At 37.9% G+C, this 71668-nt stretch overlaps 5 protein-coding genes across 6 annotated transcripts in view; 1 reads left to right on the top strand and 4 right to left on the bottom strand.

The window, feature by feature from the left end:
• Positions 1-389: 389 nt before the first annotated feature.
• Positions 390-26389, bottom strand: bgnb (biglycan b). The gene is made up of 8 exons (XM_077214449.1): positions 26151-26389; positions 15831-16108; positions 11995-12107; positions 6013-6226; positions 5775-5885; positions 5432-5525; positions 1552-1690; positions 390-1474 (listed from the first exon to the last, which is right to left on the bottom strand). The coding sequence occupies exons 2-8, from the start codon at positions 16075-16077 to the stop codon at positions 1277-1279; spliced, it is 1116 nt and encodes a 371-aa protein (XP_077070564.1). The 5' UTR covers positions 16078-16108; positions 26151-26389; the 3' UTR covers positions 390-1276.
• Positions 26390-34967: 8578 nt separating this feature from the next.
• LOC143722849 (extracellular matrix protein 2) lies at positions 34968-49248 on the bottom strand. 2 transcript variants are annotated; one of them, XM_077214468.1, is made up of 9 exons: positions 49035-49248; positions 47868-47932; positions 47014-47470; positions 46768-46883; positions 46033-46165; positions 45173-45330; positions 44940-45079; positions 37025-37351; positions 34968-35590 (listed from the first exon to the last, which is right to left on the bottom strand). In XM_077214468.1, exons 1-9 carry the CDS (start codon positions 49186-49188, stop codon positions 35422-35424), a joined length of 1719 nt encoding a protein of 572 aa, XP_077070583.1. In that variant the 5' UTR covers positions 49189-49248; the 3' UTR covers positions 34968-35421. The 2 variants fall into 2 exon arrangements, with proteins under 2 accessions (XP_077070583.1, XP_077070582.1); XM_077214467.1 differs by having other exon boundaries at positions 47014-47473.
• Positions 49249-52866: 3618 nt separating this feature from the next.
• Positions 52867-54771, top strand: tnnc1b (troponin C type 1b (slow)). The gene is made up of 6 exons (XM_077214450.1): positions 52867-53094; positions 53751-53781; positions 53880-54026; positions 54111-54225; positions 54328-54464; positions 54561-54771. Exons 1-6 carry the CDS (start codon positions 53071-53073, stop codon positions 54590-54592), a joined length of 486 nt encoding a protein of 161 aa, XP_077070565.1. The 5' UTR covers positions 52867-53070; the 3' UTR covers positions 54593-54771.
• A 150-nt stretch (positions 54772-54921) lies between these two features.
• Positions 54922-68149, bottom strand: tktb (transketolase b). Its single transcript, XM_077214466.1, has 14 exons — positions 67864-68149; positions 65789-65906; positions 65584-65697; positions 64109-64206; positions 63186-63377; positions 60572-60699; positions 60261-60457; positions 59971-60135; positions 57349-57505; positions 57079-57209; positions 56882-56965; positions 56560-56656; positions 55863-55982; positions 54922-55733 (listed from the first exon to the last, which is right to left on the bottom strand). The coding sequence occupies exons 1-14, from the start codon at positions 67965-67967 to the stop codon at positions 55561-55563; spliced, it is 1878 nt and encodes a 625-aa protein (XP_077070581.1). The 5' UTR covers positions 67968-68149; the 3' UTR covers positions 54922-55560.
• Positions 68150-70355: 2206 nt separating this feature from the next.
• Positions 70356-71668, bottom strand: part of lrrc23 (leucine rich repeat containing 23) — a 2221-nt gene continuing 908 nt past the window's right edge. The window contains exons 4-8 of the mRNA XM_077214471.1: positions 71523-71668; positions 71149-71279; positions 70924-71060; positions 70595-70793; positions 70356-70469 (exon numbers count right to left, since the gene is read on the bottom strand). The exon at positions 71523-71668 is cut by the window's right edge and continues 117 nt beyond it. Of these exons, the coding sequence (XP_077070586.1) occupies positions 70428-70469; positions 70595-70793; positions 70924-71060; positions 71149-71279; positions 71523-71668 (655 nt within the window). The 3' untranslated portion in view covers positions 70356-70427. The remainder of the gene's footprint in view (positions 70470-70594; positions 70794-70923; positions 71061-71148; positions 71280-71522) is intronic.

Raw genomic sequence — 71668 nt, forward strand, 5'->3', positions numbered from 1 at the left:
CTTCCCATATTCTGAAAAATACTCTGTCTTTGATGTCTTTCTGAGAGAGCAATGGCTTTTTAAGGAGTTCATTTGTTTACATTTAGCTAATTCCCTGACTTATAGTTTGTGGTCAAGACAAGACAAGAGAGATGCCTGTGTGTGTGTGTATATATGTAGGCTTATGTACAGTATATATATATATATATATATATATATATATATATATATATATATATATATATATATAGCCTAATACAGTAAAACTTTATCATACAAGAAGTAAATAAATACATCTCCCAAAAAGTTTTATTTTATTTGTATGTATAAAATCTGGAATTTCGCTGACATATAGTTTGCAACAAGTGATGACCCATTGACATTGTGCTTGAGAATTCACTCAATCAATATTTGGCGTTCATGTTAACTCAAGTTTTATTAGTCACAGCTTTCAAATCATGATGGTACACCACTTCTGCTCCTGAAGTCAAGCTGAAAGATATTTTATTGAAACATGCAGCAGTGTGCGGCACAGTAGCCTACATGCATGCAGTGCCACTGCAAGAGAAAAATCCCACTAACAACACACTACAAAGAAAATATTTGGAATTCATAGAGAAACTGTGCAAAATTACATTATTACAATCCTTTTCTGAATCAGCCTCGAACCCAAGAGGGCTGTGTAAGAACATGAGGCATCTGACTGACTGATTTATATTTTGTGTAAAGTTCCTCCATTGCCCTAAAGTACTCCCACAACAATAAGACCCCTGAAGCAAGGAAGCAAGGCAATGACAAAAAGGGGAAAAAGTAATCTAAAACTTGACAAACAACACAGACACACTTATAAGCACCATGAATTTAACATTAAGATTCAACCATTTCAATATCCCATCCAAACCTTACTATCCATAATACAGCATAAACTAATAACAATAACAATATTAACAGTATCAATAATATTATTATAAAAGTGTTGAGCAAACAAAGAGCCCTTACAAAGTGAACTGATAATGGTAAGACTTTATGGTAACAATTATACTGGTTTTGCAAATAAAGTCAGTTGTAAGAGATCAAATTCTGTAGGTTTCTTTTAAAAATTTCCAATACTTATTTTTATCGCTCCTTCCTTTTTTCTTTAGACTTCACAAACAAATACATCCAAAGATACACATTAAAAACTATTTGGAAACACTGTTTGTTGACACCATTTTGACCCCTACTTTCTCCAAGCTTTTCTTCTGTTTTGTTTTGATTCCAGCATTATTATTTGTCCCCAAATAATTTCATCCTTTCTCTATTTCTTATAGTTTCCGAACTGAATGGCCAATCGGTCACCAACGCAGCGAAAGGTGGCAGGCTGCACCTCCCAGTAGTTAACCGGGTTTCCAAAGAGGCTGATGCCGTTGTAGAAGCTCCTCTTCATACTAAAACCTTGAGGGCAGAAGTCATTAATGTCCACTCGACTAATGTTGTTTGAATGAAGGTAGACCACCTGAAAAAGAAGCAAAAATCAATGATCGTTCATGAGCGAATGGGACACCTTTCGTTCATCAGCTTGATATCTCGCACCTGCAGGTACTTCATGTCTGGCAGGCCCCTCGGGACGCGGGTCAGCCGGTTGTTCTCCAAATGCAGCTCCCTCAGATTAGCGACGTATGATAGGCTGCCATTCTCAATCATGCGGATATGGTTAAAACCCAGACCCAATCTGGCAAACAACGACAAGCACAACCATGAATAAGCAACAGACAATAGACGGGCCACACTCATTGTGACAGACCTCTAGTGAGGTGGAAACACAATAGACTGGAAATACTGTGAACAGGCACTGGGTCAACTGCAGCCCTGCAGGACAAGCTGCACTATAAAAATCTAGCACATGTAGGATTTTTGAGCAAAAAATCATTTTGTGTGCAGCCAATACCAGGGTTAGTATAGTTTATAAAATTTCACTTGTTCTTTTATTTTCTTAATTTGGTTTTCAATTTCAATTTTGTTTTAATTTGTTTTAATTGTGCATAATGAAAGTAATTTTTAAAATTTAAATTCATTACAGTTTTTTCCCATAAAGCTAGCAAATTGTGTACCAAAATACTCCAAATAACAGCAAAAGGTAAACATTTAATTTGTCACATTTAAATAAAAATAGGTGCAGCATGAAACGTGCCATTGCGGGTACATTTAGCAGTAAATTGTGATCATCACTCCGGCAGCGTGTAACGGTGTACCATGGAAGTATAAAGAGATGCCGGAAAACAACAGAGATAGCTTCTGGTCTTCGGCAAGCATTCTGTGTGTGAATTGTCCATCTTATTTGGTGTTGTTTGTTGAGTGAAAGGCAATTTAAGCAGTGTGCGCCTCCCTGCCCAAGATACATTACGGTTAGGGACAAGCTGTGAGTACATTGCCTGGTGGCTCAGGATTAGGGCGTTTTACCCAAGGGAAAACCTGTTCCATATGATCAAGGTTACGCACAGATGTAAGTTCGTACCCTTGTCATGTGGAAAAAACTGTGGTTCCTGTCCCAGAGTCCTGTGTTGGGGTATCTTGTCATAGAAAAATAGTGACAACAGATGCATCCCTCACAGGCTTGGGAGAAGTCATGGAGGGCTGCTTAGTAAAGGATCCGTGGAGAGGGCATCATCTCTCTTGAGACATAAATTGCCTGGAGATGATGTCTGTATTTCTAGCACTGACATACTTCCTCCCAGAACTCAGGGGCCATCATATTTTAGTATGAACAGACAATATGTCAGTGGTCTCCTACATAAATCACCAGGGGGACTGAGTGCCCTCTGTGCAGACTGGCACATCAGGTCCTCCTGTGGTCCCAGGCGAGTAGGTCTTGCTCAGGGCAATGTATATCCTGACAAAAGACAGGGGCTGAGGCATGGGGAACATCAGGACAGGGCCAGTCTACTTCTGGTAGCCCCATCCTGGCCGGTTCGAGTCTGGTTCTCAGACTGCATAGCGCTCCTGGAGGGTCCCATATCACCCCCGCCCGGAGCTGTAGAAACTATGGGTCTGGCCCCCGAGCTCTCAGTTCTTAGGTGTTGATCTCTCAGCTGAGATTGTTGAGACCATCCTAAACTCTAGAGCTCAATCCATCAGAAACTTAAAGGGGAACATGTTTACTACATAGTGTGAAGAACATCAGTTGGACCCAGTACACTCGCCTTCAGGAACATTTCTCTAGGAGGTTTTCCCTGTTTAAGGTTTTACGTGGCGGCCATAGCTGCCTTCCATGCACTGTTAAGTCATGGACCTCTGGGGAGACACCGTTTGGTTGTTTCTTTCCTTCATGGTGCTCTGAGGATGAGGCCTGTAGCTCAGGCTAGGGCCCCAGCTTGGGACCTGGCTGTGGTTCTGGAAGGGTTATCCCTGGCCCCCTTCAAACCAATGGACTTGGTGTCGGAGAAATTCCTTACCTTGAAGATGGCTTTCCTGCTCCTGTCCGGAGTTTGCTCCTGGGAGGGTGAAAGCCATTCTCCACTCTAGGTTATGTGCCCAAGGTGCCAACTAACATGGGATCTCTGTCCTCAAAGCAGACAATCAGTAAATAGATTATCGAGGCAAACTCTACGGATTACAAGGCACGCGGTTCGACTTGCCTATGCTGATTAGGGGTCACTCTACTAGAAGTATGGCATCTTCTAAAGCCCTATTATCAGGGGGTCTCCCTGCAGGAGGTATGTGATGCTGCGGGCTGGGCCTCACCTCACACATTTGGTTTGATGCAGCACGAATCCCCTCAGGATTGTCTCGGGTTACGACTTTAACCCTTGTTTGCGGAGAAGGGCACAAGACGCTGCGTCCCTTTGCCACACCTCCTGAATGCCTGAGAGTGGCTTGCTTTAATCAGCTGCTTTATCAGAAGCTAACGCTGTTGTGTTCTGGCGTCCCTTTATAGCTTCCGTCGTACACCATCACACGTTACGTCACAACGCAGCGTCAATCAGAATTGTTAAAAAAATGGTAACACTTTACAATAAATTTGTTAACATTTGTAACTACATTAGTTATCATAATAAAGTAACAGTGAAAAATACTTAGTGTTTATTGATCTTAGTTTATAGTAATTTCAACATTTTCTAATACATTATTAAAATCAAAATTTGAATTGGTTAATATGATTTAATGGACCTGAGCTAACATTAACTAACAATGAACAGATGCATTTTTATTAACAAACCTTAACAAACATTAATAAATACTAGGGGTGTAACAATACCCTCATGTATTCTTAACTCAAGATACAATATTATTGCCATACTCCAAGAAATATGGTAAAAGGTAAACAAAAAATGTACTGTTGATTAAAATACTAAATTTGGTATTACATGGGTGTAAATGAATAGGCTTGGACTTGGTGCTAGTAACCCAATGCACAGGAAAATGGTGACACCAGAATAAAAATATTCATGATTCTGAAGTTGAAAATACATAATTATTTTAGACAAATATTTGTTTGTGTCATATGTCTGATGTCCTGTCATGAATTGCCTTGCGACTGCTGCAAACACAATTGCCCCACGGGGACAATAAAGTTATCTACTACTTACAAAAGAGACGTGGATAAAATATGCTTGCACTCTGTCACTGGCCACTTTTGACTGGTAACATAAGACATTAGGCATTATCAGGACTCACAAATATTCCCCCATTGCATTATTATACATTATATTCAACATTATATATAGTAGTTTAATGTAATACTGACACTAAAACTCTGAAAACTGTTTGAAAACATTTTGGATGATCTATACACAATACAGATTGTCACTATCCACGATATATATTGATGCATTTTTGTATTGTGATATATTGTGACACGTTATTGTTACACCCCTAATAAATACTGTAACAAATATATTACTCAATGTTAGTTAATGCATTAACTAATGTCAACTAAATAGACCTTACTGTAAGGTGTTACTAAAAAAATATTGTTTAATTGCTAGTTTTTATCAGCACAATACTTTGTTAACAACAATAAACTTGCACGCTCCTGAGATAACTCAAATTAAATTGGCTTTCGTGATTTTGGTGAAATTTAAAGGATTATACTTAGTACACAGTTAAATGACTCAAGAGTGAAATACCTGCAGCTGTTTTCAGTAAAGATAAAGAATTTTCACATAATAATAAGTTTTCAGGGGGCTGAGAAGACAAACAAATGGTCTATAATCACCTATGACTGCCAACAAGTTTAAATATTTGTGTGTTTTGTGTAAAAAGGTATAATCAATGAACTTTGTTTCTACAAATTAAAATTGTGATAAGCATTGTCTGATTTATATATAAAAAATATAAAAAAGCATTGTCTTTTTTAATTTTCACATCCTTAAGATTTCCTTCACCAGGTGGCGCTGTTGCTTTACAGAAAGCCCACAGGCAGAGAAAAGGCAAATTGTATGTCGGAGTGCAGGAGAGTCATGAGACGGTTCACCTGTACAGGTGTTTATAGTGGCTCAGGTCCTCCAGTTCAATGGCTTGGATCTGGTTATTGTCCAAATGGAGCTCATGAAGACTATCAGGGAGGTCTGGGAGATGAGGGACATTCATCATTATATTATTGGAAGTCGCACCACGTCTCTGATCTTAACATTACATTAAAACTCGTGCAAATTGTGATTTATTACCAAGGATATTCCTAAAGCTCATTCAAGTGAGAAACTGCACAAAGAAGAGTATTATAAAAAGGTTCTTTTTTGAAAATTAATGAGACTATCGTTTGACAAGCGTTCACTCTTTAATTACTTGACTAATGACTAATTATAATAAAGAATTACCTTTTGGCATTCCAGTGAGTTTGGCCTCAGAGATGCGCAGGTAGTTGAGTTTCAGCCCTTTGAAAGCGCCAGGCTCAAAGCCGCTGTTCTGAATAGGGTTTCCACCCATCTCTATAAGAAGCATTCAACATCAGAAAGAATATCCCATCACAAAAACCAGCAGGCTCCATCTAAAAAAGGAAATGGTTTGGTCAGACTGTAACCTCTGTACCACATAATGGCGAGCGCGCATACAAACCAATGCAGTTCATGCTGCCCAGACCAGAGAACGTTCCTTCTGCAACCTTCTTAATACGATTCTCATGAATCCGCAGCTCCACCAGGGATGGGGGAAGGTTCTTGGGTACCACTGTCAGGAGGTTCCGGGAAAAATAAAGCTTTTTTAAGTGTCGGAGGGGTGTGAAGGCTTGTGGGTGGACTTTGGAGATCTTGTTGTTGACCAGTGACAGGGCCTGACAGGAGACAGGAAGAGGACAGCATTTGGTTCATGGAAACTCATGAAGACATGATTAATAATAGCTTGACAGAGGTGGAAAGAGTAATAAAATATTCTACTCAAGTAAAAGTACTACTACTTCAATGAAATTTTACTTAAGTACAAGTAAAAGTACCGGTCTAAAAATCTACTCAAGTAAAAGTAAAAAGTAGCTCATTTAAAATTGACTCAGAGTAAAAGTTACTGAGTTACTTTAACAGCGGGGGTGGGGTGGGGGACCCCCCCGTGTAGGGTTGTAATGGTATAAGATTTTCACAGTATGGTAACGTCTCAGAAAATATCACGGTTTACAGTATTAATCAATTGTTAAATAAATAAACTGTATTATTAAATTATGGGTATTATTATTATTATCATCAGTTAAAATGACAGTTAAATTAATGTTTCTTTTTATTAGGGGTGTAACGATATTCGAACCAAACCGAAGAACCGCAATACAGAACCCACGATTCGAATGGCGATACTCTCATGGCGTACCGAACACGCCCCGCCCTGCAAGCTACCCCGGCCCCGCCCAGCCCGGCCCATTGATTGGACCTGGAATCAGTGTTGCCAAGTCCGCTTATTATAAGCGACTTTGGGCTTGTTTTTCTGTAAAGTCGCTTACAAATATTGGTAGTCGCGGGTCGCGTTTTTTTTTTGGGCTTGTTTCTAAAGTGTAGTTGCTTATTTGGGCTTGTTCTCAGCTCGTTGTCAAGCAGATATTTTCTATATGTTATTTAAACGTAGGAGTTTGTCTTGCCTGTTCCCTCTGTCTCTCCCCTTTCCCTATACACAGAGTTTTTTCCCCACCCACATCCTGCTTCTAATTGGCTCTGACCCAGATGGCAATGAGTACTAGCCAATCAGAGGCAGAGCAGGGCAATCGGGTTTTTTTCTGGTTAGGAAAACGTCAGTGAGTGACGTTTAAATGAAAATACGTGCGAGTCGCGACCGATGGTGACTGGACTGTAGGAGAGTTTTTATATATAAATTATATTTTAGATATTATAGATATAGATATAATAGTTTAATATCGTTTAACCCTTTAACTGTCACTCCCCCTTTTTTCGCATAGACATGAAAATCACTATTCAAACTTAAATGGTTGTAATTCAAGAATGCTTTGGAATATAGACCTATGGTTGGTCTTGTTTTAAAGAAGACATTTGCCAGATTAATGTTGAAGTGAAGTATTATGAAGTTATGAAAGTGAAACAGAAAAAAAGTTATACAAGTTTGAGTTTATGAAAATGAACAATTTAAAAATATAATTATTTATATTTTATATAAAATATATATTACAAAATATATTTTACTCTAAAACTGCCAGAAAATGTAAGCCAAAAATCTGAAGAAGTTGTGTTCCAAATTTTAGGTTGATATCTCAAAAAATGAGCTTTCAGTAAGATTTTATTTGGCCGCAGTACCAACATTTTTCACTAGATGGACAGCCAAGCTTCATTACAGAAGAAAAATAAACTACCGTGTGCACAGTTTTACAAAACAGGGCACAGTTTACCAATCTGTCCACTTGGATGTAAATTGACAATCTGTACCCACAGTTTAAAACTATCTGTCACCACGGATTGTAACAGTAGCGGCAGCGCGGAGTAAACGCGAGTAAACGCGATCATCTCTTCCTCAGTTACAGAATAAACATGAATGGACACCTGAAGGTATGCTGAAAAATACAGTATACTTACTGAAAGGCATCATAACTCGTGTAATCGCTCAATCAGTGTTTCAGCAGCGCAAAGACGTCAATAAAACTGCATAGCTTGTCACTAGCATTATATTTACCTCAGCAGGCAAGTGATTCAGTGTCCACAACTTGTTGGTTCCTAGAGAAATTAACTCTTGCACTAAATAAATGCACAATATTATCCTATATATTATATTTTACTTAACCTGTTAATTATATCTTGATTATTTAAAGTACGTTTAAAATATCTTTAATGAAAATGACAGCAACTGTGTAAATTATTATATTTCAATAACAAATTAGAATAAAGTTAATGCAAAAACTGCCTTATGTTCAGTTTACATGTTTTCATACAATGTGTTGGGTGTTGATTATTATATCTAAAAAATAAATAGCATCTGAATTTAGGCTCTGTTGTTAACCTTTAATGTTATAGTAATGTGCGGCTCCCTATACAGCATTAGCAGATTTTTAATCCTTGCAAAACGTTTAATTGTAATTGAATTAATTTTAAGACAAAGACAGCATTTTTTCATTAAACCACTGTTTAATTTTTTTTTTTAGCTTTCTAAACCGAACCGAGACGTCAAAACCGTGGGAAAACCGAACCGTCAGTTTTGTGTATCGTTACACCCCTACTTTTTATGATTTAATCCAAATATATTATCAAAAACGGTGGTAATCAAATGTAAATTTAAACTTGTGTCCTTTTATTTTTTGGGGAAGCGCTGCAAAAACAGATTTACTAAATTAAACCATGAACAAAAAACAATATTCCTTTAAATAATGTTCAAATAAAATGTATTATTATTGTTGTTATTATTATTATTTTGAGAAGTAGGCTACGTTCTACTGTATGCCTACAATAGTAATATATTTCTGTCATAATTTCTCCTAGTAACACAAAACTTTTATTTTGACGGGTTGTGAAGACCTGTTAAAAGTGTATTTGACAATGGATTTTCTCAAATAAAAATTATGAAAATGCTCATTAGGCGTTCTCTCAGAGCAGCTCTGGTAATGTTCATGTATTCATATCCTCAAATTGTTTGTGAGACGCTGAAAACACCATGAACGTCACGAGTACTTCAGTATGTAGTAGACTAACGCAGCTCAGCAGAACAAATAGTGTTATATATTTACATGCAGTATTTTTGTGCTTAGCTTAAATATTCACAGACCATGTCGCGATTGGATTTATTGCACAGTTCTACTTTCCATGTATTCATCCATCCATTATTTTACATGTTTTACGTGACATCTGCATTAAGTGAATTCCATTTTCATGACTGGATTCCGGGATTCCCTTTGCATCACGTAAATCGGGACATACCTTTATCTGCAGGAGGAATGGTGTCCTATATCCTCTTTTTGCAGCCACTTTGCGTCCACATTTTTTGCAAATTGGATATCTATCCTCGAGGACAATCACGCTTTTTTTCTACTTTTCATACTGGCCATAATTCGCTTGGCGCTTAGCTTTCAGCTTCAGCTGGGCGTCACCTTTTTTGCGCGTTTGTTCTCCCGCCCTTCAATCAATTCAGTAGTTTCCGGAGTGTGTGATTTTTTTTTCCCCCCTTGTATTATTATTTTTTACTCAGTAACGGATATGATTTCAAATGTAGCGAAGTACAATACTTCAAAGAAAACGTACTTAAGTAAAAGTAAAAGTACAGATTTTAAAAACTACTTTAAAAAGTAGAAGTACACAAAAAAACTACTCAATTACGTAACGCGAGTAAATGTAATTCGTTACTTTCCACCTCTGTAGCTTGACCATGATCATTAAATATGTACACATAATCTAATGACTTATAAATGATGATATAACTGCCTTGATATTTTTTTCTTTTTACAGGCCATGTCAAACATTGTGTTTGGTGAGAGAGGCTGAATAAATATTAGGGATAAATATTGGGGATAATATGAGTTCTAAGAAGGGAACTAAAACATTCAGTTTGGCACCAGCGTGTTTTTCCAGAACTACAGGAACATTCTTCTTCAGCGAATTGAACTGTATGAACATCCTGTCAGGCTGTTTTGCACAGAGTGCCAAACGTAAAGTAATGCGCCCCTCAATGCGTTTTAAAGAAAGCTGTCTTGTTGTTTCTTATGTAAAATCTGTAAAATAAAAATCTTAAATTTTGATGTTAAAATGTAAATAATATATAATCTAAATGTATAGCTAATCTTCAGTATTACAGTAAATAGTGACATATGGACCTTGATGCGCAGCATTAGCCAATGGCAAATAAAAACAAAAACAAAGAATCAAGCTGTGAAAATGGTGTACATCAGTGTGCAGCACAAGAATCCACCCATAAAGTTGTCGAGTTTTTTTTTTTTTACAATCGCAAGGACCCATGTCTCAATACTTAGGTCACTTTTTCAAAACAAAACTCTTCACACTGTTCTCCTATGCAACTTTCACAGCAGTATTTTTCACATCCAAAATGGGCTAAATTTACCAAAAAATATATATAAAATGATTCGAGTCATTCTTCTAAAACACTAGCAAACAGATTTTCCCTTTTGTATAGATGGTAATGAAATGAAAGTCTAACACCAATGTAGGGTTTCAGCTACATCTAATTTTTTTAATAGTATTTCATTTTTTTGATTGAATATATTTAAATATGGTATTACTGAAGAAATATAGCACATTGCTGTCAATCACCCCTCCTGATAGGTGGTCGTGGGCCTTGTCATAGAGGAAGGCCTCACCAGAGAGGTGGTCATGGGCCTCGTCGTCTACAACAGATGGATGTTGTGCTAATTATGTTTTAAAGATATGACTACAGGTTGGACAAAAGCGTGTTAACAATTGTTAAAAACTGGAACAGGGGAAATTGGCCTGTAGGTATAGAGATTTTGCAGTGTTTGCCTAATGTTGAGAAGTTTTTGTGTCACTGCTGCAGGGTGCAAATCATGTGCCACACTCCTCTTAGCCTGTTAATTTCCCTATTAACCTCAAGCTACACCCACCTGATCTCGAGCCAATTAGGACTCTATCAGACTCTATTAGCTGCACCTTTGCCCCCAGCATCTTCCTTCTGTTGCATATGGGTGTATTTGGCAAAGGACTGAGTTTCTTTTTCTTCTTTCTTTTTCCTGCGTGTGCGTAATTGACCATGTATGTGCCTTTGTTTGATACTTAAAGATTTTGTATGATTTAAGTTTGGCCTAAATGTCTTTATTTTCAGGCTTGTTATATTTCCTGTTTAGGCATTTGCTTTAGAGATTTAAAAGTGTATTTGATTAGCTTATAATCTGAGTAGATGGCCTCATGTATTGTTTAAATTACTTTTTTTTTGTTAATTCAATGGCAATTACTTTGTATCCAATTTGGCTTTGTTTATTGGAAACTTAAACACTGTATTTCTGTTCTTTTGTAGAAACCACACGCGCACACATACATGCATACAGACACATACTATATACCTGCTTGGATGGTAAAATGGTAAATGGACTGCATTTATATAGCGCTTTCACAGACCCAATGGCCATCAAAGCGCTTTACATTTTGCCTCACATTCACTCACCCATTCATACACCAACGGCGGTGTCAGCCATGCAAGGCGCCATCCAGCTCGTCGGGAGCTGGGGTTAGGTGTCTTGCTCACGGACACCTCGACACTTGGTCAGCTGGAACCGGGGATCAAACCACCAACCTTTCGGTTTGTAGACAACCTACATGAACCACTGAGCCACTACAGCCCCTAATGTGTGTGAAATAAAGACTTCCATACCCAAGTTGACTAGACTGGACCTGTTTTTAACGACAGCATTGGCTTCAAGCTAGCTACTTAAGCATTCTCCCTTACTTTTTTTCACCGAAGCACAAAGTTTTGTTTTGTTTTTTAAAGTGGTAAAAAAAAGTGTTTTGTGAAGTCATTTTGAATAATCACTGCTTTGAGGAACACATACAAGCCAAAAAGTCTTCTATTTTACTTAACAACTGGCACTTTACTTTGTTTAGCCTCATCTCGCTTTATTTCAAGAGAGATTTCCAGTTCTCATTTCTTCTATCAGTGTCTTACGTAGAGGTTTGTTAGTCCTTTGAAGTCGTTCTCCTTCAGTTCTGTGATCCGGTTGTTCTGTAGGTCCAGGAGTTTGGTGTCTCTGGGAATATCCCTGGGCACTTCAGTCAAACCTAAACAAGATATTAACATGTTTATATGCTAGTTTAAAGCATGTAGGTTATAGAACATACAGATCTGTAAACAAATCTCTGTACAGACACCATTAGCTCACATCTGGTCTGAATTTCCCCATTACATGGCTTCTAATTTGACATAAAAATAACAGGATTAAATGGAACACAAATGAAAGTGTTAACCATTACAGCATGTCTTTGACAAGATATTGAGTTAGAAATTAACCAGTTATTATGGCCAATTGTGCTTTTTCGTCATTTTCCGTTTTGTCAGATTTTGGCGGTATACTGTATCTTTATATTAGAGTGACCTGAGGATTTTGCCACCACTTTAAATGTACATTTTAAAACCATTTGGGTTATTTTATGACACCTGGACCACATTAAAAAACTATATCTAAACTCCAACAGAACCACATCAAGAGCACACATTCAGCATTGTGTCAGTTTTAGCAGTGCAGTCTCCAAGATTCTAAATCAGGCCAATGATTCATGATGATTTCCAGCAGAGCCCAATAATTTATACTAGGCTGGGTTCAACCTCTGTTCCCCTCCAGCCATTTATAATGTTCTTGAGAACCACAATTGCCAGACCATCTTGCTTCCCTCAAGAGAGAAACACAAAATCATTGAGATATTAAGCACATTAAAGAAATACATTTTGGATTACTGTAAATGGTAATAACTAAAAGGTGGGGTAGGTAAGTCTGAGAAACTCGCTGAAATCTCTTGGTTTTTTAAAGTATCCAACAGATAAACTACCCCCCCCCCCTTTCCTTCTGAGCTCATTCTGAAGCCACGCCCCCAAAACACTTGAACGCACAATGCCAACCGCTCAGCTGGAGGACGCGTTTACCAGTGCGGAGCGCAGTGCGATGGAGTGACATGTCAGATTCACAGGTAATAAAATACCTTTTTGACTCTTCTTTCTCTGCCATAATTGTGAGACTTTGTGGCTTGCGGTCGGTACGCGCCTCTTCCGAAATGATCGAGTCAACCGAGTGCGCGCATGTGGGCAGCTCCAGTTGCAGATGGGCTGGTAGCCATAGCAACGAGGGAGAGTGACAGTCGCCCAGTCAATCAGAGCACTCGGTCCGAATGGAATAATGAGCTGTGTTTATTGCAGCCCTGAGAGGACTACAGACACTCTATTTTTATAAACTCCTTTTCAGAGTACTTACATTTTAGATATGTATTGGTATATAAAGACGGTTTAAACAAATTTGGCAAAAAGTGTTTTAGAAACACATTGCCTACCCTACCTTTAATCTCTAAACACTGTTTTCAATTACCACAAACTAATTTTGACTTCAATGTGTTACAAAAAAAGTCTGACTACCTTAATCAATTCAAGCATTTTCACAAAAAAATGAATGTTTCTCTGTGTTGTAGTGTTTAATATGCGGCTCATTCACATTCTAGGGAGGTGCTGTTATCACATTACCTTAGCATTTTTTGTTTGTTAAAAGGTTTGGAATTTACATTTTTGCAACTGTAATAGTAAAGTTAACGTAGGGTACAATGGCATTCACAATGTACAGTGAACACAAACATTCCTTCAAGTCTCCAGTTTCTTGACAAGCAACACATTATTTTGCAGGGAACACAACATGTGATATCAGTCTACAACCTGAAGATCTTTACCTTTTTCCTTTTATGATTGTTCTTTTAAGCCACCTGCCACTCAAACCAACAAGTGCTCTGTAACTTTAACCAACCGCTGACGGACATTATGCCAAACCCCCAGAGTAAAGCTGGGCTTCGACAGCTGCCCGGCACATCACAGCCCCCCAACCACAGCTTTACACACATCTACAATTCCTAATAGGAACATATTTTATGATGAAGGCATATAACCACCTAAATAAATACACAATTATGAACATCTGTTATAAATAAGCATCACCATCAATTAAATTACAGCCTACATGGCAGAATAACTTCCAGATATATGAAAGAAAATAAGAGAGCGTAGTGGATGGATCAATGTATTACAAGGAAATCTTCATCACAGGGGGCGGAAGCATATAAAGAAAGCAAGGGCTGTATTTTTCGATTTTATATAAAATCCACATGCATAAACAAAGATGCAATGACATTCGCAAAAACAAAAACACTTTTTAAAGACCAAAACACATTGCATAAAGCATTCATGCACATAGACAAACACATTCAGACACGCACAAACTTAAAAATAATACATATAATTATAATAATAAGCTCCAAATTCCTAAGTTTTTGTTGATTCTGTCGGTTCAATGCCTGTAAATGTTGTATGAGGATTGTAACTTGGGCAAACTTGGCTGGAGATGGAGAGAGCATGTGTATCTGTAAGTATGACTATAAGGCTACAGCGGAGCTTCAATGGGTGTTGTTTGGAAAAAATACACAAACAGGACAAATTTTGTCTGAAATTTAAGCCTTTAACCAATTTCTTGGTAATTTCTAACCCTGATCTTTTCACTTTTCCACATACTAAAAAGACAAGCTCTGCCGCTGCTGTATGGGTGTACACACGTGCATTGCATGGTGGTTGGTTGGTTTGTTTTGTGCTTATACAATTCTTGAACATTTTTGTCCATCCACATTTTGTGTATTTAGATTTGTAAACTGAGTGATCACTGAAAAACATAACATTCGCTCGATTGACAAAAATTCCTACAAGGTGATGGTGAATGGTTTTAAAATCAGTTCAGTTAACAATAATGTTTCCTCTTTGATTGTAGGTCTGCTATTCCCTATCCTTGGCAAAGAAAACAAGAGTATCTAGAAGCAATCACACTGAAATTAAGTTGCCCCAGTCAAAAACCTAAATTTTTAGGCCCAAATGACCATTTTTGTGGCTATATTGCTAACAAGACAAAGCCCAAGACTATTTCTGGCCATTCTGTAATAAACAAATGCTCATCAAAGACTTCCAAATCTTCCTATTTTTCTCATTCTCCCTCTCACTTTCCTTATTTTCTCTGCCTATCTCTCACACACTGTCTTCCTGTAAAACATCCTGTATGTGTCATAAAAACAACACAGAACCCCTCCTACATTTCAGTGGGAAATTGCACAGGCATTTTTCATTGTTTCCAATTCAGGCCCCAGTTTTCTTGGATACTAAACTGCAACAAACTGGACATGGACAGCTATTTTTGCCTGTTTGGATGTGGACTATCAAACAGTCTTTATAAGATCCCACTATTCTGTAATTGAAACTTATATTAGCAAAAGATCCCCAGACATTCAATCAAACTATCATTCTGATGCACTTTGATGATTCATTGTACAGTTAATGTAAATATCTGCAATGATTAAAGGCCCATTCACACCAAGAACTATAACCATAAAGAAAACTAAACAGTAACAATAACTATATTAGAGTCCACATCTATGGATAATAATGCTTTGTTTATTATGAACACGCGCTGCCGTATAGACTCTACAGCATTAAATGCTTGAGCTCTTTAAGGTCGGGCAGATCTGATTTGCTGTCAATGATTGTATCATTCATCAGCTGGGAAAAAAATCTTTCTGAAAGTGATTTGAATGATATTGTTCCTCTGTGTTGTTATTGTTATAGTTGTTGTGTGGAGATGGTTGGATGGATGGATGGATGGACAGATGGATGGATGGATGGATGGATGGATGGATGGATTGATGGATGGACGGATGGACAGACAGACAGACAGACAGACAGATAGTCAGACTTACAGAGAGTTTAATACTCACTCAGGTCTGAACATTGCACCACGTTGAGTTGACAATGGCAACCAAAGGGGCATATAGACACATCCGGTGGCAGCTCCTCAATAGCGGATCCCTCTTCATCTCTCATCATTACTGTTGACAGATCACCTCCTTCTCCGTCCATAGCAAAGTCCCAGAATCCTCTCTGCTCAAAGGGCAGAGTCAGTGAAGGAGCAGTCAGGCTGCAGATACTGAGCATGAGATGCAGGAGAGAGCGGCGGGAGAACATAACTGAGATACAGAGACTTACACACACTGACCTGCAGGATCAGGAGAGAGAGATTCATCATTATTTATTTCATTCAACATAAATGTTTTTATGCATAACTGTGTGTATTGTATTTAGTGCATTATTCTTTATAAACTCTTATTAAACAGAGCCTTTAAGGCCAGATTTACTAACAGCTTGCGTCAGCGCAAACCCTCTTTTGGCATTAAAAAACCACTGTCAGAATTTAGTAATGACTCACAGCAAAAAATTACCGCTGAAATGGCGTGGACTAAGTTATTTTTGCGTCTGACAATATCGCATATACATTTGTGGATTTTTCCTAGTATTTAAATGAATCATCCAAAGAGAATTACTAAAGTTTGCACTAGTCAATTTTCTGGTATTTGCACCATTATTTACCCCCCAAAAAAGCATGTTTTAAACCAGATGCTAGTTTGTGTTACTCTTAGTAGATTGCTTTGGTCATAATGGAAATGATCCGTCTGCGTCTATGTTCTTTAATTTGCACATCGTCACTAGATCACATGCAGAACTTTCCTCACTCATCGCACTTTTTTGGAATTGCACTCTCACGCTAATTTGACCCGTTTAGTAAATCTGGCCCTTAATGTGTTAATTACACAAGTCTTAATGTGTCCTGCAGTTATTTAATAAGAATCTACATCTCTTAAAGTTCAGCCTGCAACCCATTTCCTTAGCTTTTTTTATAATCATTGAAACAGTTTTCACAAAGTACATCAAAGGAACAGGACGGATCTAGTTTGTTATTTTGGGTTTTGGAAGTATATTGTAACATTGCCATCTGAATATAAACACATCATTCAGCACAAGACATGCCCTCCCTGAGAAACACTACAGTTTTTTTCAATTGCTTGCACACTAAAATTAAAACTTTTCCACTATTAGCAAAACCTTAAACTCAAGGAGCAAAACACCAGCCTAGATTTGCACAATTGTAAGCACGTTGTCAGCTTCACCCTTTTTGCAAAACATTACACACAGTGATTTGAAAACTCTTCACACATTTTCACACCTTAGACACAGATAAGGATTGTGAGGTTACTTCATTGTCATTACAAAGCCCCGGTTTGCCATTGACCACACTAATGAATGAATTGGATATGCACATCCATCAGGCGTGGAAGCACACATGTGCTAATTTGAAAACGCAGCACTCAGGTGTGCTATAAAAGGCAGCAGGTGAGTTCACCTGTCTTCAACAAAAATGGAAGGAGCTAGAAGAAGAAGAAGAAGAAGAGTGAGAATAAGAGGGGGAGCTCAAAGAGGAGATGAAGGAGGTAGAGGAAGAGGTGAAGGAGGTAGAGGAAGAGGAGAGGGAGGTAGAGGTAGAGGAAGAGGTGAAGGAGGTAGAGGAAGAGGTGAAGGAGATAGAGGAAGAGGTGAAGGTGGTAGAGGAGGAGGCCCAGGTAGAGGAAGAGGAGAAGAAGGGGATAGAGGAAGAGGTGAAGGAGGTAGAGGAAGAGGTGAAGGAGGTAGTGGAAGAGGAGAGGGAGGTAGAGGAAGAGGTGAAGGAGGTAGAGGAGGAGGCCCAGGTAGAGGAAGAGGAGAAGGGGATAGAGGAAGAGGAGAAGGAGGTAGAGGAAGAGGTGAAGGAGGTAGAGGAAGAGGTGAAGGAGGTAGAGGAGGAGGCCCAGGTAGAGGAAGAGGAGAAGAAGGGGATAGAGGAAGAGGCCTAGGTAGAGGAAGAGGTGAAGGAGGTAGAGGAAGAGGAGAAGGAGGTAGAGGAAGAGGTGAAGGAGGTAGAGGAAGAGGAGTAGAAGGTAGAGGAAGAGGTGAAGGAGGTAGAGGAAGAGGTGAAGGAGGTAGAGGAAGAGGAGAGGGAGGTAGAGGAAGAGGTCAAGGAGGTAGAGGAAGAGGAGAAGGAGGTAAAGGAAGAGGTGAAGGAGGTAGAGGAAGAGGTGAAGGAGGAAGAGGAAGAGGAGAAGAAGGGGATAGAGGAAGAGGTGAAGGAGGTAGAGGAAGAGGAGAAGGAGGTAGAGGAAGAGGTGAAGGAGGTAGAGGAAGAGGTGAAGGAGGTAGAGGAAGAGGAGAAGAAGGGGATAGAGGAAGAGGTGAAGGAGGTAGAGGAAGAGGTGAAGGAGGTAGTGGAAGAGGTGAAGGAGGTAGAGGAAGAGGTGAAGGAGGTAGAGGAAGAGGAGAAGAAGGGGATAGAGGAAGAGGTGAAGGAGGTAGAGGAAGAGGTGAAGGAGGTAGAGGAAGAGGAGAAGGAGGTAGAGGAAGAGGTGAAGGAGGTAGAGGAAGAGGTGAAGGAGGTAGAGGAAGAGGAGAACGAGGTAGAGGAAGAGGTGAAGGAGGTAGAGGAAGAGGTGAAGGAGGTAGAGGAAGATGTGAAGGAGGTAGAGGAAGAGGTGAAGGGGATAGAGGAAGAGGAGAAGGAGGTAGAGGAAGAGGTGAAGGAGGTAGTGGAAGAGGTGAAGGAGGTAGAGGAAGAGGTGAAGGAGGTAGAGGAGGAGGCCCAGGTAGAGGAAGAGGAGAAGAAGGGGATAGAGGAAGATGCCTAGGTAGAGGAAGAGGTAGAGAAGGACTTGTAGAGTTGATAGAACCTGAACAAAGAAGACAAGGACCAAATTTGACTCAAGAAATCCGTGCAACACTTATTGACCATGTTATCAACCATGGACTGACACCGATGGAAGCTTAACAAAGAGTTCAACCAAATCTCTGGTTGATACTGTAACTAAATAGTTACAGTATTCATGTTGCCTTTACAGTAGTTTTTCTTCAGAGTCATACTGTATGTACTTCATGCAGTAATTTTTATTTGTCTACAGATTTTATTTTTTTCATTGATTTCATTGTTGGTTGATTACTGTAACTGATTATGGTAAGAAATACTGTAAATAAATACTTGAAATATGAGTCTGCAGAAATCAGTGTTGTGCAGTGCTTGGTAAGTTTATAGTAGTAGGCCTATTTGTGTACATTCTCCCTATATCTCAAACTAATCATGAAGAATGTTGTTTGTTTGTCACAATTTTTTTTTCATCTAAATTATCCCTTACATAACAATGTCTGGCCAAAAATCTAGCACATGCTATTTCCTAAAAATAGTTTTTTTTACAAATGTGTTTTTTATTTATCACAGCAGTGTGAAACTGGTTGCAATAGTGTCTGATCATTGAGGACTGTGTTGGTTAAATGAAAACTAATAGCATTTTCACAAATATGTGTATATCTTTTGACTGAAGTGTGTATGTTTTGACAGAAGTGTGTCATTTTGCAAACAATCTAGGAATTATGCCAATTGAGTGTGGTGTTTGGATAATTGTGATTACATTTTGAAAAAAAGAACCCGGTTTTAAAAATTGCGTGTAAACAATTGAAAAAAACTGTAAAGCTTTGAAATTTTTCATGAGGGCACATTTAAACATTACTCATAAGCACAAAAAGTGCAACTATTGAATTAATTTTTCGGTATCCTCTGCAGATTTAAAAAAAATATATATAATGTAGGGGAAACTAAAGAGACAATCGGTGAGTCTGTGTATGTAGCACATGTCTGGTCAGACAGTGTGTGGTGGTGGAAAAGGTCAAACTGGCTTTCTTAAAACACATTTTAAAACAAGCCATTCATTAGACAGGAAGGAGGTAGGAGGGAATATTTCTGACAGTCCCTGTTTGTTTGTTTGTGTGTGTGTGTGTGTGTGTGTGTGTGTGTGTGTGTGTGTGTGTGTGTGTGTGTGTGTGTGTGTGTGTGTGTGTGTGTGTGTGTGTGTGTGTGTGTGTGTGTGTGTGTGTGTGTGTTCCAAGAAGGGTGGGGAGCCACCTATGATGTCATTTCTCAATGTGTTCCAGCTGAGTCCTGTGACATCATCAGATTTGGGGTCTGAGATGTGTTACATAACTGAGTACATAACTCCTGACACAAATTAATATATAACTGTCACTGTAAGTTTCTCAGAATAAAATAGTGGTTAAATACTGAAACTTGACTCTTATATCTTTTTAATGATGTATAGTTTGTCAAGGGAATAACATTAAATCTGATAGTAACTTTGAACTATTTAAAGAAAGAACGATTCAGTGTGTCGGCGTCCTCGTGGTTATACAGGTTATTAAAGTTCTGGGGTCCACAGAACCCACCAGAGGACATCGCAGATACCTTAAACATGGGCTGTAACCTGAACCGCAAACTTGATTCAGCCACATACACTCCACCTGTCAGTTCCTGACTTCATCTTGGCCCTTGTGGTGAACCTAAACTAACCAAGGCCTAAAATTATAGTCAACACCTGTTCTAACACAAATCGACCACCTAAACCCAACTTTCATCCTCAACTTTGACTCTGAATCATGCATACTCTAATACCTTACACTAAATGTGATATCTCATGGCAAAAGCACAAGCAACATAACATTACAATTATCCTTTAAATCCATCCAGCTGGGATGAAAATTCAGTAAATCTCACTGCCAGTGCCATCATGATTGTCCACACAAGTGAGTCTCAGAAGAGTTGGCGCAACACTTTAATGCATAGTATTCCCTATAAATGCTGGGAAGAAACACATGTGGACGAGCGAGAGGAGCCAGATGTCAGAGGATGTCGTGTCCCAAGAGAGAAACTCAATGTCTTCCCATCACAATTTACTGCCTCATTCAAATTTATTCCCTCAATAACAAAAGTTGGGGTGTGAAGATTAAAAAGGCATGAAAAGCATCCGGCCTCCAAGATACTCAATCAAATGCAAATAAACAGTTTCAACAACAAAAAACTTCTAAAAAATACCCAAAGTTCGGTTGTAAGACTGGAAAAACTGGAAGAACTGGAAGAGAGGGCAACTCTCTGAGAAAACAAAGGAAATTAACATTTGAACTCTCTCTTGTGACGTTAGCATCACCACTTGAGACGCAAGTCTCACGTCAGAATACATCTCTTTCTCTCTTCACCCACTCCTTCTCTCTCATGCTAAGATCAGCAAAATTCACCAAAAATCTATATGGTTTAATGTGAATTTTTATCATACAGTATTATACATGTTCGGGATCATTTCTACCAATCTAACCTAAATTCGAGGTTGTGATAAAATGGGATTCAGATAAAAGCTTAAATGGAATTAAATTACTTTGCCACACTGAAAGACAGTAACACGCAGAGACCTTCACCCGTTCTATTGGATGCCGCCATTGGGCCGATCCAGACGGGCTTACACAGTTATGTCTTTACACAGTAAAGACTTTGTATTTAGTGTTACTTTTGTGTTATCCCTAATCTTTAAGAATAATATAGTATATCTGAATTTTCAATACTAATTCAAGAATACCTCCCAAGAACTTCATTTAGATAATATCTGCCGTCAGTCAAAGAGGAAAATTGAGTTGAGGAACATCTTTAAGTCGTTATGGACTAGCCTCAGTTCCTATTTATGCATAGCAAACTCCCAGTAAAGACTCCCATTATCTCAGAGTTATCTCACACAAATGTTGTTCATGTAAATGTGTCTGCTGAGTCCTTTATGTCTCCGATTTCACACAGCGTCTGTGTCATTACTGAGTAATGAGCATAGATGCTTTAGCCGTCCCCCTTGGCTACCCCTCAATCGTCTTCGGTGAACATTCAAGCTTGTTGTCTAGGTCCGAGGCAACAGAGAGATCTTTGAAATGGACTTACAAATCGACATTTACATTAAAAAAATTGTCATGGTGGCTGACAGTTCCCAGAGCTGACCATATGCTAATCCAAACATTTGCTAAATATTAGTTCATCCAAGGTAGGCATTAAAGCTTAAAGCATCCAATGAAATCCCATTCTTCATCCTGACGTGCCAACATCTATGTGTGTTCCTCTCATATTGTCTACCCATTTTTCACTTTAAAGTCAAACACTTGGGAAAGCAACAGCCATTTTTACCGCTGACCTGGAATAAAAGCAAACAGGGAAGAAAATGTCTCCATTTGAAAAAATAGCAGCTAAATTATACCATGCTCCCCAAAAAAAGGTCCGGTTTGGACTGGCCAGAGGAATGCGAGTAGAGGGCCGAGGCACAATTATACACAAGTCCTTGCATCCTGCACTCAGTAGAAGAGTTTGAAAACTATATGCATTATTTATGACCACAAGCACCATAATATGCATGAGTATATGTGCCATATAAAATACTGTTGCGCTCAGCACTTCCACGCAGTAACTCTTTAATGAGCAGCAGCTCAACAAAACAAGGTGTCTTGAGATTTCAATAGTTATGTTCGCACATCAGCAGAATATGATGAATATGATATCACAAACTAACTTTTAGACTGAATCCCTTATCCATTTAGCCATTGATTTGACACAAATACAATCAGATCCCTAATAAATGTTAGGAAAAATGGTGTGATAGTATACTATGGCTGTAGCAGCAAAAGTAAAAATAATAATGAAAAAAGTAAGCTTTTCCTAAAGATTTTTACTGTAAAAACTGGTAAAGCAATGCATGCTGACCGGACCGATCAACTAGCAGCTTGTTGGATGAATGGGTGTCCATTGTGATACATCACACAGACAGATGATAATTGACTTTGATGATCTATTCATACAGACATTCAATCTGGTAGTGTCTGCTGTCAAAAGGACAATCTAAGAATCACACCTGTAAAAACGCTTGTCAATCCCAAACATTAGCTGACACAAAGATTATCCTATCCCACGGCCTTGGCCAAATACATAAGCGGACAATCCAAAGCTCATTGCACTTAAGACTCGGACACCAGTCTAAAGAGACAGCCCTTTCCAGCACAGTGACCTGGTACGGCCTAGACACAACAACTGCTTCTGTTGCTAATTACACAGCACAATGAGGAACGCAAACAGCTTTTTCTAGCACTCAAAATGTCAGTTGGTCTTACTCTTAAAGTTACATGTACATGTTAGTCTAAGAGATTAAGAGAGATAAATTAAGATAGAGAACAGCTACAGAAGAGAGCAGCAACTGATGAGCAAGGTGAAAATGAAAGTGCTGTAAGATCATGCATGTCTGTGAATAGGCAACACATAAGAAAAGTCCATAAAATACAATACAACCATGGTAATATGAACATTTCCTCATTGATTTTTTAATCTTTTTTTGTCATCTGAACTTAATTTACTGTGTTTATCCAATTGATTTGTCCAATGTATTTGAAATGTCATGTCATGTTTACTTTTGGTAAGTAAAAAATGATTTGAGTATGATTTTTCTTATACAGTATTTACCCATTTATTGAATTACATATTGAATTGTGTTGTGTTTTAGGGTTGAAGGAAATGACTGTAAATGTAATGGAAAATGTGCATATTTGCAATCAATTTTTTTTGCTAACCCATTACAAGACTGATAGTGTGATAGTACATATCTTTAAAAACTGGGAAAATAATGCCTAATAAGCTTATGAAACAATGCTGTTTAAAATTTAGACCAATACATATTTTCTCTGCATGAAAACAATTAGTTACTGTCTAAATCTCCACCTAGTCTGGTGTTTCTGAAAAAGACGGGCAGTAATTAACTAAATGTCAGATTTTAATAATAAAGTGCACAGCAGACGCCTCAACCAGAAATGACAAAGACTGAGCAGTGCCCACACAGAGATCTTTCTGAACACCACAGCATGTTTCCCATGATAACTGTAATAATAATAATAATAATAAAACACATTAGCCAAAAAAAAAGGGAGTTTCCATCCAAACTGTGTGAGGCATGTGTTTATGTCTGATTTGAATGTCTTTAAGACTCACTTGTAGAGTTCAGGCTAAAAAAAGCAAAAAGCCAAGGCTATGGCGTGTCTGCATGCTTATATATTAAGTTGCAATCTATAAATGGGACAAGAGATAAAACACGTCATTTATTTAAGTCAAATAAACTTCATTCCATAAAATAGGTATAGTGAACTTTTAAAAAGGCATTTCGATTCACATTACCCAAAAAGCAAACATAGTTCACCCCTCATGCACATTATTATGTCCATTAAAAACTTAGGAGTTAACATAATCTAATAAGAGTTGACTGACATGTAGTTGCAAAGTTCCTTATAGAATGTATAAACCATCGAAATAAAGTGTTACCAAATGGATTTTTCATCTTTTAGAATATGACGATGAGGAGCTGAATGTTTAGAGTTGAATTATGCCACTTATCTAAGTAACATACCAAAGTTGGGAGGAGGAAGTTGTTCAGTTTACTGCACTAACCGTGAGAGCCAGTGAACTCACATGACCCTGGTGAATCTGTGGGTTGTGATATTAGTTGGCAAGGTCATGAATAAAGCATTCTTTTTAAAAACAGCTTTGACACATTACATGTGGTTGGATTAGGAATCCAATGACACTCTTGCTTTCAATGTTCAACAGCCAATAAAACTCTGACATCACCAACTAAATATATGCAAATTCCCAATATAATCAGTTCTCACAAATAAGGTCAATCATCTAAATTCAGCCGTTTTGTCTGTTGCATGCACACATGTATAGGCTACTTGTGTCTGTCTCACTGACACACACTTTCTCTCCTGAAAAACCATTGGGTGGTTCTGGGCTCCGTGCTGGCAGGAATTAACTGCTGGCTTGACTGTAATTTGTTAACTTCAGTCCCTAAAAAAGCTTGTGTCTGGCAATGTCTGTTACTGCTCTGCTTGAATGTGGTGACTGGCACAACAAAGAGTGAAGGCAGACCTGAACAGAGCAGCTGCTTGTTAAAAGAGTTATATAGAGTGTGAAACAGTATTATTTTAAAAAGATATTGGCCATTTCCACAATTAGATAGACAATTCTGAGAGAGACTGTAAGCGAGAGAAAGTGACGCCAACTGGAAAAGGACAGAGGTGAACAGCCCTGAAATTTGTGCTTTGAAACATGAGAGAAAGAATTCAAAGTGTGAAGATAAATAAAATTTGCTGTGCAGAACAATAATAAAAAAATAGAATAAATCATAAAACATTGCAAATGTGATAAAAAATGTAATAAAGATTTTTTTAGGTGGTGGCGATCATGGCTCAAAAGGGGAAAAATGAAGTACTGACCAGGACGGACGGACGGACGGAGAGACAGACAGATAGATAGATAGATAGATAGATAGATAGATAGATAGATAGATAGATAGATAGATAGATAGATAGATAGATAGATAGATAGATCATAACCAACATCTCCTAAACATCCGTTTTTCCTCTTCATCCACCCTTTCCTCTTTCAGTGTTCACCTAGTACCACAGCATTCCCTCCATATATGTTGGACATTGAGAAAACATGAATTCTGTGAATAGAGCTAAGTTCACCCAAAATGTTTAATTCTGTCATCATTTACTCACCCCTCAAGTTGTTCCGAACTAGTATGAATTTCTCTGTTATGTGGAACATAAAAGAAGATATTTTTAAAGAATGTTTGTAACCATTGACTTCCATAGGTTTTTTTCTCATACTAAGAAGTCAATGGTGCCCCACAACATTCTTCAAAATATCTTCATTGTGTTCAACAAAAGAAAGAAATTCATAAGTTTGGAACAACTTGAGGCAAAATGATGACAGAATTAACATTTTTGGATGAAGTACCCCTTTATTCACATTAGCAGAATTTTACTTTTCTGCAATAACTGCTACTTTATATAAACGGATGATGAAGCAAAACAAGAAGACAGAGTGCTTAGAATGTCAGATTCTATTCATGACATTAAAGAACATCTAGGTTATTTTGATTAAATTTAAAGTATGAAGAGGAATTTAAAAGATAAAAAGTTTGAACTCTTTAACTATCCAAACATAATGGCATGCACCAGCATTAGATCATAATGTAGAGGATCAATATCTTCACATCACAATTCTGCATCTGAATCAAGAGAGAGCAACAAGTTTGCACATACATACGCTACATCTAGAAAGTTTCATAATGCATCGGCTCCATGTGCTTTAAGGTTCGCTAAAGCTTAAGTAGACTAGAACATTTATATAGGCTAAGTTCAGTAACTATTTAAACTATCAAAAAAAGTGGGAAGGGCAGACAAATCTAAATGACAACATAACATAACATAACATAACATAAAAAAGAGCAAAAAACAAACAAACATGCAAGTAACTAAACGCTCAATAGCCTACTACTTGCCTTAATTTGGGCTGCAGTATTTCCACACTGTGAGCTCCTACCGTATTTATCTTCAGTGTTTGTTATTTGGCCTTTAAATGATGTTCTCTTCGTCGTGAATTGTTCTCCTAATGTTAACTATCTTAACTAACTCCAGTGGGTCATCAAGCCTCTCTGTCAGTGAGGCGGAGAGCTGGACTGAGGCGAACACGGGCGCGCGGGTTTGGGTGGGTTGGACAGTGCCAGAACTTCTGCCAGCCGCTCTAGGCTACACTGATGCGCACTCATTAGTGAGTAGGCTATTTATTGCGCAGCATTTAGGCTATGAAACGATTTCTGACAGGTTCCGTGATTTAATGTTATTTAGCCTACACGTTTTCAAGTGCAAGCAATCGAAGGAAACGGTTTCTTACAGCGTGGATATTAACAAATAGGCTATACCCTGAAAAAAAAAAATCTCATAGGCTAACTGTGTAGTTTCCACCAAAATACAATTTATTTTAGCATATTATCTCAATAAATGAATGTGGGATATGTAGGCTAGCTAGGCTACCTTTCATTTTTCTAAATAGATTTTTTAAATCGCCACGAAATGGGGAAACTGAACAAAACGAAAAGATGACAAATGTTTATAGATGCAAATCAGTTAGCAAAATATAGCCTAGCAGAATACAATACGATTTTCTGTTTGGTGTTTTTTCATCAGTAGTAGGCTACAATTAAGCAATAGGTTATATTTAACAAACGTGTTTAAATTTTATAGATTTAATAATAATCACAATAACCACTGAATGTCTCTTAATATTCTACAGTATAGCTAAATGAGGATGTGTTGTGGGTACAGATGATGATCAGTTAGACAGGTTTACCTATGAGGAATGTAATACCCTAAGGTGACTGAAATTCATCCAAAATCAAATTAATCAATAGGTTTTAATATCAGTTTTGCTTGTCAAAACCTATTTAAAAAGAACATTCATTTCTTAGTTGAGAGCAAAAACCTGCCTCTTTCATCAAGCTGGGGGAGGTATAAAAAAGGGAATGCAAAAAAACCTATAGGCTAATCTCATAATAATATCAAAACGTCAAAGTGCTAGATTATTCTGTCCTCTCAGCTATTCCTCGTTGTCTTTTGCCATTTGAAACGGTTTAACATACCTTAGTTACACACTGCAACATGTATTTAACTTGTCTGATGTAGTTATAGTGGCTTCATAAGTGTAGCACTTTCTGAGGAGACGGTCTCCAATGAAGAGTTTCACTCAGATGCACTTTCTTTCTGCACAGAGAAAGCTGCAGGCAGGATGCTATAGTCTGCAAGGGGACATTAGTGATTACATTCAAATGTACCCTAACGTTGGACAGTAGACAGCTGCATAATCTATGAAGACTACTACTTTTCTTCATCATGATTAATGGACACGCACATTTAATTCATGTAATGCTGAGCCATAGAAAGCACAGTTTAGCTCATGATGATGGTGTTTCAGGTCTGTTTCCTATTTACCATTGGCAACCTGCACTGTTATTCATTTCAGCATTTAGTTAATTCTACTGCCAGCACCCACTCACTAAACTGGAGGAATGAGAACAGAAACTGGTAGAATTTCTGAAGCAGACCAAGAAAAAACATTTTCCTGATGTTATAATTTGCACTAATTATATTAAAAAGTGGTACAATGTCAGCACCTTTTATAATTGGTTAAACAGTCCATTATTGACAGCTGTCCTTTCATCTTTTTTGTGCAGTTAATCTTTTTTTACAAGGTCTGTGCACTGTAAACCCGAATATGTTGGCAAAACTCCAAAGTTGGAGGTAATCAGTTACATAAAAATTTCTAAGTTAAGAAATTAAAAGTTGAAGTAAGCAGAACTTGTAAATTTTTAGTTTGTACTCATATATTTTAATTGATCTTAACTTGAAATATTTGAGTAAGCTAAATTCATACATTTAATCCAGTTACTTTTTCAATGGACAAGTAATTGAATTACAGAAAATTGCATTGCACAACACTATAGCGAATCCTGTTGCTTTATCTATTCTCACTCATTCCATTCTCTTTTCACTCTCTGTAATGGAATGATGTGATTTGGGTTCACTGTCCAGTAGGGGGGTTTCACTGCCCCCTTCTTGCTCCACTAATAACAAACACAGGAAGCTGCTGTCGCTGGTAAAGGGTAAACAGAGAGAGTTTTTACATTTAAAAAAAAAAGTTAATTTTACTTGCATTTTATTTTTGCACCATGTGTTTATGACTATTGTAATATTCAGTTATGTTATCTGGGTGTGCATAACTCTGATATACTTTATGCTTCAGCGTAAGCAGATTCTTTTATTCAAAAGATTTACAAAAAGCACTGTTAACAGAAAATATGTTAGAAGCACTGCCTACAGCTATAGGATAATACTAATTGCTCTAATTAGGAAGATTCTGCTTTAGATTAAAAAAAAAAAAAGCTTATTATGTCTATAAATCTTGTAATTCTTGCAATAGCAAAATTGTTTCTCATTATTGTGACTTTATAGCTTGCAATGGAACATCTTTCACAACTGTGACTTTAAATTTCACGGGTTGAATTCGCAGCATATCTCACAACAGAGCTCCTAAATGGACACGTTGAAAAAACATGAGATGAGAGGAAAAACTATTTCAATACTTTTGCATTCCTCCATAAACTTTCAATTTGCTTGCAAAAGCTTTGCAATATAGTTATACCTCCCACCTTATATTATTTGCATAGACAGTTTTGCATTCACAAAAGCAAAGTTTCTCATCCCCCCTCATGTTTATGTCCTTTTAGAGGCTTTATTTCTTATTTTAAACTTTATCCAACAATTACCTTTTTTTTCTTTTTCTTTTTTACTTTGAGGTGAAAAGACGAAAGAGATTTGTTTTGCTGCTAAACTTTGACCTTTTAATTGTGGAATTCTTAACAATGAATTTCCCTTCTAAACAAAAGTAACTGATTAATCTGACAGAAAATGACAAAAACAAAAAACATGTTTTTGCATGTCTGTGAGGATGTCTGAAGGCCAGACTTGCCTTCCATGGCAGAACCCGCTTTACATGTGAAAGCAGCGTGAGTCTGAATAAAGAAAGAACAGTGCTTGTCTTTGGGCCAAAGAGGATATGAAGGATAATACGGATCTCCTCTGGGTTGAAAAAAACCCTATCCTCAGCGCTCTTATTCTAAAGCGGAGGAATCTGAGCCGGTCACAGCTTATGCTATCAAGTTAGTGAGTCCAGTCGACAATGGATCTCTGTACCACCATACAGATGACCATGACAAGGAACATTGATATCTTACTGCTGAGGAATATGTTGAGATGAACTTAAGAGTAATTTTTGAGTACATTTTTGCTTTATTTAAATATGCCAAGCTAAAATCACTCTGAAAATTCAGCAGGAACATGAGCAGCATGAATTTTTTTGGTTGTGGTGGACACTTTCTCAGACAGAAAAGCACTGTTTTCAAAATGACCGTACAATTATGTCAAATCTAGGTTATTTTGTGTGCAGATCGGATAACCAATTGCACTGGCCAACTCAGTGGTGCTTAGAAGTAATGTGCGATTATATGCTCAGCTCAGCTGGGAGTTTGTTGTACTTTTTTAAAATCAACATTGTGAGTTGTACTGCTTATTGTGTGGCTTCAACAACTCCAGATGTATGTATTTTTGTTCTAGAAGGCAGCTTTTTGGCTTTATGGAGTACCATTGTCAGTTCATCAATCCTTATGGTGCACTGGCAATTCGTTGTATCATAAGAAGAAGTAATTGGGGCTGCAGTGGGGCTGTTAATAACGCTCATTGAGAACTATTACAATCGTGATTGCCTTTCATGTTTTTTGAGATGACACATTTGAGACCAACATTGTATGTGATCTTTTGAATCATGTAGCGTTTCTTTTTTCCTTCGTTCCCTATTTGAAATGTCCAGCTGCTATTTTACTCTCAAGATGTCGATGGAGTCACAGATGTGTGTATATTGTTTTGGTAACACTTTATTTTACCGTGTCCTTGTTACACATTACAGGTGGTTACTAATTACTATGCCTACATTATGCATAATTACATGCAACACCCTAATCCTAAAGTACTTCATATTACTAACATTATTTTTTATAAATTATTTATTAATATTGTTTTATTTTTAGCCCTCTATCTGCCCGGTCTTATATCTTGTTGACTCTATATGGGTTTTACATTTTAAAGAAACAGCATGTTCATGCTCATGTACTTTTATTTTTTATTGACATGGCAGATTGTACATTAATAAAAAACAATTGACATTGAACATGATATAGATGTAATGTTCCAGTGAATTATCTTCACAATCCCCTATGTCTTGACATCATTTATTATGTGTGTATTCTGAGTGGCGGTTTCTCTCTGCAGATAATGAGGTTATGGTACAGGACAGCATCTGAAATAAACAATTGAGTTTAGAGTTACATTGTGTCTATTCCATTTGATTATGTAAAAACAATTATGTTCATGAAGGCCACAATTAGCAAATTTGACAGAATAAGCCCTTAACCATTTTAAAAGGAAAATGTGATATAAAGCCATGGTATAGGTTTTTTCTCTGTTTGTTACTTTGTGGAGAAGAGAAGATGAGTATCCTTAAATGAACAGATTTGCTCACACTATATGTTCTGTTAAACTAAAAGAGAAAAAGACTTGATTGTTAGGAAATGATTGTTACAATTTTTAAAGTTAAAATGTATAGACATTTTAAGAAATAAATAATTTACCTGTTGAGAGTATGTTGACAGTCTGTGTAGTAACTGTAGATGTATGAGCTCCATAAAATCAGTAATGAGGAGGCTTTAACAGTTACAGTTTTGAAAAACAAAAAGGCGGGAATAAAGAACCCTAAACTCTAACACAAAGAACCATTTAAGCATTTAAAGTGTTCTTCAGGACAATACGGTACTAAATAGAACTGTTACTACGTGTAAAGAACCTTTAAAGAACCATATTCTTTAACTTTTATTACTCAGTACTTAAATGTAATTACACTGTAACACAGACGCCTAAAAAATAAATTGACCCCCAAGCTTTATTGTTCTCTGGAAAAACCAAGTGATGAGTTGTGTCCACGTAAACTACCCTGAAATATATTTTTTTAATAATTGTATGATATTTTCATACCATTAATGGTCGTCTTTACGCTGAAGATGAATGTGTTGTCAGATATTATTGATGACCTAACATTAATGAAATTAAACCGTCAAACAGTTTAAGTGACTTACTGTAGGCCTCTTTTCGCGTAGATTACAATAATGCTTTCATGATTTGTAATGACTGTGAGTGGACTGATTTAAAAGGACTTTAAATGAGTTCAAATGCCTTCAGTGTAATGCAATTCAAACTAAATGTGTCAGGCCATAAGATTTTCTTTTGAATGATCAGGCAAGGTCATTGGGGGCAACCACAGCTTGATGTAAATCATTTACGATTGTGAGCTAGACATGAAGCTTAAAGAAACTCATCTTGAGGCGCTTTGATAGATTTCTTGGTTATGAGAATTCTGAGGTACTTATGTAAATGGCATTCAAGTAACCCGTTCTTACCCAGAGGCAGTGCTGCTGACTGAGCACAGAGGGGCCGGTTTCAGAGCTGTGGGCTTCATTCACACCTGAACTCAGAAGACATCACAGCTCATAAGTTCTATCTCATTACCTTGCCAATCTAAACATCATCTTTGATCTGAGGCCTCCAGCTGTTCACCTGAGGCTTCAATGAAGAATCCTGAAACCTAAAAGTCATGGATAATAAATATGCTGTCACAGACCTCAGACGGTGTATCTATATATACACTCACCTAAAGGATTATTAGGAACACCATACTAATTCTGTTTGACCCCCTTTCGCCTTCAGGACTGCCTTAATTCTACGTGGCATTGATTCAACAAGGTGCTGAAAGCATTCTTTAGAAATGTTGACCCATATTGATAGGATAGCATCTTGCAGTTGATGGAGATTTGTGGGAGGCACATCCAGGGCACGAAGATCCCGTTCCACCACATCCCAAAGATGCTCTATTGGCTTGAGATCTGGTGACTGTGGGGGCCATTTTAGTACAGTGAACTCATTGTCATGTTCAAGAAACCAATTTGAAATGATTTGAGCTTTGTGACATGGTGCATTATCCTGCTGGAAGTAGCCATCAGAGGATGGGTACATGGTGGCCATAAAGGGATGTACATGGTCAGAGACAATGCTCAGGTAGGCCGTGGCATTTAAACGATGCCCAATTGGCACTAAGGGGCCTAAAGTGTGCCAAGAAAACATCCCCCACACCATTACGCCACCACCACCAGCCTGCACAGTGGTAACAAGGCATGATGGATCCATGTTCTCATTCTGTTTATGCCAAATTTTGACTCTACCATCTGAATGTCTCAACAGAAATCGAGACTCATCAGACCAGGCAACATTTTTCCAGTCTTCAACTGTCCAATTTTGGTGAGCTCTTGCAAATTGTAGCCTCTTTTTCCTATTTGTAGTGGAGATGAGTGGTACCCGGTGGGGTCTTCTGCTGTTGTAGCCCATCCGCCTCAAGGTTGTGCATGTTGTGGCTTCACAAATGCTTTGCTGCATACCTCGGTTGTAACGAGTGGTTATTTCAGTCAAAGTTGCTCTTCTATCAGCTTGAATCAGTCGGCCCATTCTCATCTGACCTCCAGCATCAACAAGGCATTTTCGCCCACAGGACTGCCGCATACTGGATGTTTTTCCCTTTTCACACCATTTTTTGTAAACCCTAGAAATGGTTGTGCGTGAAAATCCCAGTAACTGAGCAGATTGTGAAATACTCAGACCGGACCGTCTGGCACCCACAACCATGCCACGCTCAAAATTTCTTAAATGACCTTTCTTTTCCATTCTGACATTCAGTTTGGAGTTCAGGAGATTGTCTTGACCAGGACCACACCCCTAAATGCATTGAAGCAACTGCCATGTGATTGGTTGATTAGATAATTGCATTAATGATAAATTGAACAGGTGTTCCTAATAATCCTTTTGGTGAGTGTATATATATATATTATATATATATATATATATATATATATATATATATATATATATATATATATATATATATATACACAGGTCCTTCTCAAAAAATTAGCATATTGTGATAAAGTTCATTATTTTCCATAATGTAATGATAAAAATTAAACTTTCATATATTTTAGATTCATTGCACACCAACTGAAATATTTCAGGTCTTTTATTGTTTTAATACTGATGATTTTGGCATACAGCTCATGAAAACCCAAAATTCCTGTCTCAAAAAATTAGCATATGATGAAAAGGGTCTCTAAACAAGCTATTAACCTAATCATCTGAATCAACTAATTAACTCTAAACACCTACAAAAGATTCTTGAGGCTTTTAAAAACTCCCAGCCTGTTTCATTACTCAAAACCGCAATCATGGGTAAGACTGGCGACCTGACTGCTGTCCAGAAGGCCATCATTGACACCCTCAAGCAAGAGGGTAAGACACAGAAAGAAATTTCTGAACAAATAGGCTGTTCCCAGAGTGCTGTATCAAGGCACCTCAGTGGGAAGTCTGTGGGAAGGAAAAAGTGTGGCAAAAAAACGCTGCCCAACGAGAAGAGGTGACCGGACCCTGAGGAAGATTGTGGAAAAGGACCGATTCCAGACCTTGGGGGACCTGCGGAAGCAGTGGACTGAGTCTGGAGTAGAAACATCCAGAGCCACCGTGTACAGGCGTGTGCAGGAAATGGGCTACAGGTGCCGCATTCCCCAGGTCAAGCCACTTTTGAACCAGAAACAGCGGCAGAAGCGCCTGACCTGGGCTACAGAGAAGCAGCACTGGACTGTTGCTCAGTTTTGCATGTCATTCGGAAATCAAGGTGCCAGAGTCTGGAGGAAGACTGGGGAGAAGGAAATGCCAAAATGCCTGAAGTCCAGTGTCAAGTACCCACAGTCAGTGATGGTCTGGGGTGCCATGTCAGCTGCTGGTGTTGGTCCACTGTGTTTTATCAAGGGCAGGGCCAATGCAGCTAGCTATCAGGAGATTTTGGAGCACTTCATGCTTCCATCTGCTGAAAAGCTTTATGGAGATGAAGATTTCATTTTTCAGCACGACCTGCCACCTGCTCACAGTGCCAAAACCACTTGTAAATGGTTTACTGACCATGGTATTACTGTGCTCAATTGGCCTGCCAACTCTCCTGACCTGAACCCCATAGAGAATCTGTGGGATATTGTGAAGAGAAAGTTGAGAGACGCAAGACGCAACACTCTGGATGAGCTTAAGGCCGCTATCGAAGCATCCTGGGCCTCCATAACACCTCAGCAGTGCCACAGGCTGATTGCCTCCATGCCACGCCGCATTGAAGCAGTCATTTCTGCAAAAGGATTCCCGACCAAGTATTGACTATTGTGTGCATAACTGAACATAATTATTTGAAGGTTTACTTTTTTTTTTGTATTAAAAACACTTCTTTTATTGGTCGGATGAAATATGCTAATTTTTCAAGACAGGAAAAGACAGGAATTTTGGGTTTTCATGAGCTGTATGCCAAAATCATCAGTATTAAAACAATAAAAGACCTGAAATATTTCAGTTGGTGTGCAATGAATCTAAAATATATGAAAGTTTAATTTTTATCATTACATTATGGAAAATAATGAACTTTATCACAATATGCTAATTTTTTTAGAAGGACCTGTATAGCTGTACCTAACTGAGCTGTTAACTGGTTCCATCATTTCTGTCAGACACTTCAAAATTGGGATAATTGATGACATTTAGCATTACATAGAGGGTTTCGAAAAGATTCACCCACTGTCTTGAGTTTTAATACAATTTTTTAATAAATGAATTAATATTAAAGTATTATACATGAAATTGTTTTAATGTCACATCAGAATATGAAGACATAAAATAATACAATCAAATTATAAATATAAAGTGATAAAATAATAAAATCATTGCAAATGCACCGAAGTTTAAATGAATATCGTCAACGAAAGCTATTAATAACTGTCTGAGCCAGGGAGTTTCTGAACCCGCTTGTGACATTAACTTACAAGAAGAATGTTAATTACATACAAAAATAAACAAAATCATGTATTTTATGCTACAAGTTGCTGAACATGACCCAAATGTGCATTTTAAGAGCAAGCATGCACATTATTAATGGATCTAATGGCCATGGTGTTTACAGTATAACCTGGGAGTGACTGAAAGGTGGGGCAGAGGAGAGGCTGTGAAGTGAGAGGGTGATGTTTCTGTGGGATTTCTCTAGCTCTGTGTTTGAGGCTCCAATATGATCTTGCTAGGGTCCCGAATGCAGGAGAAAGCAGCTTGAGGGATTTTCTTCACATTGATGTAGTTGTACTCTAAATGGACAGTTGACAGGTGTGATTCCTCCGTCCTCTTAACCTTACAGATCGATTTCACTGGGACAGAGCTGAAAACACAAAGCCATACGTATGATTCACTATCAAATGGTTAATTGTAGGGATGTAGATATTTTTATCAGTATTTTTGTAATGTTTTGCAATCAAAATATCAACAACTTTATTTAAACTTAAAAATCTGAAAAGCAAAAGTACACACTAAAAAAGATAAGAAACATAATTTCTGAAAATAATTTTGAGTAGTTGTTAAAAAAGTAGAAACTTAGATGAGATCAATTCATAAACTGAGAGGGTTTTCATAAATTCATATCCATGGGTATGTAGCAGCCTGAATAGGCTACATTTAGCATTTTAAGACATCTAGCATTTTAAGGCATTCAAGCTGTGCTCCATTTGCAAAGATATTATAAACATTATGCTGTCCTATGATACCTGAATCATATCAGGTATCATCAGTTCTTAGCATTTTATACTTTTTTTAAATAAGGCATCCCAGAATGCATTACAATGAGCTCAATGAAAATGTTCTTAAGACGGCATTGTATATTAGGGTTATGTTCAGTGTTCTTGTCTTTTTATTCATGTGCCTGTGTTCCCTTTCAGTTTGGTCTTGTTAATTCCCTTGTTACTTGCCTTAGTTACTAATGAGTTTCACTTGTGTCTAGTTTAGTTGTCTTTGTTTGTTCCCTGTAGATAGCCCTGTGTTTCAGTTGTTCTGTCGATTATCGTCCTTGTTTTCTCCTATGTGAGTCTCTGTGTGGATTAAAGTATTTATATTACAGTACCTGTGTCAAGTGTTTTGGATTGGACCATACACAACATTGCACTACCTAACTGTTTACTATTTTAATGTTTTATAAATATAATTTAATCTTGGTGAAGACAAAGCTGAATTTTCAGCATCATAACTCCAGTCTTGTGTCACATGATCATTCAGAAATCATTCTAATATGCTGATTTGCTTCTCAAGAAAGACTTATTATTATTATCAGTGTTGAAAATAGTTGTGTTGCTTAATATTTATTTGGAAACCATGCTATATTTTTTTAGGATTCTTGATGATGGATAAAAAGGTCACAAAAGCATTTAGCATGGACACAGCATTTATTTGAAATATAAATATTTTTTATATAACAATATAAGAGGCTTTACTCTCACTTCTGATCAATTAAATGCGTCCTTGCTAAATAAAAGTATTATTTATTTTAAAATAGCATCTACTGAAAACATTTGAATAACAGTGTACGTAAAAAAATGTACAAATATTTCAGACAATATTTGTGTGCTGTGTTTTTGTGCTTATAGAGTATCAACTGGTTTAGTAACATGCTAACGTCAGACTCCACTGGAGTGAACTGAAATCACAGCATCTCATAAGTGACTATAAAGATAGTCGCTGCTTATGACAGTTAAGATGCTGCATATGTAGGCTGTAGGCAGTGAGGCAGCTCACTAGGTAAGGATAACAGCTTAAGTGTACATACCTTATACGGTTATGGTCTAGACGCAGTAGCTGGAGGTTCTTGAAGTGGCGCATATTGTGGGGTACCCTCTCAAACCTGTTGTTGTCCATGAGTAACTCCACCAGTGTTTGATAAACGCCACGAAATGACTTCCCCAGCACCCCATGCTCCTCTAACAGGTTGTGGGAGAGGCGTAGGGACTGTAAGCCTGGGCGGATGTGACTCAATGAGTATGGAGGAATGGAGTGAATGTGATTGTGCTGCAGGGAGAGTTGGCGCAAGGCCCTGGGCAGATCTGTGGGCACCACTGCCATCTGGTTATGGGACAGGTCAAGAGCTTCCAGCTTCCTGAGGAAACAGACAGGCCGAGGTTTGATTTTACATCATGGAGTGTATTAGCGGCAGGCAATATGACCAAAATTTTATTTCATGAATGATAATGATATAATAGGATTGTTATGGAACCAATATTGTAGATACCGATTAAATGTCGCAATTCTCAATACCAATTACAATACCACAGCGAAAACTAAAACCATAAATATGTAAATGGTTAAATATGTAATATTTAAAGGTATAGCGGAGGATTTTCTTTTTCCGGGTGGGTAGCCTATACTATTGGTCCACCTAAGTGTCAATCATTCTGGTGATATGTTTATGTAAGGCCGTCGTACGTGCTCGTCCCTTCTGCGCATCCGCACTTTCAGGTGTATTATGTGTGATGAGTTACGGTTTCAGCCATTCCTTTGAAAATGGCTGAGGGTCGAAAGAGAAAAAATGTATACGAAGTGTATGATAAGAAGAGAAAGGCCGCAGAATATAGAAACAAGACCAGAGTGATTTTGGGTGAATATTTCACACGCTGGCGTGCGCTAAAAGCACAGGTTGGGCTTCCCACTGATGCCGCAGTCACGAAGATTCTAACGTTACAAGACAGGTAAAGTTTGTCATGCTATTTGGAGAAATCCATTTAAAATCACAGCTAGTAAAAGTTAATGTAAGCTATGATTAGCGATGCTAGCCCTGGCACAAGTCATGCACCGCGTAGACATGGTAAACATCTCAATTTGTCTAAAGTAGCCTTGTGACCAAATGGTAAATGGTATCACGCTGAAATATTCTAAAACCTTGTGTGTTCATTTTCGATAATTACAATGTGTTCACCATAGTATTTATTACACAAATGCAACAAGCTACTTCTCCATTGCATATCATGTCTTGAGTCATCGGTCACTCAACACGTTTAATAGGCACATGTGCATTTTTATAAGAAAAATGGAGAGGGCGGGTCTTCTCTAAAATTCGGAAAGATCCTCCGCTATACCTTTAATATGTAATCTGAATAAATGGTCACTGAACCAATCGACACATTCAGTACATGAATCTGAATTTTTTTTGGTGATAGGACTGATAGTAAGTTTACACGACACTGTTTTCAACTGAAAAAGGGAAACTTTTTATGCGTTTTGGCCGTTCATTTACACAACAACGGCATTTTGGAGGCCTGAAAATGCAAGCTTTGGAAGACAGGATTCAAAGTGCAAGGTTTTTAAAACTATGCCTATACCGTCTCCATGTAAACAATAAAAACGTAAATTTGTGAAAACGCTTATGTCATGCGCATGCGTATTGCATGTTCACACATGCATATTACATGTTTGTGGGGTGTTTCTTGACAAAGTGACATCGCCAACTACTGGTCTGGCATGTATAATACAGCCTTTTAAGACATTTTCACAGATTCATGTGAACAGGGATCATTTTGAAAACGTTGTCGTCTGTTTTTAGTACATCGTTGTCGTGTAAAATACCCTTAAAATAGATTAGTCTTTGAGATGAATTAAAATCCCCACCACTAGTAGTCAACCAACTTCATCAGAAAGACCATACTTTCCTATGGACCATAGGAATTCATGGTTGTTCAAGCTGGTCTTTACAACTTGTATTTGTGTTGGGTAGTGTACATTGGTTGCAGCATATTTAGGGGGTTTCTCTCAAGTGCTGGGGGAGCTTGTGAAGTATTCGGCTGTTTGCATGGAGAACGGGCCCCACGGCAGATCATTAAGCCAGCACAAGACAGCTAGAGCCAAAAAAGCCTGAGCATCAACTTTGGTTAAGTGCATTTAAATGTATGTGTGTGTGTGTGTGTGTGTGTGTGTGTGTGTGTGTGTTCTGTAGAGGCACAAAGGCAGTAGAGAAGCAAGAACGAGTATATGCATTGTGGGAGTGGAGGATATAGAGTGAGTTAGAGAGAGAACGTATTGAAGAAATGGTAGTGTATGAGAGGCTTTTGTGTTTTTCGAGAGGGTTCAGGAGGCAGCTGGTGTAAGTTTACAATGTTAGCCTCAGCAGGAGTCAGGAGCACATTTCCTCTGCCTCTGTAACACTGACGGCTACCCAGTCCAGCAGCACACTGAGGACGGTCTCATATAGCAACGAGTGTTATTATTACATCAAAAGCTACACTGACCTCCATGTGGTTTTCATTCACCCAACAAGCTCTGAATCTGACCTTGAGATGAGAGATGAGACTTTAGATGTTGCAGACTGAATATCAATCAGGATATCTGGCAGTAAATGTAGCTGACAGAGTTTCAGTGAGAACCCGGAGGCATTATGTTAAGCTGTAGTAAAAAAAGCAATTATTGGTATCACCTAACCTGTACATTTTAAAAATCCCCTAAAACATTCATTCATAATTAAGTTTGCATAATTATTTTAGGTAAAAAAAATTATCTAAAACTTTGGAAAATCTAAAAATATTGTCCTAGGACACAAAGTGGGTCAAGACTGCCACTACTAAATGTAAATGCTAAGAAACAAAGGGGATTTCCCCTCTCTTTAGGAGATTTTTATCAACAGTTGGGTTGTTAAATAAATCCATAAATGTTTGATTATGCATGTGTGCAACAGTTCACAAGGGAGTAACACAATAATTTACAGCCAGACACACTTTTGTGTGTTTATATATTTTAAACATTTAAGTATGAGCTAACAGTCAAGTATTGTTCTTTATATCCTCATACTTTCTTTATATTATTGATTATATATTATTAGCTTATTTTTAAATTATATTACAAAAAGCATTTAACTGCCAATGAACTATATCTAAATCAAATACCATCCTAAAAGCCGTTAAACATGAACAATACCAGATACCATCCAACTGACAAAACTGCCATAAATACAGATTTTGGATAAAAAAAAGAAAAAAAAAAGGTCATAATTAAAGAACACAGAGCCTCAGATTGTAAAACAGTTTCAGGATTATTGGCTTCTGATGTCTTAGTCAGATTTGTGTAGTGTTATTGTTCCCACACAGATCTCCTCCACCGACAAGCCAATAACGGTGGGCATCCTCAGGGAGCACTGCCGTAATGAGAAGCAGAAGAGCACGGCTGCCAGCCACCACGTTCACGGGCACACAGATGCAAACGTTGCACAACCGCCCTTACGTAACCTGGCACGCGGGACAGGAAGACCACTGTCACGACAAGGCACATTTTGTTAGATCTCATGTTGTTATATCATGCGGGAGACCCAGCCTCAGCCAAACTCAGCCTCTTCATTTCGGGCACTATGATTTGAACAAACAAGAGCAGGCAATGGGATAACTGTCTCCAGCTGTGGCTCTGCAAATTCATGCTTTTTTTTTTTAGATTCAGAAGACAGGTTTTGAATATTTTTTTCACACTATAAAAGAGTGAACGGCGTCTACTTGTGTGTATCTCACCTTCAGAACCGCTGGCTCTTGGTTGTCTCCTCAGGCAGAGATACTTTATATAACTCATTATGAAATAAGAATGTGCATGTCTTGTTGAAACTGCACTAACTTGCGTTTTTGTCTCCCTGTGAGAAAACAAGCAGCGCGTGTCCTCTGTTTCACCCCCCCTGCCTCATTCCCGTAAGCTCGGTCCAGCTAGCGCATCAACTCATCCATCAAAACCCTCAGTCTCCGGTCATTGGCCTGCAGAGGATCCCACTCCCAGCATACCCTTTTCTTCACCCCGTTAACCAAAACAACCCTGCAGATGACAGGGGGCCTGTTGTGTCAATGCACGCAGAAAAAAACATTGTGCACCTATTTAAACACACCAGCATATAAACACACTCAAAGCACCGTGGTCGTTTATCCCCAAGTTGAACAGATTCCCATGACATCTGGCTGCGTATTGAAGTTTTGTCACTTTTAAAGAAACGTGTGACTCCCATTAACAACTCAGCTCAGAGAAATAAACCATGAAGTTTGTTAAGTGAAATTAAAAACAGTAATTGGATTTTATAGACCTGGCACTTCTTTAAAAGAGAAGGACAGGGCTCAAGGAGATGAGGATACACACATACAATGTTTAAAGGGTTAATTCACCCAAAAAGGATCATTTACTCATGTCATTTCAAACCCGTAAGACTTTCATTCATCTTTGAAACACAAATTAAGATGTTTTTAATGAAACCTGAGCGGTTTCTGTCCCTCAATTGAAAGTCCATGCAACAAAAAAATTGAAGATCCAAAAAGGCCATTAATGGATTGTAAAACTAAGCCATATGAATCAAGCAGTTTAATCCAAATCTTGTTAAGAGATATGATTGCATTTTATGATAATTTAGGGGTTTATTTAACTTTATCATTTGACTTTTCATGAATAACGCACATACATCAAATATGGTAAACACGGAACCTTAAACTTGCAAGCATCACACACCAGAACAAACCTCACTGTTTCTTGTGCGTCACACAAGACACGCTTCTAGGAATGCTTGCTGATCATGGTTTATAAGCCTAAATTAAATCTGTTCATCATATGAAGCGGTTGTTTCTCTTTTTAGGATTTAGAATAAACTGCTCCGTTCATATGGATTAGTTTTACGATGTTTTTATGGCCTTTTTTGATCTTTAAAGTTTTGCTAGCATGGACTTTCAATGGAGAAACAGAAATCTCTCAGGTTTATTTTAATATGTGTTTCAAACAGAAACAAGTTTTATGGGTTTGGAATGATATGACTGCTGACAATTTTCATTTTTTGGGTGAACTTTTAAGCGTTTATCAGGGGCTTTTATCCAAGGTGATTTAAAAATGAGGGAAATCGGAATTTCTCATTCAGGAGCCATCAACTTCACTGAATTGGAATTTGTAATCAAATGACAGGAAAAGGAATCTACTGAATTGCAATTCATTTTGGTACCCTCATCTACAAGTTAACTAAATATTTATACAATAAATGAAAATATGATGAAATGTAAACCAAATGCTAATTTTTATCTATTTATCTATTGTCCATTGTCTTTCTCGGAAGTCTTTAAACCTTCAAGAACTTTAAACTGCTTTTCTAGTAAAAAAAAAAAATATATATATATATATAAAATTGAATTTCTTTGGATTTCAGTTCATTTAAATTCTGCTTTCTTACATTTAAATTTAAATTGAATTTCTGCATCCTGTTTGCAATTCAATTCAAATTCAGGAATTAAATTGGGCAATTTGTTTATATGTAGGAGGTCTGTAATAGCTAGTTGATAGCATTCTCAATCATTTCGATAGCAATTCTGGCACAGAACCCCCCATAATCTTTCTGATGACGAAAATCTCTGATCACAGCTGGAAATGACAGATCACAAAGAAGCTTCAGGAAAATATTGTCATGGCTATATGTGTATATACTGTATGTGGCTGGGTTGCTATGTGTGTAAAAGTTTGAGAAATGGAGTTATTAAGATGTGTTGATGGAGCTGAGATTTACAGCAGTATTTAGACTGGGTCCATGGTGCCAAAATGGACATTATTTAGGCTGACAGCCACTCATAAAGGCTGAAGAAATTAAAGTAGACAGTAAAAGACCTGCCTTAACTCGGGGAGGTTCACATATTTGTGCCCAGATAATAGTATGGTGCTGCAGATCAGAGGCTCACACACATGAATGCACGCGCACACACACACGAACGTACGCACGCATGCGCGCACACGCACGCACGCACGCACACACACACACACACACACACACTATGTCACTGTGACATCATTTTTGAACTAAAGAGGCTGTAAAGTTGAGCTGATGGCTGATCACAGCTTTCTTACGCTCACTGCAGCTAATCACAGGTTACCTTAAAAAAGCAGCTCTGGAAAGCAAACAGTGCATCATGCATGGCAACAGTTCCAGTGATAATGTCCGCTTTCCTTAGAAATGCAGATGCTGATGAGAGTGAAAAAAAGAAAGAAAGAATGGCACTGTTTCAAAAAGATTTGCAATTCGTAAGAAAAGAAAATGAGTTAAAGATGTTAGAGATGAATAATGTATTAGTATGATTTGCTGACGGTATGAGAATCAGTGTGAGAGCGGGAATGGAGGGGAGGGAAAAGATAAAAGCTTATAAAGCAGAGAAAATTGTAATGAACGGTCTTATTTTAACGCAAGCTGACACTTTGGTCTGTTTCTTGCATAAGTATATTGTATGACTCCAGAAGACTTTGAATAAGAGTCGCATAGGCTACTTTTATGATAATGTTATGGTGCTTTTGTGTCCTTTTAGAAGCTTGAAACCTCCAGTTCACATTCATTGTAATTGCATGGCAAATAGCAACCAGCATATACATTTTTTTTTATATATCTTCCTTGTTTTCCAAAGAAAAAATAAGGTCATACAGGTATGAAACAAGTAAATGAGAGATTTTTTTATTTTTGGATGAACTTTGAAAGTCTCTTTACAGTATAAAGTACTGATTACTGTTGCATCTTTTCTTTTTCTAGCTTTCAGCAGAAGAATGGCTGTTTTAGAGTGATAACCTTGTATCTGTACTCTGGCAACTCATAGAAATCTATAAAATATCTCTCTGCAGGAATGCTTCAGCATCAAGGTCACCACTGTATGAATCATACCCCACACATTCACTGTCACACAGCCAAGCCATAACCAGTGCTGTAAACCGCACCATTTGGCTGATCAGCGGCCAGCCAAACATCTGCATTCACCGCAATACAAGTGCAAACTGTTGTCCATGAGTGAGTTTAGGCTTAATTGCAAAATTGACCATAGTCATTTTCCATATACGATCCTAAACATCTTCAAGTCTTTTTACTCATGGAATTAAATTTGGATTTCCTAACAGCAGGGACATGGTAAGCATCTAACTTAACCCCATCTCTCAGCGTGTTTGACAGGGCAAAGAGAAGAGTGAGTGATGAATGAACTCTCTGTCACTTCTGCCTCCTGTATAACATGCTCCTGAGGATGAGTGATGCGAGACCTTGGGGAAGCACATCTACTCTGGTCGAATCAAAACTATGAGGCAGATGCAGGCTGACAGCAGGCCAGAATATATTATCACCCTCCTTCAAATGATTCTGATGATGACGAACACACAGTAATTGTGTTTTACCAAAACACATTCAAAGGATGGGTTAGATGGGTAAGGGTGTCTTTTGTGCACCATCTAGTGGCTAACCAGGATAATGACCTAATGGATCCCAGTCTATATACACACACATCAAGTAAATAAAATAAATAAATAAATATTTAAATATAATTTAAATACATTTGATCAAATAAAATAAAAAAGATTATTTATATACATTTAAAAATATTTGAATATATTATATAACATTTTTTATATAAGAATATGAAAATATAGATGTATGTTTTTAATATTTATGATAAAACTTGCACCGGACCCCACTGTATATATAGATATAGATTTTTATTTAGAAACAATTCAATCAATTTAATTAATTTTGACAATTTATATTAAATTTATGTCTTATAAAAAATGTTCTATAATAATCTTAATATATATATATATATATATATATATATATATATATATATATATATATATATATATATATATATATATATGTTGAAGCAGGTTGCCATTCCTCAAGCAATAAACATATACCTATAATGTGTATTAATAAAGTATAAGAATGTGCATGTGAGACTCACGGCAGGTTGATCCAAGCCTCAGGGTAGATGCTGTTCTCTTTCAGGAGGTTGTGACTGAGATCCAACACCTTCAGGTTGACACACTTATCCAGAAGCCTGTCGTGCACCTCCACTATTTGATTTTCCTGCAACCTTAAGTCCTGCAAATACACCAAGACATATCAAAATACAAAAAGCAACAATTTATACAGAGAAACAAGTGACTGAAACATTGACTGGAATACAGAACTGACCTCTAAAGATGGGGGTAATCCCGCTGGAATGGAACTGAATCTGTTTTTATCCAATCGTAAATACTTAAGTGCCTTGAGTGGTTTGAAAGCCCAGGGTGAAATACTGCCCTCATAGAGGATGTTTCCTGTCAGTTCTAAGACTTGCAGGTTAGTCAAGCCTACAAAATATAAAATCTTACTAGTTATTACAGTTAAAGGTGTATCAGTAATTGTTGTGTATTTTGAGCTGTCCTAGACTTATTCTGACACCTGGTGGTAAGGATGTAACCTCACGCACAAAAGCATAAGCGTTCAGTTGTTAAAAATAGAATTATTGCACTAATGACCTATTAACAGTCTAATTGAGGTATATCATGGTGTTTAAAGCGTCTGCCGTCTCACTCACTATATGAGGACGTGAACACATGAACATATCCAGGGCTGCTCTGAGAGAAATAAATGAGCATTTCATAATTTTATTTAAAAGAATCATTGTTAAATACACTCTTGACTGAAACTCATAGGAGTTTAGTACAACCTGTCAAAATAAAAGTTCATAGACTCATTAAAAAATGTCATTAAAAAAAGTAAAACTGTCCAGTAATTAGTGACAGTTACTACGATAAAGCAAGTAGGCTAATATTCGGCTGGTCATGCGATCTCAACCACTCGCTGCATATACAATAAAACTTTTTTAAAATGTAAACATTATCTTAAAGTACTAATCAGTTCTTTATCTGTACATTTTTTTAGTCAGGAAAAATGACTAAAGAACTCTGACTTTCCTTATAATAATCTTTCTAAATCTAAACTCACATAAATACATAACAAAGCCATGTATAAACACTCGTTTGTGCAGCTGGCATGAAAACAGCGCAAACCTTTGAAGCTGTGTGAAGCCAGTTGGTTTATTTGATTGCTGTTTATCTTTAGATTCTCCAAAGAAGATGGCAAGCGTGGAATTGTTGTAAGTTCATTGCCGTCAAGTTTCAGACTTTTCAGATTTGTCAGATTCTGTTAAAAAAGCAGAAGAAAACACTCTTTTCAACTTGGGAGGCAGTTGTTTAATCCTGTGTGCTTTGGGCGTAAGGAATAGTTTCCACTGTGCCTACCACCAAATGAAAAGCCTCAATTTTGCATGTTGGTTAAATTATTTTAATGTTAAGACATGTATTTCAAACCCTGCTGTCCCGGACTACTGGACTTATATTTTTTTTTCATACGTGGAATGTCATAAATAGACATAAATTGTGCACTTATTTCACTCCTCAAAGAACATTTACTCTTCATGCTAATTTCACTGACATTGCATAGACAGTCCAAAGAAGACAGTGGCATTTTCCATTGGTCAGAGTTCCTATTTTCATGGTGCTGGGTTTGCTTTGGGAGTGGTGTGTTTGGTCACTTCTCAAGGTCTCCCAGAAGGAAATCCGGACTTATCTTTGCCGGAACTAAATTTAGCAGTTATAATTTGAAACTTTCTTCTTTTAATTTCTATGTTCTTAAAAATCCTGACTAAGATGGAACTTTTTTAGATTTAATGTAGACATGTACAGTACTTTATAGACTATAGATGTATAACTGGTGTAATTAAAGGGATGAAGAAATGCCAGTACCATAAAGAGACTTAGGTTGAAAGAGGAGTCGTCCAGCATGTTCAAACTTAGGTCAAGCACTTCGAGATTTGGCAGTCCGGAAAAACCACAGGAAGGAATTCTTGTTAAGTTATTCCCTGTAAGACAGCACATTGGTTAAAACGCTGAATGGCTTGGGCTTATTACAAGACATAACCGAGATAAATTATAGAGTGTCTCGGAGATCCATATACTTATGTCGGATCTTTCAGCCTATCCAGACCTTACCAGGAAGTTCAAGTATGGTGACTTCCAGGTTCGTGATGATGGGCAGGTGGGAGAAGCCAATCTGCTTGCAGGATATTCTAGTTCCTTCCAATTGGCAGCCTTCTGGTAATGAGTCTATGAAACCATCTCGGGTCAGGGTGCTGTTAGAAGCATCATTCTCCTCCTCTTCGGCTTCTTCTTCTTCCTTTCCCTCTTCCTCATTTTCTTCCTCCTCCTCCTCCTCTTCTTCTTCCTCCTCCTCCTCCTCCTCTTCTTCTTCTTCATCTTCCTCTTCTTCTTCTTCATCCTCCTCCTTTTTCTTTTTCTTTGCTTTCTGCTCTTCTCCTTGATCCATGAGGCGTTTTTTCTCTTCTTTGAGTTCCCTCAAGAATGTGTTTAGTTTCCCTGCTGTGCCACCCCATCTCTCCAACACAGCATTGAGCTCCACCCACACGGCCTCGGTTCGCCCCATAACTGACTGCTGGGACACACAGAGGGAACACGGCAGGAATTGAGCCCATTAGTGTCACAGGAATGACCAGAAACACGCTGAACAAACTAAACAAACTAAATATAGTGGACAAATAGCACAGACGGGAATAAAGGAGGTGGAAAATGAGAGGTTGAGCATTAAGACAGGAAGCAAAAAGACTTATAATTAGTATTTATGGTATGGTTATTCTATCTTGGACTGCCAGAATACACATACTTGTTCCACTGTAACAACAGTAGCAGCTTGTGAAGCAAACAGGCAATACTATGGGACACAAGTATGGCCATGGATTCAATATTTACTGTTTTCTATTTTTTTCATCACACTGTTTGATGTAAGAAACCAGGATAGTGACATTTTGACTGCAGAAATACAGTCTCACCTGTGTATCTGTGGAAGTGTCGCTCGATTGCCCCGTTCTTTGTGCTTGATTGGCTCTCCTTTCACCTGCAAATCCAGCCATGATACTTTAATTCAGCAAGGATGTACTAAATTGATCAATGATAGTAAATACATTTACACTGTAAAACATTTTTTCAAATAAATGCTGTTCTTTTTAACTTTCTATTCTTCAAAGAATCCCGAAAAAATAGATGATAGTTTCCACAAAAGCACAGCTGTTTTAAACTGATATTAATACGAAATCAGTATATTAAAATGATTTCTGAAGGACCATGTGACTCTGAAGACTGGAGTAATGATGCTGAAAATTCATCTTTGCATCACAGAAATAAATTACATTTATAAAATATATTCAAATAGAAAACAGTTATTTTAAATTGTATTCATATTTCATTAGATTATTGTTTGTACTGTATTTTTGATCAAATGAATGCAGCCTTGGTGAGCATAAGGGACTTTAAAAGTGGAAACAATAGAACTATGTTCAAAATAAAGCGAAATATTGTTTATACTCTTTTAGGTTGTAAAATGTTAGTGGGTTATTCATAGTTCACGTGATAACGTGAACTACACCTGTGGTTACTCTGCTAGGACACCTGAGTGAACTTGAGGAGAATTTCATACGTCCACTAAAATCACCTTGAGACCACATTATTGTAAAAATGGCCCAGAAAAGTGAAGTTAGCTCAGAGAAAAGCCATAATTGTTATCTAATACAATATAATTGATCCATTTTAAATGAAGTGTCATTAAATGTTCAAGTACTTTAAAAGGCCACTCAAGATGCAGACACACACACGTGTTTTCAAAATGTTTTGAGAGATTTTGTTTTGGAGCAGATACACTCTATCAAAACATTTTTGTAAAGGACGTTGCTTTTACCTCAATTCATTTTATTTCTCTCAAAATATCTTTTGATTCTCTTTAACTGATTTGTAAGATGTAAAGTATGTTAATTGTTATTGTATTTTCTCTTTTTAAAGAGATTTCAATGAGTTTTATCCTAGTTAAATAAACTACTTTAAACAAGAATAAATATAACAGACACCATAAGCTATTTACAATAGTCTTGTCTGACCAGTCCTGAGATTCCATCGTGTGCCACTGCTCTTGAAATCATAATTACTATAATTATTGCTCTACTCACTTGATGCTGAAGAAGAATCCAACTGTTGATGCTGTGAGGATGAAACTTCAGTCTCAGGTAACAATGCGATGATTGAATCCAGATCATTCTTCAGCGCTTCTCCGTCCACAGCTAAAACTCCCAAGCACAAGTAGAAGACCAAAAGAGCCTGCATGGTTCTGATCCGATCTGTTCAGATGCTCGCCGTGTACCTGCAGACTCACCTCAAGCTGCCCTCTTAAATTCTCTCTTAGTCAGCAGTGAGAGGGAGGAGGAGGAGGAGAAAACAGGGAGGAGATCACAGTACGTGGTTAGACGTGTACAAGGACCTTCATTGCCAGGAGTTCACAAAAATATCAACCCCCTCCTTATAAAGTCACCGGTTGTGCCAAAAAACACTAGAGTTGAGACAGAGAGAGAGAGAGAGAGAGAGAGAGAGAGAGCGAGAGAGAGAGAGATATGCAGGAAGAAGATGGTCAGTGTCAGTCACGTCATGCCACAATGACACAGTGTTCACACCTTGTAGCACTTGAGATGGACAAATGAGAGAGTTATCCAAACAAGAGGGCAGGGAGAGAGCAGCCTGAATGACCTGTAGATAGATCTCTGTCCGGCTCCATGTCTCGTCCTCAACATGTTCCTGCCTGGCACTCTTCCATTAGCACGTATGTAAGAAAAAGAAAAAGACCTTGCCAAAAGAGAAAGACATGGTTCGCTAACTCATAAAACAAACACATGGAGGCAGACAGGCATACAAACAAATGCAATGTGCTCTCAAAGCATACAGCTACACACTCCTTTTGTTTATGGAGATTATAGGCTTATATTTATACAGTGGCTAAGTCACATTTAAAATGTCTGAATGTCACGGCATTTGATAAGTCGACAGCATTCCTTGGGCTTTCTTTAAAATAAATGCCGCCGGCTTTAATGCAATGACATTTGTAGATTTTTAGTGTGGCGTCAGTGTTGAAATATTTTTTTTGAATAAAATTTCTGTACACAGTATCTTTTTAATTTCAATCATTAGTGTGAAATCAGATATTTGAGAAATTTAAAACTATTGAGGAGGACAAAAGGATGTTTAAAAAAGTTAAGGTTGGACGAGGGTCTCACACACACATACAAATAGACAGGCTCTCAGGGTCACATTGTGTAGGGAGAGATTGTTTGCATTTACATTTACTCCATAAAGTATCACTGTAGAGCGAGATACTCCCTTGGGACTCTGTTTAAATTTGCTCAGACAACACAGGCCACAAGACGGCAACAACTCTGTATGTTGACATAGGAAGCATATTTTTTTGTGCACAACTCGAGACATCTTCATCATACCCTTTTTGAGTTTTTTTTTTAATCAGATTTTTTAATAATTTTATTCTATTAACAAAAACAAACATACATTTTGTTTTTAAATAAAATGTTCATAAAATTAAAATTTTGTTACACACACGCACGCAAAAAGTCGCTGTTTGGATTTAAACAGGTAAATCCTTAAAAGTCTATGACTGGATCATTGATGCGCCTCTTGATGGAAATAAATGTTGTGATGTCATTTCCATCAAGAGGTGCATCAATTGATCTTGTTTTGACAATGCAAGAGTCCAGCACTCTGTAAAGTCTCCTCCAGCACATTCCAAAGACTTTCAATGAATTTAAGGTCTGGACTCATAAGTGACATTTCATGTGTGAAAATGATTCTTTATGCTCCCTCCAAACCATTATTTCAGTTTGAGCCTGATGAATCTGGGCTTTTTCTTCCTGGAATATGGCAATGATGTGTCTTCCTACATGGTTGTTTAAGAAATGAAAAGCTGCACACTCCATCATTTAGGGTTACAAGAACTGTTGCCAAACATATAACATGCTAGAAACATAATAATCACTGCAATAATGATCCAGTCATTGACTCCAAACAGGGTAGTATATATATATATATATATATATATATATATATATATATATATATATATATCCACTAATATTATAGAATATTATTTGTTTTTATTTAATTCATTTTAATGCATGTTGCTTTAAAAGCAACTTTTTAAAACAACTTGGAGGAAATCTGTCACAAAATGTCTTTTTCTAAAATAGAACCCAATAGAACCAAGTTCCCTGAATCTCTGCTTCTGTAAGTACCATTTTGAATGGATGACCCTGTATTACTGCTCAAACAAACAGTGACTAGAGTGAGACAGTATCTGTAATTTTACGCTATCTGGCAAAACCACTTTGCCAGACTGCTACTCCTCGTACAAATGTCTTTTCCTAGTCACTAGTGTGTGTTCTGCTGACCTGTCCAACTCCTCTGTCCTCACTGTCCCACACACACCTTCTGAACCAGCTCAGTGTCTCAGCTGTTACATGTTCTCAGGATGAGGTGGCTGAGGTCTGTGTATGCTGGCCGTGGAAAAAAAGAACTGCTGGGCAAAGAAAGAGAGAAATCCAACAGCTAGATGATCATCAGCTAGAATTCCCAAATGAAAAGCAAGAAGAGCTTCCCCAAACACAGCAAAAGTTTGTAAACTGTGATGGCTAAATGAGCCCAGATTAAGCTTTTTATTCTTCTTTTGAAATTATACTATTTGTGAATTAATTGTATGTGATGTACTTTGTAATCTTCTACTTTGAGAGTCTTTTAAGGGAAGGTTCATGGCTAGTTGGTGGTTCTTTATTTAGGCCAGAGGAATCCAGAATAGCATAACATATCATAGTGATGTCATCTCAGGAGCCATTAATCTATGCTTGATGCGTTCATGCTGCTTGCCCTGTGGCCTAATATGACACTGACGCTGTCTCATTTTGACATCAAAGATTGATTGATTTGTAAAGAAAGAAGAGAAAGAAAAGAAACAGACGGACTGATGTAACAATTCACAAAATAAGTTCATATGTTTTTAAGCAGCTCAGGCACAAGATGTGACTTGAGTACTGGGTTCCCTTCTCTGGATTTAATAATAGAAATAAAGGTGGACTTGTGGTGGAGGGATGCCACAGTGAAGCAGCTGTTTATAGATCACTAACCTTAGGACTTGAGTAATTAGATGTTTTCTTTAATCTTTCATTCAGAATTGCATTTAAAATGGTTACTTCAGTCAAAAACATATTCCTTTTATCTACAATGGGCAAGAGAAAATTAATTTAAGAAATTCAAAACAAAAATTATTACTGCAAATTACATTAGACACTAAAATATGAGTGATTTAAAAACTGAAATTCATGAACTCCACAAGTTTGTGTAAAATCTGAGGATCATGTTCTCCAGCATGATTTGAGGTGATCTAAAGTGCAACTGAAGCTTCAATGGAAGCAAGAACGTCTGACCAACTGACCGTACAAAGAGCAACATGATCCATGTCTCAAATGCACTAAATTAGTGGCCTGATTTTTTTATATTTCTATAACTTTTTAGTTATCCAGGTCTCAAATTTTAATGTGGTTCTTTGGCAAATGACAAACTTTGGAAGGACAATATTAATGTTCAGCTCTTTAAAGGATCCACACCTTTAACAAACCCAAACATTGGTTAAGATTTAATTATAAGAAGTTTAATTGGCCTCTTTGATTATAGTCATTTCCACGCATGCATAGGACCAGTGCCTGCCACAAGAAAGGAGTTCTTGCTTCTCAACAATGATTGGCAAATGCAGGTGGACCGGTGGATAAGTTTAGAACTTGATATGGGGTTGTTGCAAAGGCTGCCAGGGAGAACAGTGCCAAGGACTTATTGTCATAACTGGAGTTCTCCTGCCTGTTGTCTCTGACATTCCTCCTCTATTAATAGCCCATACCATCCCTAACCCCTTTCTGCCTCGCTCCCTTTCCTTTTCGACCCTTCCCTAGCTCTCTTAGATAGGGAAGGGGAGTGACAAAAGCTTTTGTCTTTTCTGAGCCATCCATTCCAGCCATAAAGGCCAAGGCAGGTGGCCCCGGCACTCTTCGTCCTGTGTCTGCCGTTAAGAGACGAACGCTGGGTGACAGGGCATCAGTGCTGGATTACCTGTAAGGAGTTTACAGACAATTTCACAAAGAAAACCACTAATCTAGGACAGCCATGGATGATGTATATAAAGCAGCGGTAAGTTAGGAATGCAATAATTTTCAGCATTTAATTACACCTCAGGCTGCCTGAAAGGAGAGTGGGCATGTAATAAAGAGTCCCATTTGTTTTGTTTTTTTGTTTTTGTAGGAAAGCTTCAGCTAAATGATAAATTAATAATTGTTAATTTGACAGTTAACCTGTCCTTGAACATTTCCTTCCTGTAAATGACATACTTCAGTATTATAACTAATAATCTGTCAGAGAAATCAATCAGTGCACTATCGCCTAGTTAGCACTCAAGGTTAAATCAATAAATGTAGATGGGACTGTGGAAATTTGGTGCCCTTTTAAGGGTATATAGCCTAATGGCACAGAACACACTATCAATATGAATTTGTTCAATAAATGAACACAACAAAACAATTGGAAAGTTTAGGTTTGGCATTTCCCACAATAGCTGGTGAAATATCGAATGGTCATAGGCACTGAGGCTAAAGCATTTAACAATGAGGCAGATGGTGTCTGGTGTCTGAGGACCATTAAACGAGTGACAGCTGTCATTCCTGTGAAGAATAGACCTTGGTCAGTCTTTGACGAACACCATGCATGGTATATAGTCTTACAACAGATTTTATTTTTAGTTCAAAGTCAACTGGAGCAAAGTTTTGAACTTTTTCTCTTACACCTAATAGGTGGAGAACTTGACAGAAGAGCAGAAAAATGGTAAGTTTCTCATTCTAATCTGTTAGTTTGAACATATCATTGCAACAGAGTGTTGTTGACGTGTGACTTTTGCGCTGCTATCTGACTGTACCTGGCAGAGTTTCGCGCTGCGTTCGACATCTTCGTGCAGGGTGCTGAGGATGGCTGCATTAGCACTAAGGAGTTGGGGAAGGTGATGAGGATGCTGGGCCAGAACCCAAGTCAAGAAGAGCTGCAGGAAATGGTAGATGAAGTAGATGAGGATGGTATGTCGGATATTAGGTTAAGATATCAGTCATGTGTTGTTGATTGAACTTGGGATTTCATTAAGTGGTCTCTATGCTTTGTAGGAAGCGGGACAGTTGACTTCGATGAGTTCTTGGTGATGATGGTGCGCTGTATGAAAGAGGAGAGCAAAGGAAAAACAGAAGAGGAGCTGGCTGAGGTCTTTCGCATGTTTGATAAGTATGATCTGCATTTTAACCCAAAGCATAAAGTGTATTACTGTACATCATATTAGCATCTAAAAGCAACATAATAAATATGTTTTATCATTGTTTCTTTGAGGAATGGAGATGGTTACATTGATTTAGACGAGCTGAAGAACATGCTGGAGTCGACAGGTGAGGCCATCACTGAGGACGACATCGAGGAACTCATGAAGGACGGAGACAAGAACAACGACGGCAAGATCGATTACGACGGTAAAACATTTGACCCCCCAAAATGGTACATTTATGAATATTTACTCGAAAACGATCCATTTCGACAACTGACATGGTTACTTTTAATACCAACAGAGTTCTTGGACTTCATGAAGGGTGTCGAATAAAAAAATCTCGCTTGACAGATTCAAAATTGATTCCCTGACGTCACCCCACGTACACTCAAGTCGGAAGTACGGGAAATGATCTGCATTTCATATATTTCTGAAATTTGTTGAAATAAGTCAATGGTGTCATGTACCTCCCATATTTGTGTTCAAGTAAAAAATAATTTTCTGTACACGGTTGTTCTGCACGTTTTGTTCTTCGTTATTTCTTGGACAAATCTACCTTTTGAAACCAACCATGAATACCAAACACCAATGAAAACAGATACAGGAATTCGTGTATAAACGAACTCGGAAAATACAGCTATACCAAGAAGCAAATAGGCAGGTTAGCTGGACAGTCAAATTTATTAACACATTACATCAAACTCTGTGAAAACTACAGGTTCAAACAAGCAACAACAGTGAGGTTGTCTCGTTAACATGATACATTTCATCAAGTCACCAAAACCAAACCATTAGTATACCAACTTTCCAAAACTGGGTTGTCCAGTAGTTTATGCAACAGCAGTAAAAGAAAAAAAAAGTCATACTTTATTACTCCCTGAAAGCACCTTCAAGCACCAAATTCAAATTCATTTCGGTTTTCAGGACACTGGTTTGTAAATAATTACAGGAAGTAAACTGTTAAAAGCTAGAAATGACAAATTACAGGTTAAATGTTCTTTTTTTTTTTTAAATGATGTTCAGCTGGAACGCACTGATTTAATCAAAGGGTACACTCTGATAAACTTACAAACCTTTAAAAACCACTAATAATGCAGTATTAAAGATTTCAAGAAGCATTTCAGAGCTATGGATGACACTCTTGACTATAGTGCACAAGTTAGAGAATTTCCACGCACTATAAAGTTGGGTATATCTGCAAGCCGTGAGCTTCTGGAATGATACGGATGGTGAGCTTGTCTCTAGGGTCTGGGTTAGGAATTGAGAAAGAAGGGTGAAGTTCAGAGTGGTTCAAAGAGTTTTTAGTTGGCGAAGGTACGCTTGACGGCAGCAACGATACATTTGGCACTGATACCAAACATGTCCAGAAGCTCCTGCGGTTTGCCGCTCCGGGGAACATGGCTCACTGCCAGCCGGTGCACCACAATGCCAGGCTCTTCACCCACTGCAGACAGGACAGCCTCGCCCAGACCACCTACAATGAGAGCATAGGAACCAACATAAAATACCTCTCAGCATTGGGAGAAACTAAGAAAGTAACAAAGGGGTTCTGATCTTAATGGGTTTTCAATAATAATAATAAATAAAAAAACAGGCAGCTCACCCTCTTTGTAGTGGTCCTCTACAGTTATCACCCTTCCTCCTGTGGCACGAGCACTTGCCACAATAGTAGAGGCATCCAGGGGCTTAATGGTGAATGGATCGATAATACGAATGTTCACACCTGGCAAATAGATAATATACTGTTTGTTTTTTTGTCAGCAGCATGGCTATGTTCATGGCGAGAACAAGTCATACAATTAACAACAACAAAAAACATTTAATATTAATGCAAAAATTCTATATTACATTCTAGTGATATTTCACATTTTTATTCAGAGATACGTTTAACTGATGTATGTCTACTTACATTTTCAAAAATTCATTCAACTTATTTTTTGTGACATTCATCCTATCCCATCAGCTATCTGATATAGGCGATAGCTATAGATATAGGTGATAGATATATAACTAATATAGGTGTTAATTACTGGTCTAAAAGGTCAGAAGGTGGAATTAGGAGTCTGAAATGTTCCGGTTGAGAGCCTCCTAAGCAGAGTTTTCACATTTAAGACATTTGAGCTCAACAGCTTTGAAATATGAGAAAAAGCAAACAATGTGCTTTGATAACAAAATATAAACATAATACAAGTTAACTAAACTTACATTACAAAGTTTAGTTTTGATTCTATAAAATGAATCTGAGGTACTGTTAATGACTGATGTAATGTCCTATTATGGCCAGTAGGCGCTGTACAAACCTTCTTTGGCTAGTTGCTCATATGCTGTCAGAGCCTCATGCAGTGTTACACCAGCTCCAATAACCGTCACCTGATCTTTGTTGGACTGCCGCACCACCTACAGGACCAAAAAAGAATTGTTAGTAAAACCTTTGTGAACCAGACAGTTTTTAGCTGCCTAAAAGGAGGCCTCATTTGCTCACTGCATTACTCAACAGATTACAATGAACTGACATGTTTCAGCATGACTGATAACTTTCGCCTTCCTTGCTGTAGTATGAAACTTAAGTTATTTATAGTTTCCAAATTTAAAGTGTGCTCTGGTCCAATGTTTTATTCTCACTTTGGCTTTTCCAATTTCAAATTTCTCTTCAGCATCATAGAGGACTGCAGTGTCAGGTCGACTGGTGCGGATGAAACAGATACCCTGAAAGCAGAAAATAGCATGAACACTGAGCCAAAGAACAACAGATTAACTTTCAGGTGCCAAAATAATAAATGACTGTACTTCGACCATTTAGTGTAAACCACAAACCATACCTTTGTATTGGCTGCAAGTTCCACGGCTCTCTCGGTAGATACTCCATCACTAGGGTAAAACACTGTGCATGTTGGAATGGCACGGAACATTGCGAGATCCTCCAGTGCCATCTGCGAGGGGCCATCCTCACCTGGACAGAGTTTAAAGTTAGGAAATTTTTCCATTAAAAGAAAAAGGAGATGATATTTTAGATAGAAGAAAAGACTTGACTGTGAATTAAGTCCAGATAAATGGCAAGAATACATGTACTTCACATCACAATGCCTTACCAATGGAAACGCCACAGTGAGAGCCGACCAGGTTGACGTTAGACTGGGAGATCGCTGCCATACGGATGTGGTCATAGGCACGAGCAAAGAAGGCGGCAAAAGTGCTGGCGAATGAAACCATGCGATCACGAGTGGCACAACCAATAGCCACACTCACCTGCATAGCAGCATAATTAAATGCATTTAATACATAATATAAATGAAAGGGACATGTTATGTATTGAATATTACACTTTATAAATGTAATATACTTCCACTACTGTTCAAAAGTTTGGGGTCAGTAAGTTTTATTTTATTTTTTAATTGTTTGTCTCATGTTAACCAAGAATTAATTTATTTGGTCAGATATACAGTAAAAACTGTAATAGAGAAAGATTATAATTTAAAATGGCTTTTCTTTTTGAATAGATTTTAGGTAAATAATGATGCATATTTTTTGCAGGATTCTTTTAATATAAAAGGTATACATTAAACAATATTCATCAAATAAAATAATCTTACTGGCTCCAAACAGTAGAGTATATTTTATGTTATTTAGAAATACAATTTAAACCGTTAATAAATCACTAAATACAACAATACTACTTATTTTTAATACAAAATATTATTAAACTAAATGACTAGTCCTACACGTTTATGCAGGAAGAAATTCTCTCTCACTGTGGGAAATCATGTCCTATTTAGTAAGCACTTGACATTGATAATATTAGTCAGAAAGTGAATAGTAAAAGATAAAATTTCAACAGGGTGAAGTCTAGGGGTGGGAATCTCTAGGCACCTCACGATTCGATTACGATTCAGAGGGCTGCGATTCGATGCTAAAGCGATTATCGATTATCTTGTGTGTGTGTGTGTGTGTATGTGAATATAAATACTTTGCTTTAAAAGTACAAAGTAATGACCCATAAAGAATTAACGTGCAATATATTTGATTAACATTGCAAAGAACCAACACGAAAATAAATGTGTGCCTGAAGTAGCAGCATACTTGTAGTAAATTAATAATATAACAACGACCTGTACAGCCAAGTGTTTTTCCTCCTCTGGGTGGAAACGTGTCATATGGCTTCTCATATTTGTCGTGTTTCAGAAATATTTTAGTTTTATTCTACAAAGCTTACAACTAGTGTGGCTCTTGTCCAGCTCCTTTCCCCCTTCAACTTCATAGAAGCCAAAATATTTCCACAGCTTTTAACGAGGAGGGTGTTTGGATTTCGAGCTCAACCATCGCGTCTCTATTATGTGCACACGCCACAGACACAGGCACTGCACTTCCGCGCTTCAGAGTTCCATCTTTTGCGTTCCGTCAATATTACGTTATTATAAATATATAATTCTTTTTTTTGAAAATCGATTTGTGACATTTGTGAAACGATTCAGAATCGTCTACGTCCGCATCGCGATGCATCTAAGAATCGATTTTTCCCTCCACCCCTAGTGAGGTCAGGTATTTACAACACACTGTATGAATAGTGCACTACCCCTTTAACTCACCACAAAGTGCTCCAGAAACAGTTTACAAACCTCCAGTTAACTTTTTTCCCAGCGGCCCCCAATTGAAAATTTTAGGGGCACAACCAGAAAATTTAGGGGCACATACCGTAAATCAACATGCTACCAAATATTTACATTTCTACTAATTTCCACTGTAATTTCTGCATCTATTATGTATTAGTAATACAATGTGCCGTATAAAATTCAGTGTCACATTTTATTGTGCACTTTTGAAGATGCAACAAGGTAAACCATCGCTGTCATGATAGTACAAATATATATATATACACCATACATTCAGATAAAAAAAAAAAGTGCACTTAAATGCATGTAAACATTAGGGGCACTGGCCAATAACATTTCACTAGAACAAGTAGGCCTAAACAACTTGTGCCTTTACTCACTCCCCCTTAGAGTAGATCCTCCTGTGATTTATTAACATGTCACAGCATACTCTACGCTTGAGGCTAAGATTGTGTTTAAATGCACTGTCAGACTTTGCACTGTCGGCAAACTTTGTGTTCTCCACAGTTCTGGGGTAGCGACTGCAACATTCGCAGTTCATGGAGTTCGTCTCCTTAAAGTACTTCAACCAGCTGAATTCTTGCAGCCAGTTTTCCCGAAAATGGTGGGTTCGGGCCTTTTTCGCCAGACAAACCTCTGACTCATCATCCGACTGTGACACTGTAGACTTTGGCACTGGCAAACTAGACACAGGTCGGAAGAACGAGTCAATAGTTCGTTTGCTCATTGCTCAGACGCACATAGCAGGTGGTTATATTTGTCTACGTCTCCTTCCCACAGACGTTAACGCCCGCTCCATTATCTCTAGGATCCTCCCCCTCCACACATAGGCCATTCCCTATTCTTCTCACACTCATTGGCCTGCCATACATTATGGATTCATTGACGCGCCCCATCCACGTTTAACGAGTAAAAAAAACAACAACAAAAAACAACTTTTCGGGCAAATTTACTTTTGCAGTCTGGAGCCCTGAACCTATTCATCTGTGACATACAATGTATGAGTGTGTGTGTATATAAAACATACACACACAATATACTTTTGCTTTTCCAGCATGACTTAATTATTAGTGTAAAGGGGATAGGAAAAATCCAGTTACACACCATGTTCTGCTCTGCAATGAAGCACTCAATGTAGCGATCAGGATGGGCCTTCTTGAAGATATCAGAGAAGGTTGAGTTCTTGGTGTCACCATCCAGGGCCACCACACGAGGGCTGGCATCCCCCATTCTCTTCAGGGCGACACCATAGGCCTTCCTAGTGGAGACCTGAGTGGGCAAACAAGAGCAATTTTATAAAGCCTTCTTATGAGAAACTTGGGAAGATGGGAAGCATTTGCTCAAAGAAATGAACCTGTCCAACAGCTATGAAGTATAATGTCTCAGTTCATCACCTTGTCTCCGATCTTGTATTCTGGAGCGGTGAGCAGACGAATGGGGGTGAGGTCAGCTGGAGCAGCATCATCATTGGGCAGTTGAGGGTGGATGGGCTTATTGGGGGACTGGATCTGACTCTGGATGCATTTAATCAGCTCATCCGCACGGTCTTTAGGCATAGGCTTCCCATGCCAGTTTTCCTGATCCTCAATGTCTAAACAAAAGAACAGGTCAGAAAGTCAGCATGAGGACTATGATAATAACAGACATCATTAATGCTGATCATCATGATGTGCTGCTGGTCTTGCAGTACAAAATAGTTATTCACCTTTGAGACCTTTGCCCTTAAATGTTTTGGCTACAATGGCAGTGGGCTTCCCTTTTATTTGTTTGGCATGCCACATAGCCTTGCACAGCTCCTCCACATCATGGCCATCCACCACATAAGTGTTGAAGCTGAAGAAACAAATTGGTTACAAACAGGTCTCAAACAAAATACAGGCAAGGAAAGTGGTTGTGTTCGAATGAATACTAGCACACTGCTTATAGCTCAGTAGGCAGGATAGAGTATATAAACCATTAAAAAAAACGAAAAAAAACTGCAATTTAAAAAATTCTTACATTTTTATAGTTTCAAGTTCGAAGAGCTACACAATTTGGCATAAAAATAATGCCATTAATATATTTGAACTGCAATTAAAACCACTAAAACGAAAATAAAGCTTTTAATTTGGAATAAAAATACTTTCAGTATCCCAATCAGATTATATCAAGAAGATTTTATTTATATATATATATATATATATTAAAGAAAGAAAAGATGCAAACAAGCATATAGTACATAAACTCCTGAAACAGTAGTATACTACCATTCTACACTCACCGGCTACGTTTTTTTTTTTGGGGGGCTGAATAGGTACACCTTACTAGTACCAAGTTGGACCACCTTTTGCCTTAGAACTGCCTTAATTCTTCAGCAGATTTGTCACCTAAACATAATGAAAGTCTCCAGTTCCAGCACATACCAGAGGCGCTCTATAAGAATGGGACCTGATGACCTGGAGGGACTGTTGAGTATAGTGACTCATTGACATGTTCTAGAAACCAGTTTGAAATGATATGAGCTTCGTGACATGGCGCTTTATCTTGCTGGAAGTAGCCATCAGAAGATGGATACACTGTGGTCATAAAGGGATGGACATGGTCAGCAACAATACTCAGTTAGGCTGCTCAATTGGTACTAAGGGGCCCAAAGTGTGCAAAAAAATAAAATAAATTCTCCACACAATTACACCATACACCAACAGCAGCCTGAACCGTTGATGGAAGTCAGGATGGGTCTATGCTTTCATGATGTTTATTCCCCTAAATGCCGCAGCAGAATTAGACTCAAAGCAGACAACATTTTAACAATCCCCCAATGTCCAACTTTGCTGAGCCTTTATAAACCGTAGTCTCAGTTACTCTGCTTCAAGGTTTGTCATGTTGTGTGTAGGGCTGGGACGGTTACCGCATTACCGCAATACCGCGGTCACGTGACTCCAACCGCGGGTCTGAGCTCGTCACCGTCATCACCGCAAAAAAAAACCAAAAAAAAAAAACCTTGGCCTGCACATGTGTGCACGTTGTGTCTAATGACATGGATTATGTCTAATGATATTTTGGCTTACATGGATTCAAGGTATTCTAAACAAAACTTATCATCAAAAGATGGAGCAAATCGAACCTTTCGCGAGTTGAGGAGCGCAATGTTCCATGACGCATAATAACATTCCATTCGTATTAGAGATGCGCGGATGGGCTATTATTATTTCATCCGCAACCGCATCACAAAACTCATCATCTGTCCGCCATCCACCCGCACCAACGTTTTTTGATCAATTTTCGAAACCGCATTCGCTGCGCTGACTGCTTGAAGGTCTATAAGCAATGCGAGGCGCTGCTGTCGCGAGGCTAGAAAGCTCTTGGCTGTTCTAGAAAGAACACTGATCCAATGCAGCAAAGATATTTAAAGGCTAAAGTCCCTAGTATATTGGCTATGTTGTATCCCCAGAACATCAGCAGTGAACTCCGTCTTCGATCAGCGCCCAGGGATAAATATGAATAAGTAAATAGCCTATAACGCACATCGGCAAACCTGACCTTACCTGACTAGGCTACTGCAGACTAAAATGTTATTTCGTTTTAAATTTTGTTTAAAAGTAGACATTTAGGCCCAGCCTACGCCGAGTTTCGGTTCATTTATGAGACGAGCTCCAGTTCACGCGCAAGAGATCGCACCTGCGCTTCCACGTCCTCCTGATTAGCCTATATGACTGCTATTGCTTCTTATTTCTTAATTCCAGGCAATTAGTTAATGAAACAGTGATTAAAGCTGGCTATTTAAAGCGGTTTACCGCCATACCGCGGGAAAATCTTGCTTTTCAACCGCGGTTAGAAAAAATCCATACCGCCCCAGCCCTAGTTGTATGTTCAGAGATGCTCTTCTGCAGACCTGGGTTGTAATGAGTGATTACTGTTGCCCTTCTATCAGCTCAAACAAGTCTGGCTCTCTTCTGACCTCTGGAATCAACAAGGCATTTCACCCACAGAACTGCTGCCCACTGGATATTTTCTGTTTTTCAAACCATTCTCTGTCAACCCAAGAGATGGTTGTGCATGAAAATCCCAGTAGATCAGCAGTTTCAGAAATACTCAGACCAGCCCGTCTGGCACATACAACCATGCCACGTTCAAAGTCACTTTAATCACCTTTCATTCTGATGCTCAGTTTGAACTTCAGCAGACCGTCTTGACCATGTCTACATGCCTAAATGCAAGTTGCTGCCATTCGATTGGCTGATTGCATTAATGAGCAGTTGAACAGATGTACCTAATAAAGTGGCCAGTGAGTGCATTTACTATAGCAAGAGGTAAAACTCAGCAGTATCTGGAAGACCTACCCGAAGGCCTCGCAGCGCTCCTTGTAGGTGTTCATGTTGTGCTGCAGTGGTGCTGCTTCACTCTGGCCCAGACGGTTCACATCAAGGATGGCCACCAGATTGTCAAGCTTGTAATAGGAGGCAAAAGCCATGGCTTCCCACACAGACCCTTCTGAACACTCACCATCTCCCATCAGGCAGAACACACGGTAGCTAATGAGACAGTGAGACAAGACAGACACATCCAGTTACAGCACCATCAAATGATCAGCAGAAACTGGAGTTTTCCTCTATTTGGTTGGGACTAGTTTTCTTAATGGTGTTTGAATATATTACTCATCACTCAATGCCTGTTACTGTGTACCAAATTCGGATGGGACAACCATCTCCGTGTTTATTACAGAGGGGGAAAGCGTGTATCATACTGAAATTAAATTAAAGCATGCTTTATATTCGCAAAATTGGTGTGCAAATGGCAGGCTCAGGTAGATCAAAAAACACATGAGAAACTTTAGGATAATACAATATCAGAAAATCACAGACATTAGTATTCGGGCGGAATTAGATTTCTCAGAGGAACATTGAGTAGGCCGACAACGGTTAATTTGCTCTGGAATTTTTACTGATGTTGTTTGAGAAAAACAAACACGGCAGATTTGGATGGGAATAAAAAAATTAAAAAAACACAAAAAACCTGTGAAACAAATTCTCCAGCATCCTCTAGGGAAACTAGTCCCGTCCGAATACAGCTTAATACACCATTATTTAATTATTACTATGATCTGAGAGCAAAATCTTGTTTGGGCTTAATCATAGAGGCCATAACAGCATGAGATTTTTGTTTATTTGGTGTACACCAAATTACTCGTGTAGTACTCATTAAATGAGGGAATCAAATAATGTGAATCAAAACAAGATGGCATGCTCTGGGAAAACAAGCGTACCTAGATTTATCAAAGTACTTTCCAGTGTAGGCCATACCGCAGGCAGCACCCAAACCCTGGCCAAGAGAACCTGTCGCCACATCCACAAACGCTAGTTTCTGAAATGAACAGAGAAGTGAGGTTATTTTCATGGTAATTAGTTTAAGTAGTGACTTAAGTCTTTCACTTAACCAAGTCAGTATGATTTAAAAAAAAAAGAACAGAAATTTATACCTTAATTAATTTAACCCTAAAAGGTTAAAATTAACGGTTTTGTATAGGCTACTTACATTTAAATTACTACAAAAGTAAGTGAATAACAACAATTATAGCGGTGATGTTATAAAAACTATTACATTTCTACTTTTTAAATATAAAAATTTAAATGGTGGCTGTCATAAACACATGACAGATTTATTAAAAAATGCATTAAATATTGAAGAACAGATTAAGTCCAATGAATTTGCAACAGTGTATATATTTAGCAAAAAGCTCTGCAGCGCTTTAGCGATCGGTCACAATATTTAAGAGCGACAAAACTATTGTTTGAATTTCATAAATAGTATGAATTTGAAATTTATTGTACAGGAGGCATGCTACAAAGTTTTGCTCATTCATAAACTGCAGTTTGCAATGGGGTGGTATAATGCCCTTTTCACAAGATGTAAAACAAGTTTTGGATGTCCCCAGAGTGTGTATGTGACGCAAACGCACCGTTTTTGTGTCTGTCCCTTTAAAAGAAAATGAGCTGCTGCTCCCGGCACAGAGGGCGGAGCCTTAAACAGTTTGTGTCCTTTTACCTCACACAGACATGCACTGAACATTTCTAAAACTTTTAGACTTCTGTTCAAACCGGAGACAATGATGGAGAGACTCAAGAAGTAACATGCAACAGGACATTTCTGAATGGTTAGTTCAATGTTAGTAGCTTATGTATAGTTATCTTCTAGTCATTGATTCACATATTCTATCTTGATAATCTATAAATCATGTTCCGGGGGCGGGGTATATGTACATTTTAGGGTTAATGATGCCACTAACCCGGGTATAATGTCGTATAGTCCCTACCAACCGTTTGTTCTAGTCCTTAAATGATTTCTTTAAAAGAAAAGATCTCCCTTTGCTTTGAACTTTGCAGATGTTGTTTATGCTCCAACAACATTACACACTAACTAAAGTTAGAAAAGTAAAATCTTAATCAACCACCCCTTAAAAGATCGATTATTGGGATTCAAGAATCAATATTGGTTATCAAAATGAGAATCAATTAAAATTGAGACCTTGATATTTTAACCCAGCCCTATCAATTACATTTTAAAATATTTATATAGAAAAGTTATTTTAAATTGTAATCATTTTACAATATTACGGTATTTTTGCTCGAATCACCAAAGCCTTGGTGAGAATAAGAGACGCATTTCAAAAGCATAAAAACACCAAAACAACCCTTACCTTTTGAAAGGTGTATACGTGGTGATAAGAGTAGCATTACTCACAGGAGTGGGGTGACCCTCCAAGTCAGAGTCGACCTTACGCAGGTTTAGCAGCTCAGACTCTTTGATATATCCAGCCTCTACCCAGGCAGCATACAGAATGGGAGCAGCATGGCCCTGAAAACAGTAACGTGAGGAGTGGAATACATTTAATCTACGAGTAAAAAATGCAATGAAGCTCATAACTCAACACAGAACGACAGCCCACCTTGGACAAGATGAAGCGGTCATTGCAGGCATTACGAGGATCGTCGGCTTTGTAGCGCATGGTGTGGAAGAACAGCACTGACATGAGCTCTGCAGCACTGCAGCATGATGTGGGATGTCTGTGAGAGAAAACACATCAATATCAATCCATCCATCAACTATTAACCATCAGATCAAACATGCTGGATGTTAAAGACCAATCAGACGTGCAGGTTATCTTTCACCTCAAAAAATAGAACATGATTGCAAATGGTACTAAAGGGCAAAAGTTGCTACTGTCTTCATTGGGGTTTGAGGTGTAGTAACAGACCTTATCTGAATCAATGACTTCAGCTACTACCAAAACTGGCACATAATAAGCCAAGTATATAATAATCAGTAGGTCTGTAGCCTATAAAATTCAAATATAGGGACTACACTGCACTAGGTTAAAGAAGACTCGAGCCACTTCACATATCTTGCTTAATTTGAGGTATAAAGTAATAAACATCATTCACATTCCAAACCTATATATTTTAAACTTGAAAGGGTCATTCATTGTTAATCACATGGAAAGGAGCGTCTTGTACAATACTCTAAACTTCTTCTTTTGTGTTCCATGAGAGCTGTAAGAGTAATTTGTGTAAGAGGGCTGAAAAAACATAATGCGAGCGTGAGACTCACAGAACAGTTAGGCTAAATTAAATTGCAGCACTGGTTACAGTCAAACAGTTAAAAAAAAAACACAGATGACCAACTTCAATTAAGTGTGCAGTGCAGTACAACTGTTAGTTTGTTCCCAAAGTGACTTAAATCGACAAGAACTTATTGTGAGTCAAAATACATGCAGTAATGTTATTTTTCAATATATTTCTTAACTTTTCACCAAACATAACACCATGAATTACCATTTTTGTCCTACAGTGCGACTCATTTAAGCTGAAATAAAAAACAACAATGGAAAAGGTGTTAAACAAAGGTCCATTGACTATACTTGAGAGGAGGAAAGAAATGGACAAACACTCCCAGAAATGAGAAGGAACAGAATAAGAGGAAGTGTCACAACAGTAAAACAAATAGTATCAGGTAAAAGTTTCAACACTCAGGGAAATTCCTAGACAAGATTTACAATTGAATGAAAGATTGTTGCATGCCAGCAAGGGTGTGTGCAGTGTCTTGTAACAAATTAACCCTTTAACCCTCTGATACATGGTCTACGAGGGGAAGATTAAAGAATTTAATAAAAAGGCAGCCTTTCCATTCAGAAACTCCCCCTTGCGATTTTAGTTCATGTTGTGAAATTTCCATCTGAGGCAACAAATTGGTCAGCGAGAGAGCGAGAGCGCGAGAGATAGAGCGAGAGAGATGAAAATCAAATCAGAAGCGTGCTTTATTCATGAATCGAGAATAACAGCACTTAAATCCACAGTACAACAGATAGCCTACCACGAGTTCTGTACGCCTCCACGTGACAACCACTAGGGAAAACGTGCTCCCACGAGCTGGCAGTAATTAATTAGTTATGGGGAGTCCGAGTTATTTCCGCAGACCGGTTCTTACGAACAGTTCGTTTCAAAGAACCGGTTCAAAAAACAAACACACAAAAAAAGATTCGACTCAAAAGAATTCGTTTTCGAATCGGACTGGACTTCCTTAAAAACCTATCAGTTGCAGCTCAGTGCGTGGTACATATGACAAACACAGTGGATAATTTAGAATTTACAAACATTGACACTTTATAATCCCACCTGCAGTCCCAAATACCCGTGCGTGCTAATTATAGGGGCGATGAGAGCTAAGCCAATTTTCACTGGTGATTGCTTGGAGGCCACGATGGGCTAAAAAGCTACTCTACTCGCGAAGTATTAATATAATGCTAATGACTCGTTTAAAATAACTAAAATGGTCGAATGATTCAAAACCAAGTAGTAACAGCACTGTGTCCGGCCCCCTTGCCAAGCTCACGTGTTGTGCATATGCGTCAAGTGAATATTTGCACGACAAATTAGATAAATAAGCGAACACAGTTGCAAACCTGTCGTTTACCATCCTATAAAGACATTAAGAATGAATTCTGATAAGTTCAGAAGATTTTACCCGGAGTTTGAGGCGCATGTTTCCTTGATGGAGTGAATCCGGAGCTTGTTTGCTATGTCTTTCAGGCCCTGCAGAGTTTTCTCGTCGGGTTTGTGATAGCTCATGTTTCAACTGTGGAAGAAATTAGATGGAATAAACGAGACTGCTGTAACTCAAATAAACTCTTCTGATTCTACGTTAATCTGTATTTGCTAAGATAAACGCAATAAGCATCAGAGCCGAGCGCGCTGTGGGAGTGGACGCAGGGAACGTGGTGCGCTGCAGCTTTTAAGAGACGCGTTACGTCAGCTGTCAACTCATCCGCTGAGGCCAGCCATTGGACGAAACGCTTTTCGCAACAGAAGAGGAGAAGAGTTTGCCAAATCAGATTGGCAGAGACCGCAGACAAACAGAACTCTGTTAGGTTAAATCCAAATCTCACATAAGATTATTTAGATAAATATAAAGATAAATGTTTCTTATCTCACATAAGAAACATTTATTTGCACTCACTGTTACAATGATTAAATGTTGCGCTTGTTGTAAAATCACTGAAGGAGTAGCTGATTTAATCAATGATTCGTCGAGTCATGATGACTGAATTGAAGGAGTTTAACCCTATAAAGCATGTCATATTTTAGATAAAGCAAGGGCCTATATATACAGAGGTGTGTATCCAAAAACTGTACTCAAGTAAACTTACAAGTACAAGTACTTATAGAAATATTTACTAAAAGTAAAAGTAATAATCTTTATAGTTACTTGAGTAAGAGTAAAAAGTATTCAATGAAAAAACTACTCAAGTAGTTAGTTAGGCTACTAGTTACTTCGGATCATATAGGCCTATATATATATATATATATATATATATATATATATATATATATACATATATATATATATATATATATCATGATATTATTTAGATGTTTTTAATTTAAATGACTATTATTATCATAATTAGGTAGTCTATCTTTGCAACAAAAACAGAAGAGAGAAGCATTATTTCTGCCATCTGTAGACCGAAAAAAACATTCCCTGTGCTTTGGTTTACAATAGTAACTTATAATACAACTACATTTGGATTATTAGACAATGTCGAAAAAAGCAACTCTGGAGAGTTTTGCATTCAAAGCATCTCTCATGCCCATAGAAAAAGATCCAGCGCGCTTGGAATAAACTACGCATTTAACAACAGGTATTGCCTTCAAATAAAGTAACGAGAGGAACGTCGCACAACGTAACGAAGTAAAAGTACAGTTTTTTTCATTAGACATGTACTCGAGTTAAAGTAAAAGTACCCACGTTTAAATTTCTCCAAAAAATACTCAAGTAAATGTAACAAAGTAAATGTACTTCACTACTACCCTGTATGTGTGTGTGTATGTGTGTATAATATATATATATATATATATATATATATATATATATATATATATATATATATATATATATATATATATATATATATATATATAATACACACTTATACTACGTTTACCACTCCTCAAAACATTGTTCAAATGATGTTTTTTTAAGACGTTTGTCAGGTTTTTGTCCTTTAAACGCTGTGTGGGACTAATTTCTTACGTCTCTCACGAATATTATACTATACCATAAAAACCTGATGTATCGAATATGATACAAAAGCAAAACATGACACATTTGCATTTTTTTTTTTTTTGGTCTTAAAGTTCAATAAACTGTCCGTTAAAAAAATATGTTTCGGACTATTTCCTATGTCTGGCTTACAGGGTTAAAAACAGGCTCTTCCCCTTTAATGTGGGCGGTTATAAACAAAGGAGTTGAGGAAGTGGCAAAAGTAAAACACGAATCCGGTCATAGTAACGTTAATATCTTTGTGGATTTCCAGAAACAGTAGAGCATGTGCTGATAAACTGTAGGGCATATGAAAGGGAAAGACTCCAGTTAAAATAGGAATTAAAATCTGAGGACATAAAAGGGGACATTACAGAATGTGCTAAACAGTTCTTAAAAAGGTCATTCAGATCTAATACATTTCCTGAAAATAAGAAAGTTCTATAATAAAATATTGGTAGGTTTTCTCTTTAATATTATTTTTTCCCTTGATATCATCGCCTCAAACTCCATCCCAGTAGGTGTCGGATTATGCATCATAAGCTGGTTTGTTTGCAAACCGCCAGAAAACATCAAAATAAGAAAAAAATAAGTGGCAAAAGTCGAACTTTTTGGTTCTCTCTTGGTAGAATACCAAGTTTGTGACATTTTGCAGAAAATTAAAACATTCGTGTGTATATATATATATATATATATATATATATATATATATATATATATAAATAAGAACATGATGCATGTACAAATTGGTTCCAAACTTTGAGATGCGTTTCCTTGTTGTTCTCTTCATGATAGGCATTAGATTAGACTGTTATACCTTGTTATCATATCTAGTGTATTGACAACTGCTGTTCAGTCTTTTGTACCAACAGCTGCAGACATAAAGATGACTATACTGCATGAAAGGAAACCAGTTTTTTTATATAGTAGACTTTATTGAATATAAAATTATATTTACAAGTACATTTCAATGTAGCACATCCTATTCAGTTATCCTCTTGATCTTCAGTATATTCATCATCAAATTCCTAAAAAAAAGGACAATGTTGCCTTGTAAAGTTAAAATATTATCTGAGAAACCTTTATTGACACAACTAGGCTAAATAAAAAGTAGGTAATTAACAATAGCATATGCCATAAACAGGTTCCGAACCTTCTCCTGGGCCGCAGACTTCTCTTCAGCTGTGATGGGATCCTTGTCTAGTCTCTCCAGCTGGGACAGATGTGAGATAACATACATCCTGTAATCATCAGTCTTCGCTAAAGGGTTCTCCAAGAGCACAAGAGCCTTCAGTGTTTGCCCAACACTCACTAGATTTCGCAAAGCCCTCATAGAAGATATAAGGTTCCCCCTTAAGGTGTGAAAAAGAGGGTTATCAGAGAGTGGCAATATGTCTGTCTATATTAGTGAAACACATTCGCTTCCTCAATTTCAGTCAGACTGAGAAAATGCCAAACCTGTTGTTATTGTATTTCTGTTACCTGACGTTAAGATACTGGAGACATTTCATGTTGGGGCTGAGTCCATCAAGTGTTTCTAACTGGTTATCTCTGAGGTTAAGAGTTTTGAGATGCTCAAGCTTCTCCAGACCCTCCAGTCGCTTTAGGTTGTTCTGAGCCTAAATAGTTGGGCGAAAGTAGCAGTTGTAGTTCTAATCAGCATCATGTACTGTTATCTACCATAAACATCAATACGAGCAATTGTACCAGATACAAGTGGCGTAAATTGGGGAGGTAAATGCCATCTGTAGTTTCCAAACAATTTCCTCTGAGTTCGAGAGTCACCAGATTGGTTAGATTGTGATATTCCAGTCCCTGCATGGTCTGGATACCATTACCTAAAAATATAGAAATGAAATGTTAGTGTTTAGTGCTGCTTAATGTTGTATTGTTATTGTCTAGCGCAGATTACAATGAAGTTCATAATATGTATTGAATCACATACTATATTTTACATAGCCTATAGCTAAATACACCAATCTAGATTTGCCGAAATAAACCAGTGTGGTTGGTACCATAGTAAAAAAAGAGCTCATTGCCACTGCAAAAGTACAATAACCTACTAAATGGACCTAACTAACCAGTGAGATTGAGGGTTTCCAGTGCTGGGCCTCCAATACCCTTAACATCAAATAGGCGGTTGTTGGCAAAGCTGAGCCACTGTAGGTAAGTGAGCTGACCAAACGGCTGACCCTCGAACCTCTGAAGCAGGTTACCGTCTCCCTTC

This window comes from Siphateles boraxobius, unplaced genomic scaffold (assembly GCF_051911475.1).
Source record: "Siphateles boraxobius isolate OS27281-9 unplaced genomic scaffold, OSU_SipBor_1 68, whole genome shotgun sequence".
In the NCBI taxonomy this organism is placed as follows: Eukaryota; Metazoa; Chordata; class Actinopteri; order Cypriniformes; family Leuciscidae; genus Siphateles; species Siphateles boraxobius.

Excerpts from the sequence above, each read along its gene's own strand:
- LOC143722849 (XM_077214467.1), bottom strand. The coding sequence starts at position 49,188 with ATGCAGGCTCTTTTGGTCTTCTACTTGTGCTTGGGAGTTTTAGCTGTG. Across the intron at positions 37,352-44,939 it reads GAGGCTTGGATCAACCTGCC|GAAGCTGGAAGCTCTTGACC; the intron begins GTGAGTCTCACA and ends CTGTTTCCTCAG. Across the intron at positions 35,591-37,024 it reads CTAGACCATAACCGTATAAG|CTCTGTCCCAGTGAAATCGA; the intron begins GTATGTACACTT and ends TTGTGTTTTCAG.
- bgnb (XM_077214449.1), bottom strand. The coding sequence starts at position 16,077 with ATGTTCTCCCGCCGCTCTCTCCTGCATCTCATGCTCAGTATCTGCAGC. Across the intron at positions 6,227-11,994 it reads AAGGACTAACAAACCTCTAC|GCCCTGTCACTGGTCAACAA; the intron begins GTAAGACACTGA and ends GTCTCCTGTCAG. Across the intron at positions 1,475-1,551 it reads CAGACATGAAGTACCTGCAG|GTGGTCTACCTTCATTCAAA; the intron begins GTGCGAGATATC and ends CTTCTTTTTCAG.
- tnnc1b (XM_077214450.1), top strand. The coding sequence starts at position 53,071 with ATGGATGATGTATATAAAGCAGCG. Across the intron at positions 53,782-53,879 it reads GACAGAAGAGCAGAAAAATG|AGTTTCGCGCTGCGTTCGAC; the intron begins GTAAGTTTCTCA and ends TGTACCTGGCAG. Across the intron at positions 54,226-54,327 it reads GTCTTTCGCATGTTTGATAA|GAATGGAGATGGTTACATTG; the intron begins GTATGATCTGCA and ends TGTTTCTTTGAG.
- tktb (XM_077214466.1), bottom strand. The coding sequence starts at position 67,967 with ATGAGCTATCACAAACCCGACGAGAAAACTCTGCAGGGCCTGAAAGAC. Across the intron at positions 55,983-56,559 it reads TGAGCAACTAGCCAAAGAAG|GTGTGAACATTCGTATTATC; the intron begins GTTTGTACAGCG and ends TCTATTTGCCAG. Across the intron at positions 55,734-55,862 it reads AGAGGACCACTACAAAGAGG|GTGGTCTGGGCGAGGCTGTC; the intron begins GTGAGCTGCCTG and ends CTCTCATTGTAG.